At 39.3% G+C, this 72,089-nt stretch overlaps 1 protein-coding gene across 7 annotated transcripts; it reads left to right on the forward strand.

The window, feature by feature from the left end:
- The first annotated feature begins 3,448 nt into the window (after positions 1-3,448).
- MAPK9 (mitogen-activated protein kinase 9) lies at positions 3,449-54,168 on the forward strand. 7 transcript variants are annotated; one of them, XM_074960360.1, is made up of 12 exons: positions 3,449-3,563; positions 19,197-19,368; positions 30,978-31,107; positions 35,573-35,631; positions 36,674-36,812; positions 38,211-38,376; positions 39,431-39,502; positions 44,720-44,902; positions 46,206-46,330; positions 46,954-47,017; positions 48,174-48,245; positions 52,161-54,168. In XM_074960360.1, exons 2-12 carry the CDS (start codon positions 19,247-19,249, stop codon positions 52,175-52,177), a joined length of 1,149 nt encoding a protein of 382 aa, XP_074816461.1. In that variant the 5' UTR covers positions 3,449-3,563; positions 19,197-19,246; the 3' UTR covers positions 52,178-54,168. The 7 variants fall into 7 exon arrangements, with proteins under 7 accessions (XP_074816461.1, XP_074816458.1, XP_074816459.1 ...); XM_074960357.1 differs by having other exon boundaries at positions 52,166-54,168; XM_074960358.1 differs by lacking the exon at positions 39,431-39,502 and adding an exon at positions 39,843-39,914 and having other exon boundaries at positions 52,166-54,168.
- Positions 54,169-72,089: the final 17,921 nt, after the last annotated feature.

Genomic DNA, 72,089 nt, shown 5'->3' on the forward strand with positions numbered 1-72,089 from the left:
TCCCCATCGTCCTGTACAGTTGGATAACTGCAATACTGTATCATGGGAACTCAAGCCCAGCTGCTGATCAGCTTCTACGCTGAAGCATGTTAATATCAACGGCAAATCCTAGCCACAGTAGTCTCACTGATAGAATTCAGAAGTCCAGCTTTGAAGGATGACTTGATCTTCAGATATTGTGGCTCTCTTTAAAATAGGCAATATACAGTAGAATCCATTCATAGTGCACTACATCTGTAGTTAAATTTTTATAGCAAACATGAAAATGAGATTTTTTTTGGTAATATAGAAAGTTATACCTAATCTCTTAATTTCTGATCTTAAACCAGGGTGGATAACAATAACTTTAAAAAAATAAAATAAAAAAATTGATTGTTTTTATTTAAATTGGATTTTTAATAAAGCTTTTTTTCCCCTCAAAAACCATTTAAAGATAGATACATTATAGCTCAAACATCTCATCATGGAATAGGGATTATAAAGTCTAATTCTATAGTATGAGACAATATATTCATGTAATGTTGAAGAAAAGTTTTGTAAATGAGTTCCAATGGTTCATGGATTAGGGACCCAATTTTATGGGGTTCCACAGGCTTCTGTATAGATCTAGGTTAATCTTTCTATCTACCCAATGGGACTCAGTGCTCAGTCTAGAACAGGCATGGGAAAACTTTTTGGACAGAGGGCCACACTGGGGTTGCGAAATGGTATGGAAGGCCAGGTAAGGAAGGCTGTGCCTCCACAAACAGCCTGGCCTCCGCCCCCTCCCAATTCCCACCCCCAGACCCCACCCTCATCTAACGCCCCCTGAACCTCCAACCATCCCGACTGCCCCCCAGGACCTCCTACCCTTATCCACCCTCCCCCCTTACTATGCCGCTCAGAGCGACAGGCTTATTGGAAAGCCTGGGAGGTGGGCTGGCACAAGCCACGCTGCCCGTGCATCGTCGTGGCTCCAGGGGAGAGGGGACAGCGGGGGAGGGGCTGGGGTCTCAGGGGCCGGGCAGGACAGTCCTGCAGGCCAGCTGTGGCCTGCAGGCTGTACTTTGCCCACCTCTGGTCTAGAAGATACCATTAGAGATGCTTAGTTTTGCAGTTCTCAAACTGTGGATTTGTGTCTCCAGAGGTAACATGCTTGTTAACAGCAAAAAATGTTTTAAAATATATAGAGGGGAGAAAAAACAGACCTCAACTCTATTGTCCCTCTGCAAATTTGTGTACATAGAGTTAATCCCTTACCTCTCTCTAAAAGTGCAAAGTTTCAAGAAGTTGAATGAATAGAAGATTGTTGGGGGTGGAATAGACCTGGACAAGGAGAAGAAGTCTGGAGATAAATGTGAGAAGCGAGGGACGTATGCCTGTTTTGTTAAAATATGTTTGCTGTTGAAGAAGAAAAATCTAGAATACTTAATGTTTTAGTTGAATAAAACAATGTAAATGCCTGTCTGGTGGTGGTCTCCTCCTAATACGGCATGGAAGAAAATCCTCCAAATATTTACGATTAACCTGTTGCACTGGAGATAGTTCACCTCCCAATGACTTCATAAATATCTGCTTCAATTACATTTGGTAAATGAAATAATCAACCAAACAATCCTTAATTTTCTGATATAGCTGTAAAACAAATCTGAAGTTTTTTTAAAACAAATCACTGTTTAAAAATGTATAGTGTGTACCTTACCTTACATCTATCTCTGAGTTGTGAAGAATATGCATTAAGGTTATAACAATCAACAAGAATGTACTTTTATGTAGAAAAACCATGATTAAATCAAGTCTTCCTGATTAGTGATTTAAATCAAATCCACCCTGTCTTAAACTATACATATTTGCAAAAATGTTGCATTCCCCCTTTATGTAAACATAGTTTTGGACTAGCACTATTGAGGAACTATTATAAACCTCAAGGGAATGTAGTAATTGTAAGAGTGAAATACTCTAATGGGTTGTCACATCAGAACATTCAAGAATTACCTTAATTCAAGTTTTTGATTGTGATTTTAATGGCTCATGCACATTCTTGTTAAGAAAATATTTTTTGTATATACATACAAGATATCGCTCTGCAGGGTTGCTTTTAAAGAGAGATATTTTAATACTTACACAGTTTAATGGCTTGATAGCGGTACAATAGCTTGTTGAGTAGTTTCTGATAAATAGTTCTTAAGCAGGGTTTGTTTTACTTTTCAAAACCCTTTGACTGTACTTTTTTTTTTAGGCATGGATGTCAGTGGCATCTGTTGAGAACAGAATTTTTTGGCAGGTGGTGGAAAGGGCCTCTTCTGTTTATTGAGCAACTAGTTTTCTTTGCAAAAAAGTGCAGTATTAAGGCAAGCTGACAACTCATCTGTAAAGCACATTAATTCAGGTGTTCAAAATGGTTTTTAAAATTACAGTGAGGGGAGACTAGGCAGAGGTGGAAATGATCACTAAGAAGGCACCATGCATTGAGGGTAGATTGTGTCAAGATTTTTTTCCCCTCTTGGTCAGTAGCTGTTCTAAACAGCAAGCCGCCCTAAGGGTGAGATGTGGAAGGAAGAATAGTGGGGTTGTAATGTAGATTTTTGTTGGGGGGCAGGGGCAGAGGCCCAAATATTCCCTTCACTTACTTTGCTTTCAACGCTCAAATCATCCCTTACAATAAATACATAAATCATGTGGCATTCTACACCAATGCTGGAAACTACAACAACTATTCATAATCTTTTTAATGGGGTGGGGGGGAGGGCTGACCCCAGGATGACCTCCTTCCCCTTTTCTGTAGTAACTAAATATGGCTACCCTGTGTTACGGAAATAACTGGACTGGCTCTATGGGGCAGAGTGGTCATGTCCCACCACTATCTCCCAAAAACATCAATGGAAAGTGACCACAGCATGTTGTGATGCAATGAGCACCAAGTGACGTCCTGACACGAGGTTTCAGAGTGACAGCCGTGTTAGTCTGTATTTGCAAAAAGAAAAGGAGGACTTGTGGCACCTTAGAGACTAACCAATTTATTTGAGCATAAGCTTTCGTGAGCTACAGCTCACTTCATTGGATGCATACTGCGGAAAGGGGATGGCATCACCTTGTGGCAATATGAGAGTCCCCCATGACTTCACCTCATGGCAATTTGTGGTGAAGGGTTGACATCACTGCCCTGACAACGGTGCTTTACCCTGAAGTGAGGGTGTCAAGCATCTCATAATGGCATTGGGGGGGTGAGGTGATATCACACTGATTACATCACAATGAGGGGGAGACTATGACATCGAATGATGCCGTCAGAGAGGTCGCTAAGACTAACCAACCCCAGTAACCTCCCCACCTCTACTGCAGCAGCCCCCCCCCCCTTCCTTATGTAGTGGCTAGAGGGTCCCGCCTCCACAGGCTGATTGGCTCCGGCCGGCAGGCGCTGAGGGGTGATTGGGCAGTGTGGCTGCTCGTCAGCGGGTCCGGACCTGGCGCGGCCCGTCAGGGGGCCGCGACGAGAGGCCATTGTGGCTAGGGCGGCCTGGGGAGGTGGAGGAGTGAAGCAGCCACCGCGGCGGGAGCCAAGCGCCGAGCTTCAGGAGCAGACGGTGAGGGAGGAGGAGGAGACAGCGGGAGGGGGAAAAGGGGAAACTGCGGCCGGGCGGTTTCTGTAGCCGGGCGGAAGGGGGGCGGAGGGCGAGTCTCCAGGCCTTGGGGCCAGTTGTAGGGGGACTTGAGCCCGAGCCCGCCACCCCGTGCGGATCCGGCTTGCCGAGCCCGCTCCCCTCAGCGCGGAGCTGTCACCGGAAACTTTCCCTGTTGCCCCTCCTCCGCCGCGTTGCCCGGCGGGCTGCCGCTGGGGCTCGGCCCGAGGCGGTGGCCCTGGAGCTGCCCCGCAGCGGGCCGGGGCTGTGTTTTCGCCAAACGGCCGCCTCTCGCGCCGCATTCTGTCAGAGCCCGGGCCCGCCGGCCCGCGAGCTCCTGCCCTCGGCTCGCATCCTCCGTCCCGCTGCGGGCTGCCGCAGAGACGGTCTCAGGTGAATGCCCGCCCGCCTCAGCTTCGTGCTGCCGGGGGGGTGCGGGGTGCGCGTTAGTAGCTGGACTATGGGGTGTGGGGAAGGAATCTCCCCCCCCCCCGACCCCCACGGGTGTAATAAACTCTATGGGAAATGCATTGTTTATAGGCTTCCCCAGAGAACCCGAGTAGCGTTTATAGCTCAGTGACAGGTCGGGTACTTAAGGACTGTTCCCTGCACTGAGATGTTGGTCGAGTTGTCTTGCTGTTGTGCATGGGCCCCCTGGTTTAAAAGGAGCACGTCTTCTCAGGGCAACTGGTGTATTATTGTCAGGATGCCAGTCTGCGTTTCTGGAACATTAAATCGGTATAAAAGCCCCCTGCATCTTGAGCAGCAAACCTTCAGTATGACTCAAAAAGAAAAGGAGGATTTGTGGCACCTTAGAGACTAACAAATTTATTTGAGCATAAGCTTTCGTGGGCTACAGCTCACTTCATCGGATGCTTATGCTCAAATAAATTTGTTAGTCGCTAAGGTGCCACAAATCCTCCTTTTCTTTTTGCGAATACAGACTAACACGGCTGCTACTCTGAAACCTGTCATTGAGTATGACTGATCTGGAAAAAGGTGTCATCCCAAATAACCAATTGGCAGTGTTGCTCCAAAGTGTAAAAATGTGATTAAAAATTTACCTATCAATATGACTTAAACTTTCTCTTTGCTAAACCAGAATAATTTCACAATCAAGATTTTTTTTTTTAAAGATCCACTCTTTAAATCTGTTAAATCACTTCGTGGCAGTGTAATCTGGTATAGAAAATACACATTTGAGAGCCCTCTCAAGTCTTGCCAGCCCTGGGTTGCTGAGGTCCATCCTGGTGTCACTGGCTATGCTGCTAAAATGTGCTTTAGAGGTAGCTGCTGACGAGCCCTTTGCTTGGAGAATGAGTACAATCACTGCAGCAGTCTAGACGCTTTAGTTGCCAAACGTCTAATCTGAAGATATTTTGAATCTCTAGGAGTGTATACCATTTCATTCTAATTGCTTGAGGTTAATTATTGGTTTCTTGTATTTTATGTATGTTACTTCTGTTTTGTTAGTAGCTGTCATAACTACTAGATTTCAATAGTAGTTCAACTGAATAGATTTCAGGACCATTAAAATCACGTAGTCTGATCTGGCCTATTGCTATACAGTATACACCAGCAGTGACAGAACTTTATCTTCAGAACTAAGATGCTGTCTCAACTTACTGCTTTTCAAGAACTAATTCACTATCAAGGTTATTAGGTTAAAAACTGCTTATTCTAAAAAGTCTAACATTCCAGGGTGTTCAGAGTCACGATCGGGGCCGGAGTGGGTCTGCAGCCGGGGCTGGGAGCGGGCCTGCGGCGGGGTGTCAGGAGTGGAACTGTGGCTGGGAGTGGGGCTGGAACTGTGGTCGGGAGCAGGGGGCCACGGGTGAGAAGTGGGGCTGAAGCTGGGGCAGCGGCTGGGAGCGGGGCCACGGGCAGGACTGGAACTGGGGGGCCGCGGTTGGGAATGGAGCTGGAGCCATGGCCGGGAGCTAGTGGCTGGACCTGGGCCTGGACTAGAGTAGAGCTGGGGGCAGAGCAGACTGGGGACCAATAAAGTTACATGCTAGGGTTAAGTGCATTTATGGTACAAAAAATGATAGTTAAAAACAAAAAAGTGACACTGAGACTTTCCATTTCTTGTCTCGGTGACTTCGTCTTTTCATTTATAATCTTACAAATTTTATCCTAACTACCAGTATTGGAATCTCAGCCTGGGATTTAAAGTCAAGTTATGATCCATGAGAATCTTTGCCCTTCATTGCCAGCAATAAAGATTCTTCAACAAAAAACATAAACATCAATTTTGTAGAAGCGCCTTTCTCCAGACCTGTATTTAGAGTGAAGTACTAACAGTAGTAATTTGGTATGGCAATGAAGTAAGCAGATGTGACTTGAAGATATACAGAAAATGGATCTGTTTAGTAAGAACATGCCACTTTTGCATCGTCACTCTCCTGACTGTAATTACACTTTAAATACTGCATGTAAGCTAAAATGTATTCACAAGTTTACTGCATCTGACATACTATATTAGCCTTGTGGTTCTGGAACTTTTCTTGTGGTTGCAACTAGTTGGAAAACAAAATAACTTTCAGATTGGACCACCCAGTGTATATATGCCGCTTTTTTATGCACCGTGTGCATATTTATCACTTTTGTATAATCCTTTTTAATTGGTAGTATATAATAGTGATTCATGAGACGCCAGTTTATGAAGATGTTAGTGAGATTGTCATCACTGTCCACCTTTCATAGTATGAATACCTTAGTTTTCTGTTTCTATATTGATAATTGTTTCACTAAATAAAATGAGGACACCAGTAACCGAAAACTTCTGTTTTTTTAAATTGAATGTGATGCTAAATTCCAGTGGAGTCCTTTACTTTTCATATCAGTGTTGGGCCTACTGATACTGGTCTACAGTCAGGATGTACGGAATGTGCTTTGCATACCCAGGACATATATGATAGGTCAAATAAGCTATTGTCAGTTAAGAGCCTGGTACTTGAGAGTCAAGAAATCTAGTTGACTGACAAAGCTGGTGGTCTCAAACCCTAATCAAACCAGTTTCCAACAGTCAGTAGTTCAGAGAGCCTTTATCCTGGCTTCTAAATCAGCTTAATTTTAGGATGGTTTTATACAGTCAAATTCTGTCAAAATGCCATTTGAGCTTGTAGCTTCCTCCTTCCTTTAATGCTTCATCTTTAATGCTATCAGAAAAAAAGTGTTCTTAACTCAAGTTAGCTAGCTCACGGTAAAATCCTGGTAAAGACAAGGCAGTTTGTATTCTTCACTTGAGTTAGCAGGTTGAGTTGAAGCCTGTGGGCGAGCCTAGTCACTAACTTCACCTACTGATTTGTATGAAAACTACAAACTGCCTTTCTCTACTAGAAATTTGCCTCTAGTTATCAATACACCTTTTACTCCTGGGGGAATTCTGTGCCACTGCGCAGTGCAGAATTTTGCAGAAATTAGCATGCACGCAGAATTTCCTTTCCCCCAAAGAAATGGGCTGCAGTGCTGCTAGCTGCCACTAGGGGCCACTGGACCCAGCAGAGCTCAGCTGGCACATAGAAGTCACTGCTGGGGAGAGGAAGAGGGAGCTAGAGTGTTCCTGGCAGCTGCAGTTCCCAGCATGCCCTGAGAGAAGGAGAGAGTGGAGCATCGGTCTGTTTCTCCCTCTGGATCCCTGGGCTCTGGGGGGAGGGGAAGGCAGGTGTCTGGGCTGGGGGAGACATGGCTGGGTTCTGGGAAGGAGGGGTGTGGGTATCTGGGCAAGGGGCGGCCTTGTGGCTGGGCTCTGAGCGGGAGGGGGTGCGGGTATCTGGGCAAGGGGGACCCATAGCTGGGCTCTGGAGCGGAGGGAGTGTGAGTATCTGGGTTAGGGGGCCCCTGCAGCTGGGCTCTGTGGGGGAGTGGGTTTGAGTGTATTGGCTGGGGGGGGCCACGGCTGGGCTCTGAGGGGTAGAGGTTGTGGGTGTCTGGCCCCCCGGCTGGGCTTGCGGGGGGCGGGGGGGGGAGTGGGGGTAGAGAAACGGGAACCGGGTTGTCATAGGGGTTTCTTTAACTCTCTACTCCTGGGGGAATCTTTGTGTGTGTCTGTATAGTTACCTGTAAAAAAGTTTGTCTGTATTTTGAAATAAATTTGCAGAACTTGGCAGAATTTTAAAATATTGTGTGTAGAATTTTTAACTTTTTGGTGCAGAATGCCCCCAGGAGTAAGGACCTTTTCTTCCTAGTGAAGATAAGGCCTAAGGAGGGTCTGGCTCCTAATAGCAGCAAACTCTGGCCCCTTTCCCCCTGACATAGGCTTCTTGTAGCGTGCTGGGAAATTGTCCCATCCCTGTTACCCAGCCAGTTGCTGCAATTAGGACAAGTAGCTGTGATCTTTTCTTTACTTTGGGGTTTAACTTTGTCCTTGTCCAGTGCTAACTTTGCTCACGTCAGTTCTACTCAGTTGCTGACCACAGTTCTGCCACCCGCTCAAATGCTGAAGATTGGTGATTGGGTGGGTGATGCTTAAAACCTTGCCTTTCCTCTGGTCTGCAGGGCTTGTCCATGCAGAGATTTAGTGCATGGCAAAATGGAGTGTAAATCTACAGCATACCTGCTTGCCGCACACTAACTACCCATGTGGCGACCCTTACTCAGAGAGAATAAGAAAGAGAGGGGACTCCTCAAGGGGATGGGCGGCTGAGAACCTAAAATTTGCAGAATTTTTTTTTTTTTCTCCTGCTGGTAATAGCTCACCTTAACTGATCACTCTCGTTACAGTGTTTATGGTAACACCCATTGTTTCATATTCTCTGTGTATATAAAATCGTCCTACTGTATTTTCGACTGCATGCATCCAATGGAAGTGGGCTGTAGCCCACGAAAGCTTATGCTCAAATAAATTTGTTAGTCTCTAAGGTGCCACAAGTACTTCTGTTCTTTTTGCAAAATAGGGGAGGGAATGATGGAGAGAACAGCAATAAACTGCTTAATTTTAGGGAAGGAATTATGTTATAGGTGCTTGGATACTATGGTGGTGATATTTGAAAGTTTTGACTACTAATCTAATGCCCCCCATTATGTAGTTTAAAAAAATTCCCACTTTATAGTTTGAATTCTTTCAGCTATCCCTCCTCAATTTGAAAGTGTGATGAAGATTGTCTTAATCCTCTCCCATAAAAAAAAATATAAAACTAATGGTCTGAAAATTAAAATATAGTAAAAATTGGAACTCTGCTTTACAGAGTTCTCAGAACTCACTGGTGTGACTCGGATGTCTGAAAGAGCTTTGGAAGAGGGAGGATTGTTCAAAAAATTCTGAATTTATCAACAGTTCTCTTTATGGCTCATTATGAATCTCTCTTTATAACTTTTTTGGAGAGTTAGGCTATTTCTCCTCTTTATTTAAATAAAGTTTAGTATTCTTACAGTACCTGGATGTAATAAGGTACTCTCTTGAACAGTTCTTTAAATCCTATTAGGCCTGTTCTACAGGGTTGCACACTTTGTTGATTCGGTGGACTGAGCTCACTGACACACCAGGGGTTCTTTGCATCAATCCATTCCCTACACAAACTCCCGGTGTGCACTGTCCTGTCCCCCTATATTTCAGGGACTCCCTGCAACCCTTCTATCCTCTCCCTCATATCAGGGACTTTGTACCCCCCTCCCACTGCTCCCCCCAACACCAGGAGCTATTGTGCTCCATATTCCTCCTACTCCCATACTTGAGTCTGCCTACCAAGACCTCGGTGTGCCTCCCTTCTCCCCACCCCCACTTCCTTGCCAGGACTCTGTATGATCCCTGTGCCTCTGCCCATTGTCTCCCATTTCCCTCTCCACCATATGGTGCCCCCTATTTCCCCCTTCCCCTCTGTTACATTGCACTCCGTATGATTTTATGAAAATATGCTAATGAGTGTGAATATAATGTAACTGGGGGAGGGATAGCTCAGTGGTTTGAGCTCTGGCCTGCTAAACCCAGGGTTGTGAGTTCAATCCTTGAGGGAGCCTTTTAGGGATCTGGGGCAAAAATTGGGGATTGGTCCCGCTTTGAGCAGGGGGTTGGACTAGATGACCTCCTGAGGTCCCTTCCAACCCTGATATTCTATGGAATATGTTTCATGCAAAAGGTCTCTTGTAAGGTATCATTACAAATCTTATCTGAGTGTGGTCATCCTATTTCTATAAATGTATCATTCTTGTATCTAAAACTAGAAATATGAAATATAACTTGAGGTCCTATCGTAATTATGCCAAGTGTGGGCCATTAATGGTGGTTTGGAATCTTGATGGCTCTCATCAACTAGTACAATTGGTTGTAAATGGGTCTGTTTACTTGCAAGCCTTTCTGTGAGTCAGGCCAGGAAGGATGAAGGCTTGGGGTCTCACAGGACATGTGACCATGTCAGCTGGTACTGGAATCCATCTTAAACCTGGGGCTTTTCCATTTAGAAGGAGGGGTGGAGACCCAGAGAGACAAAAGATTCCCACCTTGTGCCAAAGCTATATAAGAGGGTGGAACACAACAAAGGAGGTTCCAGTCATGACAAATCCCCTAGTTGCCACCTGAGCTGGAGCTAACAAGAACTGTACCGGGGAGAGGATTGGGCCTAGACTAAGATGGAATCTAGTCTGTGAAAGAAGTTTATTGGAACATCTCTGAGGGTGAGATTTTATCTGTAATCAGTTTCATAATGTATTAGGCTTAGACTGGCTTGTTTTGTTTTATTTTGCTTGGTAACTTACTTTGTTCTGTCCTTACTTGAAGCCACTTAAATCCTACTTTTTATACTTAATATGATCACTTTTGTTTATTAATTAACCCAGAGTATGTAATTAATGCCTGGGGGAGCAATCAGCTGGGCATATCTCTCTATCAGTGTTATAGAGGGTGGACAATTTATGAGTTTACCCTGTATGAGCTCTATACAGAGTAAAACAGATTCATTTGGGGTTTGGATTCCATTGGGAGCTGGGTGTCTGGGTGCTAGAGACAGGAGCACATCTTAAGCTGTTTTCAGTTAAGTCTGCAGCTTTGGGGCACATGGTTCAGACTCTGGGTCTGTGTTGGAGCAGACTCGTGTGTCTGGTTCAACCAGGCAAGGTACTGAAGTCCCAAGATGGCAGGGAAAACTGGCTCGGAGGTAGTCTCAGCACATCAGGTGGCAGTCCCAAGGGGGTTTCTGTGACCCATCCGTCACACCCTCCATGCCAAGTCCCTCATTCGCCTCTCCCATGTAAGGAGTTCCGTGTGCTCGCCCTATTTGCATCTTCTCCTTCACCAGTATTGTTTCTTTCTGTCTGGGGGATAAGTCATTCAGGTGGTCAACATTTAAAAATCTTTTGGAACAGAGCTAAAATGAATAATGTTATGCTGGAAGATTTTCATGGCTGTCATCAGCTGGGTTCTTTAATCTGCAGACAGTAGCTGAAGCTAATTGGTCTGCTAATCAGATGCTAGGGGGCTCAATGTATCTTCTAATGGAATTGATCAGATGCTGCGTTCAAAAATTATCACATCACAGACAGACAAATGAAAATATCAAAACCAGCAAAAATTATATACTCTGGGTTTTAATATATTTATCACATTTCTGTAGCAATATGGATGGCTCTGAGCTTAACCTTACTTCATGGAGACTGCCATCTTTCCTGTGACAGAGAAAAGTTTTCACAATTATTTCAACTGGAAAAGCACTCTACTTTTGGTGGTTTTATATAAATGTATTGTTTTATATACTTGTTTGTTTATAGAGAAAATTATAAACAGTGGATTTAAACAATTGAAAGCAAAAACTCCATATATACACACACATTTAAAATACGTGATGAAACATTCCCAAAACAGTGCTTAAAAGTGAGTGCTTTTCTATTAAAACCAAGAGAAAAGTGATTATCTTCATTATCTATTCTGTCAGCCTCAGTGAATTAAGTATTTTAACATTTTTTAAATGTTAACTGGAATGTTAATTTTTTTTTAAAAGGCCAGTTCCAGTGGCTTTAAATCTTGAAAAAAGATCGTTGATTTTTTGCTTTAATGTATTTCTTTTTCAGCAAATGAAACTATTTAGGTTGCAGAGTCAAACACTTGAAAGTTAGAAAATGGCCAAATTTATGGTGACTTATGCAATCTTAATTTGACCCCCAGGTGCATCCAGCCTGTTCACTGAATGGGAGGAAGGTTCTGTGGAAAAAAATTGTGTGATAATGTATAATTAAAGATCATAATGCATATGCACAAGGGAGCTGAATTAAGGTTTTTATGGGCAACTGTAATTGTGGCATTTTTAAACTTTTTCACAGTGCTTGAAACTTTGCAGCCTAACTAACGTTCTTTTAACATTTTTTTGTATGTAATTTCCTAGGTGTGCTTTCTTAAAGAGAGATGTAAAACCAATTTTTTAATGGTTTTCAGAGTAGCAGCCATGTTAGTCTGTATCTGCAAAAAGAACAGGAGTACTTGTGGCACCTTAGAGACTAAGAGATTTGTTGGAGCATAAGCTTTCGTGAGCTACAGCCCACTTCATCAGATGTATAGAATGGAACATATAGTAAGAAGATATATACATACAGAGAACATGAAAAGGTAGAAGTTGCCATACCAACTCTAAGAGGCTAATTGATTAAGATGAGCTATTATCAGCAGGAGGAAAAAAAACTTTTGTAGTGATAATCAAGATGGCCCATTTCAGACAGTTGACAAGAAGGTGTGAGGATACTTAACATGGGGAAATAGATTCAATTTGTGTAATGACCCAGCCACTCCCAGTCTCTATTCAAGCCCAAGTTAATGGTATCTAGTTTGCAAATTAATACTAGTTCAGCAGTTTCTTGTTGGAGTCTGTTCTTAAAGCTTTTCTGTAGCAAAATTGTCACCTTCAACTTCTCTGGTCACTCAATAACAGACTTAAAGTGTTCTCCTGCTGGTTTTTGAATGTTATGATTCCTGTGTCCATTCACTCCCTTGCTTAGAGACTGCCCGGTTTGGCCAGTGCACATGGCGGAGGGGCATTGCTGGCACATGATGGCATATATCACATTGGTAGATGTGCAGGTGAACGAGCCCCGGATGGTGTGGCTGATGTTAGGTCCTGTGATGGTGTCCCTTGAATAGATATGTGGACAGTGCTGGCATCGGGCCCCGTTGCAAGGATAGGTTCCTGGGTTAGTGTTTTTGTTGTGTGGTTGCAGGTGAGTATTTGCTTCAAGTTGGGAGACTGAGGGATCATCTTTCAAAAGTGGGGTGCTAATAAGCAATGGTTACATAAACATCACCCTATACTGGAAACCTACTGACTGCTATACTTACCTACATGCCTCCTTGATGATGCGCTGGAGAAGTTTTAGTTGGGGGCTGTAGGTGACGGCTAGTGGTGTTCTGTTACTTTCTTTGTTGGGCTGTCTTGTAGTAAGTGACTTCTCGGTACCCTTCTGGCTCTGTCAGTCTGTTTCTTCCCTTGATGAGGTGGGTATTGCAGTTTTAAGAACGCTTGATAGAGATTCTGTCAGTGTTTGTCTCTGTCTGAGGGATCGGAGCAAATGCGGTGGTATCTTAGAGCTTGGCTGTAGACAATGGATTGTATGATGTGGTCTGGATGAAAGCTGGAGGGATGTAGGTAAGTATAGCGGTCAGTAGGTTTCCAGTATTAGGGTGGTGTTTATGTGACCATTGCTTATTAGCACTGTAGTGTCTAGGAAGTGGACCTCTTCTGTGGACTGGTCCAGGCTGAGGTTGATGGTAGGGTGGAAATCGTTGAAATCTCGGTGGAATTCCTCAAGGGCCTCCTTCCCATGGGTCCAGATGATGAAGATGTCATCAGTGTAGCGGAAGTAGAGTAGGGTCATAAAGGGACGAGAGCTGAGGAAGCGTTGTTCTAAGTCAGCCATAAAAATGTTAGCATATTGAGGGGCCAAGGGGGTACCCATAGCAGTCCCACTGACTTGAAGGTATAAATTGTCCCCAAATCTGAAATAGTTGTGGGTGTGTACAAAGTCACAAAGTTCAGCCACCAGGTTTGCCGTGATGGTAACGGGGATGCTATTCCTGACGGCTTGTAGTCCATCTTTGTGTGGAATGTGGGTGTAGAGGGCTTCTACATCCATAGTGGCTAGGATGGTGTTTTCTGGAAGATCATCAAAGGATTATGGTTTCCTCAGGAAGTCAGTGGTGTCTCGAAGATAGCTGACTGGTAGCGTAGGGCCTGAGGAGAGTCTACATAGCCAGATAATCCTGCTGTCAGGGTGCCAATGCCTGAGATGATCGGGCATCCAGGCTTCCCAGTTTTATGGATTTTGGGTAGCAGGTAGAATACCCCTGGCTGGGGCTCTAGGGGTGTGTCAGTGTAGATTTGTTCCTGTGCTTCTTTAGGGAGTTTCTTGAGCAGATGGTGTAGTTTCTTTTGGTAATCCTCAGTGGGGTCAGATGGTAATGGCTTGTAGAATGTGGTGTCAGAGAGTTGTCTAGCAGACCTCTTGTTCATATTCCGACCTATTCATGATGACGACAGCACCTCCTTTGTCAGCCTTTTTGATTATGATGTCAGAGTTGTTTCTGAGGCTGTGAATGGCATTGTGTTCTGCACGGCTGAGGTTATGGGGCAAGCGATGCTGCTTTTCCACAATTTCAGCTTGTGCACATCGACGGAAGCACTTTAGGTAGAAGTCCAGTCTGTTTTGACCTTCAGGAGGAGTCCACTCAGAATCCTTTTTGTAGTGTTGGTAGGAAGCTTCCTGCTTGTTAGTGTGCTGTTCAGTGGTGTGTTGGAAATATTCCTTGAGTCAGAGATGTCGAAAGTAGGATTCTAGGTCACCGCAGAACTGCATCATGTTTGTGGGGGTGGTGGGGCAGAAGGAGAGACCTGAGATAGGACAGACTCTTCTGTCGGGCTAAGAGGATAGCTGGATAGATTAACAATATTGTTAGGTGAGTTAAGGGAAGCACTGTTGTGGTCCCTTGTGGCATGTAGGAGTTTAGATAGTTTAGTGTCCTTTTTCCTCTGTAGAGATGCAAAATCTGTGTTGTAAATGGCTTGTCTAGTTCTTGTAAAGTGCAGCCACAAGAGAGTTTATGTGGAAGGTTGGTTTTTTAAGAGAGTTTCTAGTTTTGAGAGTTCATTCTTAATCTTCTCTTGTTTTCTGTATAGGATGTTGATCAGGTGGTTCTGCAGTTTCTTTGAGAGTGTGGCATAATCTCTCACTGTAATCTGTGTGATATGTTGATTGTAATGGCTTTTTACCTTCAGTCCTTTTGGTATTATCTCCATTTGTTTGCATTTGGAAAGGAAGATGATCAAGCGTTCTTAAAACTGCAGTACCCACCTGGTGAAATGAAGAAACAGATAGACAGAGCCAGAAGGGTACCGAGAAGTCACCTTCTACAAGACCGGCCCAACAAAGAAAGTAACAGAACGCCACTAGCTGTCACCTACAGCCCCCAACTAAAACCTCTCCAGCGCATCATCAAGGATCTACAACGGGGTGGGCAAACTACGGCCTGCAGGCCAGATACGACCCGCGAGCCATTTTAAGCTGGCCTGCGAGCCACACCACATGGCTCAACCCTGCTCCGGCGCTCCAGCTGGGATGCTGGGTTGGGTCTGCACCACCCGGCTTGGCCCCGCTCTGGCACTCCGGCCGAAGTGCTGGGTCAGGGGCCGCAAAACGCAGCTTTCAGAAGCCATGGTGTGGCTCCACTCTGGCTCCTACGTGCTCCAATGGGAGCTGCAGGGGTGGTGCCTGCGGATGGGGCAGCATGCAGAAACGCCTGGCCATGTCTCCGTGTAGGAACCGGAGAAGGGACATGCCACTGCCTCCGGGAGCCACTTGAGGTAAGCACCGCTCGGAGCCTGCATCCCTCAGCCTCTTCCCATGCCCCATGCCCCAGCCCCCTGCCCCAGTCCTGATCCTCCTCCTGCTCTCCACTATCCTCAATCCCAGCCCACATCACCCTCCTGCACCCCAAAGCCCTGATCCCCATCCCCACCCCAGAGCCCGCACCCCCTCCCCCACCCCAACCCCAATTTTGTGAGTATTCATGGCCCATCATACAATTTGTATTGCCCTATGTGGCCCTCGAGCCAAAAAGTTTGCCCACCCCTGATCTACAACCTATCCTGAAGGACAACCCCTCACTCTCACAGACTTTGGGAGACAGGCCAGTCCTTGCTTACAGACAGACTCCAACCTGAAGCAAATACTCACCAGTAACTACACACCACACAACAAAAACACAAACCCAGGGACCAAACCCTGGTGCCAGCTCTGTCCACATATCTATTCAAGGGACACCATCACAGGACCTAACAACATCAGCTACGCCATCCGGGGCTCGTTCACCTGCACATCTACCAATGTTATATATGCCATCATGTGCCAGCAGTGCCCCTCTGCCATATACATTGGCCAAACCGGACAGTCTCTACGCAAAGGAATAAATGGACACAAATCTGACATCAGGAATCATAACATTCAAAAACCAATAGGAAAACACTTCAATCTCTCTGGTCACTCAATAACAGACCTCAAAGTGGCAATTCTTCAACAAAAAGACTTCAAAAACAGACTCCAAGGTGAAGCTGCAGAACTGGAATTAATTTGCAAACTAGATACCATCAGATTAGGCCTGAATAAAGACTGGGAGTGTGTGGGTCATTACAAAACCTAAACTTAATTTCCCCAATACTAATTTCCCCCAACTGTTACTCATACCTTCTTGTCACCTATCTGTAATGGGCCACTCTCTTACCACTTCAAAAGTTATTTCTCCTCCCTTGGTATCCTGCTGTTAATTGATTTATCTCGTTAAGACTGACCTAACACTTGGTAAAGCAACCCACATCCTTTCATGTATTTATACCTGCTCCTGTATCTTTTACTTCATAAGTCTGATGAAGTGGGTTCTAGCCCACGAAAGCTTATGCCTAAATACATTTGTTAGTCTCTAAGGTGCCACAAGGAGTCCTCACTTTTTTTTTTTTTTTTTTGCTGATACAGACTAACACGGCTACCACTGAAACCTGGAAACATGTATGAGAACTATCACCTGTCTGTTTTTTGCAGGGTACTAGCAAAGAATTATGTGAATCACAGTTAAGGATATTTTGTGTTGATTAGAAATTTATATTGCAAATTCTTTGCCTCTCTTCCTTCTTTGTATGAGGCAAAGAGATGACTGGCTGATTTAACTCTTGCAATCCTGCCAGTTGAGAATGAACTGTTCATATGGTGGAGAGAAGGGAGACTGGAGTTTTACTGAACGTACCTGCCCTTGGGCAGCTGTCTGCTGGTTATGTTTATATCTGTAGTAATAGGCAAATAAATATATCATCGATAGACTAGTAATAATCGGTCTTCAAAAACAGAACTGGATGTGTTAAAACATGGGGATGTGGCTTTTCAAAAGACTTTTTTGTTGCAGATTTATGTGAAAATTTGTGGTTTTAGAAAAAACAAATGTTCAAACCCAACTGGTAATTCTTTTAGCTATACACCTGTGCCATTGAACAGAATTTCTTGGAATGTCCAACAATGTCCAAAAGGAAATAGCCTTCTGAATGTATCACATCAGTCTTAATCTCATCAGTGTAGTAAATGAAACAGCTGAGACAATAGGTAACATGCTAGTTTAGAGAACGCTTTTTTTTGACAAACTACAGTTACTTTAGAGTGTTGTTAGTTAAGTAAGCACAGAAAGCAGTCCTTGAGACTGCTACTTTGAAGTCGTGAATATTGCACAGGCCTATCCTATTCTTAAAAGTTGGGTCAACATAACTATGTTGCTCAGGGGTGTGTATTTTCACATGCCTGACTGACATACCTATGCCAACCCTAACTTCCATGGTAGATGCAGCTAGGGTTGATGGAAGAATGCTTCTGTCAACATAGCTACCATTGCTTGGGGAGATGGTGTTCCTACACTGTTGGAAAAACTTCTGTTAGTGTGGGCTGCATCTCCGTACACCATTATGCTGACATTGCTTTGTTAATGTAGCTATGCCAGCATAGTCTACATAGTGTAGAAATAGTCTTGTATAGTGCATTTACATCTTATTATAGACTCTCCTGGATGCTGTATGAACCAAATTTGAAATGGCTGGTAAGGAACTGTCTGGTAAATGTTTTTTTTTTTTTATTGGTTAGAGACTGTTTTTGTGAAAATCTTCTCTTATTTTTAAACTGGTATGTTTTGGCTGTCTTCCCTTGTAACTTAATTAATTTAGTGTTGGTATTTGAAATTTGTGGTACTTCACATGTAAGACTTCTTTTCATGATTTATATGGTTATAGATTTATTTCTAGTTTAGCTCTTGGAATTTCTCAATATTTTATTCTCAACTGAACATGCATGGAATTTTTCTTTCATAGAAAGATGGGTGAAAGGAGTAGGAGATCGTAGTCTTTTTTAAAGGAAACTACAGGATTTGTAGTTCTACATAATGTGACTTTTCAATAGCTCATTCACCACAGTAAAGTTTTTATTAGAACATTTAAGTATCTGCAGTCATGAATCTTGCAAAAAGTAGGGCGTTTTGGTATTGATCACAGTCAAAGAACCAAACCTGAAAAGCCAAAAGTTGTTGCTTTTTTTTCCTCCTTCAAATTTTATGTTAAAGGTAATTCTACCCTCCAAAGCACTTTCAACCCCTCCCAGCTTGGTATTGTCTGCAAACTCTCTATGCCATTATCTAAATCATAAATGACGATATTGAACAGAACCAGACCCAGAACTGATCCTTGCGGGACCCCATTCATTATGCCCTTCCAGCATGACTGTGAACCACAGATAACTACTCTCTGGAAACAGTTTTCCAACCAGTTACGCACCCACCTTGTAGTAGCTCCATCTAGGTTGTATTTTCGTGGTTTGTTTATGAGAAGGTCATGTGAGACAGTATCAAAAGCCTTACTAAAGTTAAGATATACATCTACTGTTATTGCTCTGATCACCTCATCCCTTCTCTTGAGTCCCTTTATTGGCTCTGTGCTTCTTTCTGCATAAATTTCAAAGTCCTTGAACACACTTTTATGTCTTTTTGCAATTCTGTTTCTTCCTGTTATCATGGCTTTTCCCATTGCTTGCCAGGCCAGTCAGTGTGCTCTACCCATTTGTGTTACTGACTTCCATGCCTGTTATCTGCTCTTGAAATGCACAAACAAATGTTGCATTTTGCCATGAGATTGCCGTCATATACAATAGTAATAGCATAACAACTCCAGATATAGGTTTTACATTCTCCCCCTTAAAGATTGCTGGTTAAATCACAGTCCCATGGAATGTTTTAATTCTGCCGTTTGAATCAGTAAAAGAAAGTTGCTTCTTGGGGTGATGAGGGAAACAGTTGCTCTATTTAGCAATGATTTCATCCATAAAGATTTCTGTGTATCTTATTTTACAAGAACTGGTAGCTAGATAAAGAATGCTTAATTTGTTTAAATCTGTGAAGAGTCCATTTATTTTTGCCATCTTGCATATGGCTACCTTATGTAATAATAATAATAAACCAAAGCACGAATAACAATTCCTGATGAAAAAAATCATTTACTAAATAGTGTATGTATTGAAAAATTGTTATACAGAAAATATTGAAAATATTTTAATGAATTTTCCTGTTTAGAATAAACAATTGTTCAATATCTCTTTTTGTGTTTAAAGATCTTGAAAACTGTGCCAGGTCCTTGGGGAAAATTACATGACTCTGCAACATGAGTGACAGTAAATGTGATAGTCATTTTTACAGTGTTCAAGTCGCAGATTCCACATTCACTGTACTAAAACGGTATCAACAATTGAAGCCCATAGGATCTGGGGCGCAGGGCATTGTTTGGTGAGTAATACAAACTTTATTTATACACAAACAATTTTAAATACAAAGCAAAATGTGAACATACTTTTGGTATAATGAAAAGGTAAACTATATAGGTGCCAGAATATAAAATACAGGTTGTAATTAATACTTTTATCTCTTGCTACAGGATTATGAACTAGGCAGGTTCTACAATACCTGCTTGCTCTAGTTTCTAGTATTGAATTTTTGTTTTAGGAAACAAAATTTAAATTTCTAGATATCTGCATAAGTTGTTAAAATGGGTAGCAAATTTCCTTCTCATTAACCATTTTATTTTTATTTCTAGTTCTTACATTCCCCATGTAGTTATGATATTACAGTGTAAGGTATGACAATGAGATGGTGAGAGATTCTGGGTTTTACTCGTTTCTTCATCCTGGCCCCCTTTTTCTCCCCCCTTTTATTCCCAATCACTCCTATCCATTTCTAGGAGCCATCAATGCAGTGCCTTGCCATTAACTGGCAGGATGAGGCAAATCAATGTCATTGTCACTCCATGGATTAACCAGAAAGGGATGCTGTGTGAGGGGTTGGGCTGGCCGTCTCTTCCTTGGTGTGTCACCTCAACTATGTGTCCAGCCTCCACTGCCCCAGGATGTGCGAATCGTTAGTCTGATCCTGAACCTTAGTCTCTTGTATGGCACCACAGCACTGGGCCAGCTTAAAGGTAAAACTTTTCAAATGTTTTCTAGACTGCAGCTATCAGCTCTACCCAGATTACCTGTCAGGCCCATATTTTATTGGGCAAAACTTATTTGGTACTAGCAGGAATGTGTAGGTAACTGTAAAAGGATACCAGTGGTCTAGGGGGCAGAAAGGCATTACCAAGAATACCCTGGTATTGAGTTAGAGTAACAGCCCCTGGGGCTGTTACACTTTAAATGTACAATTTTAAAAAAAAAATATTTTTCTACCTTTATATATGTATGTGAAACAAATTTATTTAATCTCTCCCATTTTCAATGGTTGTGGATGGGTCTGAAATGCCATTGTCTTGCTATTAGGCAAGAAGTTAAAAAAAAAAAAAAAATTAAATGGAAACTTCCATTCTTCTTTGAAATTTGTGGGTTTGAGCGGGGTATATGTAGTCACTACATGTTAGATATTAGTGATTAGGTTTATTTATTTATTTGGTGTATGCAATCCTGTCGAGCCGAGCAAAGCCAAGTTCTTATCAGTGATGTTCAAGGCATGAAGACCTCAAGGAAATAGAGTCATTTATCAGTCCTCAACAATATGTGTCATAGTTTGTGGCTGCCCACATTGACATAATGGACTGTCTCTAAAACAGTGATTAGGTAAACTTCAGTATACCGTTTAAATTTTTTCAGATTAATACATTTTTTGTTAACTTTCATTTCTTTATATTAGTACCAGATGGCATGAGGAATTTAAGAAAAAAATGACCACCCTTTCTTTTCTAAATATGGTGCATTTCTGATCTGTCCCACTTCCCTGCTGCTACAAACCAGATTGCTCCCTCAAGGTGAGGTCCAGTGCTGAGGTCAGGCTGTAGGGTAGGAGGAGGGATGATCGGATTTTAATGGTTTGGTCTGAGAATTCTGGATTGAAGAGGCAGGGGAGGAATACAAATCAGAGGTACACCATTTCTCATCTTCTGAAAACTGTCTGCCAATTAAAGAAGCAGCAGCTAAAACTACATCTTGTAAAATATGTATGGAAACTTGCCAAAAATCAGCATTAATAATCCAATGCTTTCAGTACAAAAGAATGATCTGGTCCCCTAACTGTTGTACTTCCAGTTTGCTAGCTGGAAAGTTGTAGCTTCCAGGAAATAGGGTTTTTTGGCTTTTTAGAAAAGGGTTTTTTGGTTAATCATAAGGTTAATTTTAAAAAAAACGTTTATTAATCTGTCAAAATCCAGTTGAGCTCTGAATAATTGGTGGGAGGATTCCCATTACTCAGTTCATCATTTTAACTACAGGAGATTTGGAGTTAGTTATTTCCTTAACAATATGAGAATAGGAGCAATGAGAGTTGCCCAGGTTTTACTAAGAACCAATGTTAATACTGTTCCACTTTTCCTTTTGGTTGATATTGTATGTGCAAAGAAGTAACAAATTTGTTCTAGTATCTATTGTTGGGGTCAGCTGGTAGAGGGAGTCTTTTTTTAAACCTCAAATACAAAATAAAGATTTTTGGAAGGAGCTCAAAGAACTTGGTTCCTTCAGAGAGTGTTTTAACTCTCCTCCCTACCTATTTAAGGGGACTAATCACATATTGTCCTTTTATATTGTAGACAAAGTATAAAACTCAGGTTTTCCCACCAAGATTCTGTTTTTTTCTTAGTTTGTGACTATTAATGTGTTTGAGCATTTATGGTAAGACTAAATCTACCAACGTTTTACACACCTCTTTCAACATACTTTTTTTTTTTTTTCCTTTTCCCCCCTTCATATTCTTCCCTTTCCTCTCCAAATGGCTCTTTCCTATCAGGGGGGATTTGATTTAAATCAAATTGATTTAAATCATGGTTTAAATCACTAATCAGGAAGACTTGATTTAATCATGGATTTCTACAAAAAAGAGCATTCTTGTTGGTTCTTATAACCTTAATACATATTCTTCACAACTCAGAGATGTAGGTTTCGTTTTTAGAAGGTACACGCTATACATTTTTTAAAGTGATTTATTTTGAAAAGTTTTCAGATTAGTTTTACAGCTATATCAGAAAATGAATGATTGTTTGGTTTTTTCATTTACCAAAGGTAATTGAAGCAGATATTTATGAAGTCATTGGGAGGTGAACTATTTCCAATTCAACAGGTTAATCATAAATATTTGGAGGATTTTCTTGCCATGCTGTATTAAGAGCAGAACATCACCAGACAGACATTTAAATTTTTATTTAACTAAAACAACAACGTCATGTATTCTGGATTTTTTTCTTCAACAGCAAACATAAAATATTTTAACAAAACAAGCATATGAATTTTTGAATTTAGTTAAACATTCAAGTTTTTTAAAATCAGGATTGTTTTTGTTAACTATTTTAGTTAAAGACCATTTTAAATGAAATATTTTTTTAAAAACCCCAAAAGTTAAATAGACTATGTCAGCCAGGTCAACATGAGAAACTTGAAATATTGGCTTCTGCAGCTAACTCAGTATTTAGCCTTACATGGAGTTTACCACCAGCTTTGGGCTGCATTCCCAAGCAACCCGACTCCAAGAAGACCCGGTCCCGGAGTGCTGGGGGCCACTACCAGCCTCTCACCGTCCACGGGCGTGCAGACCCCACCCGTTTACCTCTTCATGCTTTTCAGTCGTCTTCACCTTCATTTTCCTGTTTGTTCATAATCTGGAGAAGAAAAACAAGCTTTCCTGCTTTTTCAGTTCCCAACGATTTCTCAATTTGGTATGAATTAGTCCAAAGGAAGAAAATATTCTTTTTACACCAGCAGAAGAAGCTACTGCTGTTAAAAGTGGGATTATCACTTCAACAGTCTCCGAATCCAAGTGCTTAAGTGACTTCCACCAGTTCACTGGTGTGACTTTCTTTAAAACATCATTAGCAAAGATATATTTCTTGAATGGTTCACCCTTAGCTCTGAAGTTTATTATCGTTGGCATTATGGAGGGAGGATTGCTGGATGTCATGTCATAGCCAATTCCTCTTCTTCAGCAGTTAAAGTTTAACCCTGGTACCAGGTATTGAGAATATTTGCAAGAAAATCAGCTGGAGATAGTGCTTGTCCCATGTTTAATGCTTGTAATTTAACTCTTGTCATTGCATATTTCTTTTTATGATCTCACTCAGTTCCTTCCAAATTTCAACAGCATCAGCAATAAAACAGCTATGCCCCTGCATTTTGTTCAAGGCTACAGAAATAGGCTTCAGGGTACTCAGCATGTGTTCAACATTTCTGTTAAGCCCAATGTTGAGAACTTTTGCTGTGAAAGTGCCATCTATTTTTTTCACGATTTTGTTCACAAACTATCATCAGATTAGGCCAGTTCTTAATATAGTGCTCAAAACAGTCCAGTGCTGAGTTCCATTGCATGTCTTGTGGGAGAGTTAGCTTGGTTCCTCCCACTTTTTTCAGAGCAGCTTCTGCAAAGTGGTTGTTACGGAATTATTTTGCAATTTCAACAACATTAGCCTTTACTACTGGAACACTGAAGTTCAGGGTGCATCAAATGAGCACTGCAGCCGTATGTTATTAGCTTGGGATTCTCTTCTAAATGTCTTCTCATCTTGGATACATTGTCTGTGACCAAGCTGCGTACTCAACATTTGATTTTTTTTTTTTTTCACAGTTATAGCTTTTACTGCTACTTCTTGTAGGTATTCTGCTGTGTGCGAATTTCCTGATGTATCAATTGCTTCTGTAAGGAAGACATTCCCTTCTTCTGTTGTCACACAAGCACATACAACAGGATCATTGTGGGCATTGCTCCACCCATCAAGACTCAGGTTAACAATTTCACCCTCTAGATCTTTTGCACACTGCTCAATTTCTTTCATATATTTTATGGAGCAATTCGCCTGCGACATCTGCTCTGTTGGGTGAACTGTATCCTGGTCTTAATGACTGAACAATGTTAATGAAGTGTGGGTTCTCAATCATATGGAAAGGAGGGTTTGTTGCATAAAGAAACCGGGCAATTTTTTCATCAATTATCTCTTTTTGTAATCTGCTGGTCTTATCACAAACTTATCTATGGTTATTTATGGATGATGGAGATTTTTTTTTTCTTTTTGCTACAAGTGATATACTGTGGATATGTGACATACATGATGTACCTGAAATGCTATCATTGGCACATAACTCTGAAACTATAGAAAATTATGGTGATCTTGAAGGTGGATAGTCTTCAGAATCCTGTATGTTGTGGATGGATTCTCCTAAACAAAATAAGTCAATGCAGTTATGTAATTATTATTACCATACTGCTCATTTAGTATTACTCATTGCATTCACTGACACTCAGTACTACTTTAAAGGTGAAATTGTAAAAGGAAGATCTGCCTGTTTATTTTTTTATCACAACTGCATCTAAAATGGTAGTACCATAGAGTAACAACTATATTTTTTGCTCAAACAGAGTTCAAGAATAGTCCAGAAGGTAGACAGGCAGTCATTAAGAAAGAAGTATGAAATAAAAAAGTTTACCAACCTGAAGATCCTGCATGTTCAGACATGTTCCTTTCATCTTCTTCATCACAGCTTCCTCCTGAGAAGGAACACTTCTCATGATGTTGTTTCATTTGGGCAACCAGGCCTTGCATTTCTTTGTTGCACTGTTTGCATTTTGCACTCATGCCCCTCTTACCCACAGGTAGAGGAACTTCATTAAAATATTCCCAAACTGGGTCTCTTTTATGGCCTGCTGCCATTATCGGTTTTCCCTTCTAGTGAGAGAATGGTATGGTAGATCTCAAATCAATTAAGGCTATACTCAGAAAGACCTCCAAGACTTCTGGAATATACTGCTCCAGTAGTTCCACTTTTGTTTCTACTGTGTGTCCCTCCCTTCTCATATTTCTCTCCAGACTATTTCTCCTTGTCCAGGTCTATTCCACCCCCAACAATCTTCTATTCATTGAACTTTTTGAAACTTTGCACTTTTAGAGAGAGGTAAGGGATTGACTCTGTGTACACAAATTTGCAGAGAGACAATAGGGTGGAGGTCTGTTATTTCTCACCTCTATATATTATTTATTTATTTTAAAACATTTTTGCTGTTAACAAGCATGTTATCTCTGGAGACACACATTCTCAGTCTGAGAACTGCAAAACTAAGCATCTCTGATGATATCTTCTATACTGAGCACTGAGTCCCATTGGGTAGATAGAAAGATTAACCTAACTAATCTATACAGAAACCCCTGGAGCCCTATAAGATTGGGTCCCTAATCTACGAACTATTGAAACTCATTTACAAAACTTTTCTTAAACATTGCATGAATATATTGTCTCATACTATAGAATTAGAATGTATAATCCCTGTTCCATGATGAGATATCTTTGAGCTATAATGTATCTTAATTAAAACTATCTTTAGATAGGTTTTTTCCTGAAAAAGCATTTAACAAAAAAATCTGATTTAAATGAAAAATTTGATTTTTCATTTTATTTATTTATTTAAAATTGATTTTTATCCACCCTGTTTCCTATAGACTTTGATTTCCTGGCTCTCCAAGTTCCCACCTCCCCCATGGACTCCCTAATTTTCCCTGCTTAGCTTCTTCCCTATTCCAAAAATATTCCTATATCAGGCCCCTTCAGGCAGCCAAGCCATGATCTTGAGGATCCTGCTTTTTTCATTTCTGAGATGTTGCCTGTGCCAATATCTGTACTAGAGGAAACATTTCAAAATGACATATTGCATGGTTTTTAAACAGTATTATAAAAAGAGATGGCATAGATATCTTAAGACTTAAACATATAGGTTCCTAAGATTAAACTGACTATGGGAGCCAAGTAATTTATTCTTAAAGAGATGCTTTACTGAGAGCGATCATAAGGCATGTAATGCAATAACTTACTGTATATAGTTTCTTTCATTCCAGTACCCTTCACAGACTAGTTGAGAGCGAAGGCACAGTGCCTAATTAATGGTGAAGATGAAAAGCCTATATTTATAAAGGACAGATAGTTGACAAGAACCATTCTTGCCCAATAATAATCAGAGCAACACAATCGCAAATAGCAATTTCATAGAATATCAGGGTTGGAAGGGACCTCAGGAGGTCATCTAGTCCAACCCCCTGGAGGACCAATCCCCAATTTTTCCCCAGATCCCTAAATGGCCCCCTCAAGGATTGAACTCACAACCCTGGGCACTTGACCTAAGGGTTTGTGTTGCGGCTTGTAAACTTTTTTGGAAAGGAGAGGGAAGAGTCAAAGTGGTGAAATTGGCAGTGTACAAATTAATTCTTGTCTACTGTAGTTCAAATAGATTTTTCTTTTTTAGTAGACAGAGTATTACTTGATTACCACAGCAATGAGCATTGTATAAATGCCTTGACAGAGAGATAGGTAAGAGTAGGGGCAGGGAGGATATTAAATTCTTGGATCTTCCGGATGTGTATGTATTTTATATAAGGGCAGAAACTGGTGTATTGAATTTCTTGTGTACGGGGATGTAAATTAATAAAAGTCATGGTACATTTTTGCTCAATCTGAGAAATGTCATTTCTTAAAATTATTGTATTTCCTGATGCAGCTCTGATCATAAAATTATTAGTGATGTATTATCTTTCACATGGGACTGTAAGTGCATTCTTTGTCTGCATTATGGTTTGCTGTTCAAGCAGAATGCTACAGAAAACCACTATTGCCAGTGGTGAATGTCCTAAACAGTCTTTCTTCTGAATTAGAATTGTGAAGAATTCACACAGGTGGATGTTTTTAGTCTCAAACATCTGTAAGAGAATCACTGTGTGATATGGGATGTTGGAAGAGTATCTCATTCATGTGGAAGGAAACTTATTTAATAGACTTCCCATTATTAGCCCAGGTGTTAAGGAAAATTAAGCAAATTTTGGTAAAATCAGACTTTCATAACATTTTTTTAACAGTAGCAGTTTTCATGTAGATGTCTGTCTTTTCCTTACAGTGAATCCTTCTAAAACTAGGTGTTCGAATTTAGAATGATAAGGAAGAAAAAATACTTCTTGCTCAGTGGTCTGAAAAGTTATATGATGTTTCTCACCGTAAACAAATAGTGAATTATAGAGCATTTGAAAATGAGTACTTGATTATGGTATAGGCCTTTTGGCTTTTTTTTTAAGTGTCAGTTTGTAATACTACTAAGTATTGGAGTCCTTGGTTTTCCTTAATATATTACAGTTTCAAACCTGCTTTGATACTGGTTAAACAATCATAAAACCTTTAACTCATTTCTTTCTGTTTGTAGCAGCCGACCGCGTTTCTTTCCTTAGGCTGTATGTACAGCATACACAATTTAATTTGAAATATGTTGTCAAGGCCCCTCCTGTAGATCAGCAAACATGGAATGGATGAAAGTTGTGGCTACTGACTTGCTTGTATCCCTACCGAGAGAGTTTGTCAGATTTGTCACCTGATTTCTGACATCTGGAATAAAATGAGGGACTTTATTTCCCTTAAAATCATGCATGAATGCATTGCAGTCGGGGTAGTATATCTACTTGTGACTGAACTTGATGCTCCTGGGGGAATTCTGTGCCAAAAAATTAAAAATCTGCAAAATTATGTATATTTTGTCAAAATAACACTGTATAATCATGCCAGTTTCAATTATTTTGGTAGTTTTATTTAAAAATACCTGTCAGCTATATCTGTAACAATACAGACAACAACAAAAATTTCTCCCCTGAGTAGAGAGTTAAAGAAACCCTGACAATAACTCAGTTCCTGTTTGTCTGCCCCACCCATACTGCTTGCCCCCCGGAGCCCAGCTTTGGGCAGCCCCAAGACCAGTATCCCCTCCCCCTCAGAGCCCAAGGATCCAGAGGGAGAAACAGTCTGTTTTTGGGTCCTGGGCTTGTACGGAGTTTCCTGCACTTCGCCTCCTTTCTTCAGGGTGTGCCTGGAACCACAGCAGTCTGGAACCCTCCAGTTCCCCCTCCCCCCTTGGCAGTTTCTTCTGTTTGCAAGCTTGGCTCTGCTGGGTCCAGTGGCCCCTAGGAGAGGCCAGCAGCTCTGCAGTGCCAATTCTGCAGGGAAAAAGGAAATTCTGTGCAGCTCATTAATTCTGACCTGCACACTGGTGCAGAATTCCCCCCAAGAGTAATCTGAGAATCATCAACCACTGTTTCATCCAAGTACACTTGTTTACTAAGTATCAGAGGGGTAGCCATGTTAGTCTGTATCCACAGAAAGAACGAGGAGTCTGGTGGCACCTGAAAGACTAACAGATTTATTTGGGCATAAGCTTTTGTGGGTAAAAAACCCATTTCTTCAGATGCATGGAGTGAAAATTACAGAAACAGACGTAAATGTACTGGCACATGAAGAGAAGGGAGTTACCTTATAAGTGGAGAACCAGTGCTGGGAAGGCCAATTCAGTCAGGGTGGATGTGGTCCACTCCCAATAACCCAAAATGTACTGACCACTATACTTACCTACATGCCTCCCAGCTTCCATCCAGGACACATCACACGATCCACTGTCTACAGCCAAGCCCTAAGATACAAATGCATTTTCTCCAGTCCCTCAGACAGAGACAAACACCTACAAGATCTTTATCAAGCATTCTTAAAACTACAATACCCACCTGGGGAAGTGAGGAAACGGATTGACAGAGCGAGACAGGTACCCAGAAGTCACCTACTACAGGACTGTCCCAACAAGGAAAATAACATAACATCACCGGCCATCACGTACAGCCCCCACCTAAATCCTCTCCAGCACATCAATGATCTACAACTTATCCTGGAAAACGATCCCTCACTCTCACAGACCTTGGGAAGCAGGCCAGTCCTCGCTTACAGACAGCCCCCCTACCTGAAGCAAATACTCACCAGCAACTACACACCACACCACACCACAGAAAAACTAACCCAGGAACCAATCCTTGTAACAAAGCCCGCTGTCTACTCTAGTGACACCATCATAGGACCCAACCACATCAGCCACACCATCATTCACCTGCACATCTACTAATGTGATATATGCCAGCAGTGCCCCTCTGCCATGTATAGTGGTCAAACTGGACAGTCTCTACGTAAAAGAATAAATGGACACACATCAGACATCAGGAATGGTAACATACAAAAGCCAGTAGGAGAACACTTCAGTCTCCCTGGACATTCAATTTTAAAGTAGCCACCCTTCAACAAAAAAAATTTCAAAAACAGAATTCAAAGAGAAAGTGCAGAGCTACAATTCATTTTCAAACTTAGCACCATTAATTTGGGCTTGAATAGGGACTGGGAGTGGCTGGCTCACTACAAAAGTAATTTTCCCTCTCTTGGTATTGACACCTCCTCATCAATTACTGGGAGTGGACGACATCCACCCTGACTGAATTGACCTTGTCAACACTGGTTCTCCACTTGCAAGGTAACTCCCTTCTCTTTTTGTGCTGGTATATTTATGTCTGTATCTGTAATTTTCACTCCATGCATCTGAAGAAGTGGATTTTTTTTACCCACAAAAGCTTATGCCCAGATAAATCTGTTTAGTCTTCAAGGTGCCACTGGACTCCTACTTGTTTACAAAGATAATTTGATATTTTGTACTGATTCACAGAGTTAATATGTATAGCACTTCCTATTTCCTAATACAGTGTTCTCTTGATTGGGTAAATATTGAAAAATGTCCACTTATTCATGCTGGCTGGGCAAAAAGTACTATTTTAAAAACATTTGTTCAGTTGCCTTCGTCCCCTTATGTATTCTATTTTACATATTCAAACTTTGGCTCTGTGAAATATTGAAAATTACCTGATAGTGGTGACTTCTTTCAACAAAGCAGTTATATAAAATAGACTCTAATTTTAGGTTAGAAATGTGTGTTAATTAGAATCTGGACACATAATCATGTCCACCTTCTCTTGAACAGTACTGCTTTCCCTGTAGGAGAAGCAGTGATTTAATGTTGACAGAGTAGGTGCTATTTTATTTCAATGTTGATGCTACCAGAGGGAAGACTATTGTGCAGGAGTACAGTGATATTATGGTGTTCTTCAGTCTACTGCTATTTGTGCCCTAAAGAGGAAGAAGTAAAGAGAAGCTGCTCACAAATAGCTTTAAAAATATTTGAAAAATATGTGGCAGAGCAGAACATCCATTGGCACTAACTGAGCAGCCAAAATAGAGAGTGGATCATATATGCTCAGAATTAGTTACTTGTGGCTATTGAGAACAAAATTTGAAACTCCCCTGCAAAACTTGCTCATGTAAATGGAGGCAGAAGGTCACTAAGAAAAAGTAAAGCTCTTGAGATAAAAGCAAATCTAGTTGGCTATCTTTTAACTGGAAACCTTTCTTCCTAAAATCTGTGAATCCTGTTATTCAGTCTGTGGGTTGGAGTGCCCTTCTCCCAATGAATCATAAAGCTAGAGAATACTGAAGGACGCAATTAGTAACATTAATTACTTGTCATATTTTGCAAGCTTCAAAAATGCCTTAAACTGCATACCTATAAGGGTCTCAGTGTCCAGAGCCCTGTGTGTTAGCCGAGGAAGCGATGCACGAAGGCATTTGGATTTAAAGTGAAGACTTTAGTAGTGCATAGTTAATATTTGCAACAGAAGTGCATCTACTCTAAAAGTAGTGCCAGCAGCACTGTGTGGAAAAACTCATGTAACCCAAATTAAGCATCAGAGAAACTTTTTATTTCAAGTAAAGTTAATACAACTTAAAGTTGGATTTTGACCAAAATGCTGGGACTTCTGCTCCCTATCTTGGAGAAGGTGCTATTGAAATTTTCAATAAAAATGCAAAGGGCTTCTGTTTTATACTTCAGTCATCACTGGTAAAAGATATGCAGGTTCCATTTTGTTTGTGTGTGAACAGAGACGAGAAGAAATGAATATGACCAGGTTTGTGGATATGTATGGTTTCAAGCCTTGATTTCTTCTTGTTCCCCTAAAATATTTGCACTTACGATGTTTCTTTCAAAACTTTCAGTGCTGCATTTGATACAGTCCTTGGGATAAATGTTGCAGTAAAGAAGCTGAGTCGTCCTTTTCAGAACCAAACTCATGCAAAAAGAGCTTACAGGGAGCTTGTTCTTTTAAAATGTGTCAATCACAAAAATGTAAGTTTATTTTTCTCAAGAATTTAATTTATTTTCAAATAATACTCTTACTAATAGTGAACAAGAGTGCATTAAAGTAAGCCTAAATTATGGAAAGGTCAAAACTGGTTAAGTGTGGGTCAGAATTGGTAAATTTATTGTATATCGCAAAGACTATTCTAAAAGTTTTGACTTTTCTCAAGTATTCAAAATATAAAGCAATGAAAGAGTGCTGGAGCTTTGATAACATATATTAATGTGTCTAATATTAAACAAGAACATTTTTTTAGTTAGACCCAATGTATATTTGGGTTTATGGGTGGGAGTGGGTGCTTTGTTTCCTTTGAGTTTCGGAGGGGAATGAGGTTTTTGAATCAATGCAGCTGCATTAGTAGAACCCCCCAGTGTAGGTCCTGCACCAGTGTAAAACTGGGTTGCTGCAATGCAGTTTACCCCAGTAAGTCATAGTAGCACCAAGGCTCTCTTACCGTGTTTCAGTGTGGATTTGCACATCAGTGTGGTACACAATTGTAAGTTTCCCTGGTCTAAGCAAGAAGGCTTTTCCTGGCCTCCATCTTTCAATCTGTTTGTTTTTTTAAAAAAAAAACAAAAAACAGAAAAACAAACCTAAACAAAAAACAACCTGTGCTCAAGGGTAAACTTTGAGACAGACTCATAGTTTGACAGTACTTGCCTGTTAGCAACAGTGAGATGGTACTATGCTGCTGCTAGCTTATCTGAATAATATGGAAGATATGTTATGTTTTATTCGTGTAAATCTTGATTGAACTGGACTGCGTAGACTGTCGGTCCTTCATCAGTTGAGACTGAGCCGATCACGTCTTGCAGTCTTCTCTCGCTCTGGCCATCCTTCGCCATGCTTGTCCGTATCTCCTTGTTAGGAAATCAACCCACTTCTTTGGAGGCCGACCGCGTGGCCGTTTCTGTTCTCGTGGATACCACCCGGATATAGCTGCGGTCCATCTGTTGTCGCTGAGTTGGGCCACGTGTCCCGCCCACCTCATTTTGCTGAGCCTGCTTTCAACAACAACGTCTCCCACTCCAGACTGCTGCCCAGAAATGTTCGTTTCATCGCCCTCTGTGTGACAGACAGTTGATGATGTTCAATCTTTGTCAGCGACCATGTTTCGCTGCCATATAACATCGCTGGAAGCACAGTCGAGTTAAAAAGATTTGCTCGAGTTGTTTTGCTGATCTTTCCTTGGAGGATATCCTTGCTGTCTTTGAATGCGCACCTTCCAGCTTTTTTTCTGCGCAACAGGTCGCCTTTCTGATCCTGGAGCATGTTGACCTCCTGGCCAAAATAAGCGTATTTATCAACCTCTTGGATCTGCTCTCCTCAAGAGTTATTTGGGTTCTTGGCAGAACATCTGATCTCATGTATTTTGTTTTCGACTGGTACATGTTTAATCTGACTTGACTACTTTTCGCGTTCAGTTCTTTAAGCATTCTCTCAAGCTGGGCTGTATTTTCGGCTATCAGCTATATCATCTGCGAACCTGAGATGGTTTAACTGCTTGCCGTTGATATTAATCCCACCTTTCAAGTTTGCTCGTCGAAAAACCAATTCAAGACAGGCTGTGAATAATTTTGGTGAAACTGTATCTCCTTGTTTCACACCTTTCTTGATGGGGATTTGGAGGGGAGTATCAAACAGCGATATGTCTATGCTGCAGCCAGAGTTCATATAATACATGAAATATAAGATGTATTATATTATATTAATATATTAGATTATGTCCATGCTGCAGCCAGAGTTCACTTCCTTTAGTAATATGATATATTTCGCGCTAATGCCCTGTTCTGAAAGAGCTTCAAGAACGGCTTTAGTCTCTACACTGTCGAACGCCTTCTCGTAGTCCACGAAGGCAATGCACAAAGGGAACTTGTATTCCCTTGAACGCTCTAGGAGTTGATTTAGAGTGAAGATGTAGTCTATTGTGCAGGATGCAAACCGCTGGGTATAGAAATCCTTGCAGATTGCCTCCATCTCTGTTCGATCGGTTACTGATTCTCTGTCCCTGTTCTTCAAAGCAAATAATGATGACCTGTACAACACCAGTTCCCATTTGCATTTTTTGAGACTTTTACGATCTTCAGCAGCCTTTAGGAGCTCTTTGGTTCGAATTCTCTCTAAGTCTTCCTTCAACTTCATTCGTATGAGCCTGCAGAGAAGGGAGTACTCAAGCCTGTCACTGCCATTTCTTTTCATTTTCCTCCTCTTCTCCAATAAAGTCTTCGTATTCTCCGAGATTCTTCCGCTAGCTCTTCTTGGTCTTTTACGCTCAGCTGATTTGACACACATTTTTAGTCTCTTACTGAAGTTCTCATAATCGTCGTCACAGTCATCCAGGAGGCTCCAATCTTCCCTAGAAATGTTTTCCTTCAGGATTGCCTCGTTGAAAGCTACCGGTTGGTGCCTTCTGTTCGCCATTCACAGTGCCTTTTTCTCCACCTTCACAGTGAACGTGAGTCTGGCTCTCAGTCGGTGATGATCGCTACTGATATTGAGAGATGGCACTACTGAAATATCCTGCACGATGTGTCGTCTATTGATCAGAAAGTAATCTATTTCATTTTTTGTCTTCGCGTTGGTGCGATCCAGGTCCATCTTCTGTTGGCCTTCTTTTGGAACCAGGTGTTACCAATAAACATTCTCCTCGTCTCTGCCAATATAGCTAGTCGTTCTCCTCGTGTGTTTCGTTCTCTGATACTGTACCTTCCTATGAACTTTTCGCCCTCTCTCCCTCTTCCAACCTTGGCATTAAAATCTCCCATCACGATCGTATATGTGGAATTCTGAGCGAGGGTTTCCTCCAGTTCCTGATAGAATCCTTCCACATCATCATCTTCGCATGCACTTTTGGGAGCATAGATCTGGATGATTTTGAGGGTACTATTTCAGTTCAATTGGAGGTAAAGCACCCTGATACACAATGACTTTAAATGGCATGAGACAATTTCGAAGACCATTCCTTGTTTATGATGAATCCGACTCCTCCAATTGTCCTCGTGCCTTCTCCTTTTCCTTGAATGACTGTGCTTCCATCCCTCCAGTTGACCTCCATCTCCTTCTTTCATCGTGTTTCGCAAACACCCAGCACGTCGCAGGCTGTTTTTGCCTTTTCCTCCATGAGAAGGGTTATCGATTCTCCCTTGTCAGTGTTCTGCAGTTATAAGTGCACACTGAGAGAGTTGTCCGGTTTCCTTTTGGTGACCTGGCACCTGAGAGTCATTGCAGCCTCTCGTCATTCGAATGCCTCACTGCCTCCGGAATGGGGATCAAGGAATGTGCAGAGAACTGAGACTTGGCTTTCCGTGTTGTCTTAGCCATTGTTTTCAGCCACCTGCTGGCTGGGCTGTCAGTGGCACGTTTACCTCCTCAACTTAGCTAGCTTACAGCCTCAGAAAGAGGGATTATACGCCCCTCCGCAGAAGAAGCAACCTCCTTGCTGGGCTGATAGTCCGACCCCTTGATAGCATGGTTAGACCTGCCGGAGAATGCACTCCTCTACCATCGCTGTCGAACAGCCACGGTCACCGGTGCGCCACGTTGAGGTGTCGAGGTAGGATTTGCAGCAGATTGAACTTGACAGTGCTTTGAAAACCTAAAGCATCATACTGGTGCAAGTACTACGTATCCTAATTACAAGAATACAGGATATGAATGCCAGGACCATATTGTTACGAAACGTTTAAAGGATTTTGAGAACTTTTTCCAGAAACATAAGGCAAGTCTACACAGCAACTAGACACATGCGGCTGGTCCATGCCAGCTGACTTAGGCTCATGGAGCTCCTGCTGCAGGGCTGTTTAATTGCTGTGTAGACTTCCGAGTTCGGGCTGCAGCCCAAGTTCTGGGACCCTTGCAGGGACTACACAGCAATGAAACAGCTCCACACCCCAAGCCCCGCAAGTCCAAGTCAGCTGGCATGGGCCAGCTGTGGGTTTTTCTTTGCTGTGTAGATATATCCATAGAGCAAACAGGTTGATGGGGCATCTCTGTTTGTTTATGTACTATTTGGAAGCCATTTTTCTAAGGGTAGAAAATACTTGCACACCACTTTTTCTCTCAAATATCAGAATTTTTGAGTGATAAAATACATGACCAAGCTATTATTCTAGGCACAAAATTTTAGGTTTTATTTGATGTGTGGGTGGGAGGAGAAGTAGTTTCATGTAACTCAAATGTGACCTTTTAAAAAATGTACAGGATCTCTTGTGATACTTCAACACAGATGCTGCAGTATTGTACTTGTATGTGTGAAATAAGACCAATGAAATACGTTCGTAACAAAGCAGTCTAGTTTCACTGTCGAAGTTGAGTGGCAAAGTAAATCAGCAGTGTAAAAAGAGAGAGACTGCGTTTTTGAAATTGTTTTAATAACCACATTGTCTTGCTCTACATTTAGTGTGTAAAAATTCATATATTTAAGGTTTCTTCATGTTTTATTTTTCTTTATAGATAATTAGTTTGTTAAATGTATTCACACCACAGAAGTCACTGGAAGAATTTCAAGATGTGTAAGTACTGTAGTTCTTAAATTTTTCTTGATAAACATTGTCCTGAATATAGAGGCATATTCTGTGCTTTCTTACAACTTTTCTGGCTGTGAAAAAATATGGTACTGAGGATAGAATCTCTGGCCTGTAACTAATCTTTAAATGTTACAGTGAGCTCCTTGAGAAAATCTATAACTAAAGTTGTTGTGATATGTGTGTAGTAATAGAAAATAATGGGAAAAGTAAAAAGAATGCTTACCTTTTCATCAGCCCTCTGCCACCTCTACTGACAACACCATGGATCTGTAATTATCACAGCTGTTTTCCTTGACAAAGGAGGACAGTCAAATAAGTCACTTCAAGCCAATAACTCAATGTGGATAACCTGACATGCTTTTCTGAGATCAAGCCCATCAGACTCCCAGTACCTCCAGCCTCAATTACAAGCTGAATACATTTCTTAACCTAGCTCTTGCATATGGTGGTAAAAGATCTATCAAAGTATTCATGAGGCTCCAGTCACTGTGGTATCTAGGTGCTAATGTGGGTGGTGTTGCAGTTTTGGAATGGATTTATATGATGAATGGCATAAAGAAGGATCACGCATTAACTTGGAAATTAATCATTGTTCTTTATTTCACAAAATGTTTTCCCTAATTTTGTTGATGTTAAGTCAGTACACAGTGAAAGGAAATCTCAATGTGACGTGTTTATTTCTTTATCCTATGTGTAACGTCTGTTTAAATTTCATCTGTACCTAGGTTACATTAAGAGAGACAACATCAACTAACAGTCCTGCTCTTAAATTTTGTTTGGTAGAATTGATGGTTTTAATGGATTTCCACTCTCTTGTGAGAGTATATGTTCATTTTTATTCAAACTTTTACTGTTTTTAGAATGTTGTTTTAAACAACTTAAATTATGACATTCAGTATTTTTGCTAACATTCCAACACATTTTTCAGTGACTTGCATGGGGTCCTATTTTAAAAATATGTTCTGACGTTAGTTATAAAATACCTGAGATGGAAAAAAAAATTTTTTTTTTATTCTTTATACTGTAGGTATTTGGTTATGGAACTGATGGATGCTAACTTGTGCCAGGTTATTCATATGGAGTTGGATCATGAAAGAATGTCCTACCTTCTCTACCAGATGTTGTGTGGTATCAAACATCTCCATTCAGCTGGTATCATCCACAGAGTAGGTAGTGTTTTGATAGTGACATTGACAACATCCGTCTTTAAAGATGGCATTTATATCTTCTTTTGGTTATCTTGTAAATCAGTATTCCGTTTCTTATTCATATTATTAATAGTAATGTGAAAACCATATCTGGTTCAAGAACAGACAGACAGAAGTATGTGATAAATGAAACTCCAAAATCCAAACCAGTTCTGCAGATGATAAAAGGGCATTTTCTGTGATTTTTTTTCATGTTAAATGAGACTAAATATAAATACAAATTAGGGAAAAATATAAAGTACAAGATATTAATATTGATACGGAACAGAACATGAGTAAAGATGCTCCAAGAACCTTATGGCTAAAACAAGAGAATAATTTGTATTAAAATGATGCCTTTTAAAAAATTATGTTCGACAATCATATTAATACTCAAGGTAAAATCGGTAAATGGTTGCTCAAAATTTCAAAGCACTGCACAGCCGATGTCCTGCCTTTCTGTAGCTCTATTGGGCCTATTTGCTGTCTCAATCTGCACAACTAATCCTGCTCCTTTGTGGGTTCCAGTTCCTTCCATTCCTGCCTTTTAATTTCTTCTATGCAACCATGTGCCTGGAACTTCTTGCCTTCACCCTCTCCTCCTTCAAGTTCATTGTTAAAACACGATAAAGAAAGTTTATAAACTCTAGAATGGAATGCAAGATTCCCTAATCTCAGTGTTCCTCTGCTGTCAACAAATATCTGTGAAACCCACTAGCAAAGTGTTCCATCCCTCTCTCGTGCTGGTCCACATAGAGAATGACAACTTACTTGTGGTATTGGTTACTCCATTACCTGTAGAGGTCTCTGCAGTAGAGATCTAAAGGCTCCAACCCTGGTGATGACCCATGTGGGTGACAGTATGATGTCACATGCTGGAATTTTTGTCTTTTCAGTTTGATTTCAAAACCTAAGAAATTATACACACACTATAATGTTTTTTAGCATAGTTTAGGTTTGCAAAGTCAAACGCTCAAATGTTAGGAAATGGTTGAACTAAGATTGCCCGTGCAACCTTAATTTGGCTACACAACCCTGATTCATCCTCAGAGCAGGTCCATTCTTTGCACTGAATGAGGCAGGTCCTGTGAAAATGTAGTGAGTGATTCATAGCGCATATGCACAAGAGGTCTGAATTAAGGTTGTGTGGGCAACCTTAATTATGTCATTTCCTGACCTTTAAGTGCTTGACTTTGCAAAGTATTTTTCTGTGCGTATAATTTGTATATAAATTAACTAAAAGAATGCACACAAGAAATGTATATTAAGATGTTAATGTTCAGTACAGTGTGGTGGCTTACACTGATTTTATGGAAGATCGTATGGTATCTTTTAGAATGTTGAGCCTTTCTGTTAACTGAAATAATTTTTCTTTAGGATTTGAAACCCAGCAATATAGTAGTAAAATCAGATTGTACACTCAAAATCCTTGATTTTGGACTGGCAAGAACAGCATGTACTAATTTTATGATGACACCGTACGTAGTAACACGGTATTACAGAGCACCGGAGGTTATCCTAGGCATGGGATACAAAGAGAATGGTAAGTTGCAGCAATGAAGTATTAAACCTTTTCTCTAAAGTGCAGCTCTCTTGGATGAATCTCTCTGGCAGTACACTTTTAAGTCTTCTAGCTCTAATGCTAACGTAATGTATAACATGGTGTTGGGAATACTGAGCTTTACAGAGTTAAATGTTTGAGGAATAGCTTTTGTCCTGTTCCTGGTGCCTTTCTCTCTATTACTTCTCTCTCTATCCCCATCCCCTTCCATTCTCACTTGCTTCACTCCGCATAGTTCTTTAGTCCTATTACTGTTGTTCCATCCTCAAAAAAGAATACATTGTTTATAAGACAATTATAGATTTTAAAAATCTAGCAGAACCACTATAGGAAATAATTAACTTGCTCTAAGGCGTCTTCTCTTTCCCCCTGTTTACCACCCCTACATTTGTTGCTTCATTTTCGTCATGTCTGTTTAAGCTCTCTGGGCCAGGGAGTGTCTTTATACAGTCCTAGGTCTATGTAGCACCTAAGACGGTTTGGACACTGTAGTATTAATAATACATCTTAACAGGTTTCAGAGTGGTATCTTAAACAAAGCTTTCAGCAAGGACAATGTCCTTGAATTTCATTCCCTCATAAAAAAAAAGTTTTCAGATGATTGCTTGTGAGGCAGGTGATACCCTGCATTCTACTCTAGACCTTCAGCCCAGTGCATCCCTTCTCTTCATATTCCTTAGCCTGGATTAGCATTATATGGCCTGGGAGCATACCTTTTTTGAGGTGTAAAGCTTCATTGTGGCTTTCTAACCTGAGAGGTCCACAAAATTTTCCCGAGTCAGCTGTTATGATGGGTTCTGTCTGATACACAGGGCCCTTGACAGTACAGTAATTGGTGTGGGTCAAAAATGTTTAGTATGCGTGTAGTAGAATGTGTCCTGAATTGGATGAGAACATTCTAACTAACATTAAGAATAATAAACTAATCTGTAAAACAGTAAATATGCAGTTTAAATTTTACAAATTAAAAAACTGTTTGTCATAATTTAAAAAAAATCTTTAATCTTTTGTCCTTGTTGCACCTAACATATGATAGTGGATATCTGGTCTGTTGGGTGCATAATGGCAGAAATGGTCCTCCATAAGGTCCTGTTCCCAGGAAGAGATTGTATCCTTCTTCACAGTGGTTTCAGGGATTGTAAAGTATGATAAATATTTAAAAGTAATTGAAGGATTTAAGAACTGATCAGAAAAGCATTTTATGGAGTTTTAAAAAAAACAAATGCAAGGCCTACAAAACAAAAACTGAATTATTGTCTAATTGCAAAACTTAGGAAAAAAGCGAAGTCAGTGTTCTGTACTGTTGAGAAACTCATCTGTTAGCAGTTTGGTTTTCTGCATTCTTGTGTTTTTATTGTAGATAGTAGGTTTATTTGTTTAGCTTTTTTTAAGTTTTCCACTTTTGTTCATGACACTTCATAATTTGATCATTTCATTTTTACTTTCAGTTGATATCTGGTCAGTTGGGTGCATCATGGGAGAATTGGTGAAAGGTTGTGTGATATTCCAAGGCACTGATCGTATCCTTCCCTAGTCATCCTTGAATCCTTTTTCACATCCACCAAAGATGCACAATTATTTTTATCTTATTTATGTATATAAAAGCATAAAAAAGAAAACAAAATATTTCACTACTATATTTTAATGGATCTATTGTAATGTTTGAAATTAGTGTCATTAACCAAATAGCTGAACTTCCTTTTTTTTCCTCCTACTTACTTGACAACATTTAACGTAATGCTGTTTGCTTCCAGCATTTCTGTGTTTGTACAATGAAAATAATCCTACTCTCAATAGTTTTTTGGTTTTTAGGGTTTTTTAGTTCTTTTGTTCTTGTTTTTTGTTTTTTGGTACTTGTATAATAGCACACAGCAGTGGTGCAGTGTCTCAGTTGCAAATGTTGCAGAAGGGGAATGTACATTTAAAATTAAAGACCTTTTTCTTTTGAAATTTTGTTTAATTTTATGGAAACATTTCTGTTCTTGGATTTTTTCTAAAACTTTGTTCTTACAAACTTGATATCTTGGTCTCTTAACTCATTAAATACATCTGGTTAAGATGACTTAAATGATCTTTGCCAATAGATATATTGTACAAAAAATTAATTTAGTATATTTCAAAGCCTTTTCCTACAGGCAAAGTATAAAACATAGCTTATTTACTTCTTTCCAGTTTATAATATCAAAATTGGAAAGGAGACTACATTTTTCTCCATTTTAATTATTCTGAAAATGAAACACTGAAAAGTGAAACATCTAGTTCTGCATCAATAAATAAAATTTTATTTTCCCAGTTTTTAAATCTATATAAAGTAGATTCTGTGAAAATATAACCTCTATAAAAAAACATAAATATGTAACAATACAGGAATTTAAATCTGAATGCTAAATTCATGACACTAATCTTCAGCAGCTATTTAACATGCATTAATTTAACAGCACAAAATAATTAATATACAATTTTTTTCACCTCTTCTTCCCTTGTATATTTGTTTTATCCTTCAAAGCCTTCAGACCAACCTAACACAATTCTTCATGTATGTTGTATATCTTCTCACTTGCATGTTAACGTTGGCTATCCTGATTGCTGTCTTGATTTATTCATAAATTTATTCATAAATAAATCAAGGGATTTTTTTTCATACTTGTCAAATATGTATATAATGAATCAGTTTTCCTTCTGGAAGGGTAAATAAAGCTCCACCAATCTAGATTTAATGTAGCATGTACTATCTATATTGTAGGTATTGCTGGTAGCTATGCTGATAGTTAATGTTGCCTCACGTTTTCCGTTCTAAGAATCTGTTTCTAGTTGCTTATAACTTTGTCAAACTTCAACCATTTGGGCTGAAATTTTCTATTTCAGGTGTCTGCCTCAGGTATATTTTTAAGTTCCAGCTAAAATGGTTCAGCAGTTTCATAGAACGAGGTTGGAGAAAAATATATTGTGTTTGCTCGTTAGATTCTTATAGCTGTTTCACTGAGAATCCCTAGCACTTCCATTCTTTGGCACAGGCACTTGAACTCTGGCAGAGGGTTACTCTAATGCCAGGGATATGCCTTTGATTGTCTGCGTAAAAATCACCCATGTTTGGCCTCAGAAAATCATGGTTAACATATGCACAGTAGGCGTTTGTTAGAGGCTGGTGGCATTATTCGCCAAAGATTCTGCCTGTGTTGAGCATGCGCTACCCCTACACAGCTAGGTGCTGGCCAGAGCGCATTCTGTATTCTAGAATTGCAGGGGTTGAGCAGGACTTTCCTTGCAATTGCTCTTCCTAGTTGTTATGATGCCAGGTACCAGAAAGGAGAGCAGGAATATTTTTTTTTTCTCCCTCCCTTCCTCCATCTTCTGTGCTGTCAATGCTCCCCCTTCCCAGGTAGTCAGCGGGAGGAGGAAGCAGCTTAATTCAAACGCAGAATGGTGAGGAGCTTCAAGAAGAGTCGGAGAGCTTATAGATCCACTATAGCTAGGTAAACTCACCATGAGTTACAATCTACTCAGGGACTTCTAGGAGTGAAGTCTCATATCAGTAAGATAAGGACAGCCTCTGCCCCAGAGGCTGCCATCTGCTTCTGCGGATGAAATCTGCCAGGCTGTTACATACCATCCTGTGCACACCTTGCATTACATAGCAAGTTTCTGCCTAGTCTGTGTTTCAAATGCTACGAGGCATAGCTTATTAAACCCAGGTCTGTAGTGGTCCCAGTCCTAGAGCATAACAAATGTTTGTTTCTACTTTCAACATTGCTGTGGTCCTTTGGAGAAATCCAGTTAAACACTCATTGGTCCGGTTCAGTTCTTCAGTAGGTTACTGTTGGTCATTAAATTTTTCTAAGACTGTTACTGACTAAGGAAAGAGAAGTAGGGATTATGAAAGATGGGGCTGGGTGTGAAGTTTTATTCAGTTAACTGATTAATCCGAAGGGTATGTCTTCACTAGCAAAGTTAAAGCGTTGCCATGACAGCACTTTAACGTGGCTGTGTAGTCACGGCAGCAGCGCTGGGAAAGAGCTCTCCCAGCTCTATTAAAAAAAACCCATCTCCACGAGGGGAATAGCTACCAGCGCTGGGAGCATGGCTCCCAACGCTGGTGCACTGTCTACACTGGCACTTTACAGCGCTGAAACTTGCAAGAAAGTTGCAGCACTGTAAAGTGCCAGTGTAGACAAGCCCTAACTTTGGTGATACTTTTGAGGAGAAACAACCCTTTGAATGTAGTTTGGTGGAGCCCCTACCAGAAATCAGTTTCCAGGTGGGAACAATATTTTTTGTGTGTGTTCAACAACTTTTTTTGTGTGCACATTGTTTTAGCATGAGAGTTAACTTTTGTAATTTTTTATTTAACATGCTTTTGATGTCAGTTTTCCATTTGAATGCATGAAACAAATACATTATATTAGAATAATCTTTGCATTAGATGTCTATATTTTTAATATGCATCAGTGAATATCATAGGTATGAAAAGTTCTCAGTAGTGGCTGTATTTTTGGCAGACTAACTGAAATTTAAGCACTTCCAACAACAATTTCTAAATAGAATTTTTTTTATGCAAAGGCATGCCATTTTGTTATACTCTCCAGCTACATAAATAGGTATTCTAGAAAACTTTAGATGTGACATAACTAAAAGTCTAACTTGTGAATGTTGACAGAGTTGGTGTTCAGCAATATGTAATACTGCATTAGAATCCCAAATTCCTCTGATTCAGAAAATGATTAGGGATTGTGTCACTAAGAATGTCTCCTCCAATGTCAGATCTTTGAGATAAACTACCTTGCATAAATTAATTTACTTGCTGTCCAAGCATCTTCAGGCATATGTACCTTTTTCATATATTGGACTGAATTCTCAAAAACTGCTTCACAGTCAATGATGATAGAAATAATACAAGAATAACTTATCTGTACAGTCCTCTTCAGACATTGTTATGCTTTCTATTTCATAGCATGTAATAAAACACTTAATAGAGCCACATTGCCAAATATTATCTGAACCCCAGACTGTACAGAGAAGAGTAGATGCTTCAGTTCTTCCCCTCCTCTACTTTTTTTCAATATAAATAAGTAGAAAAATCATGGAATTTCTAGTGTAATCCCAATAAAACATAGAAATTGTGTGTTGTTTTCCTAACTCCTCCTTAAGCATCCTCTTTATACAGCAACAAATTGAGATTCACATTCTTAATCAAAATTCTGTTTTAAAAGCCAGATAAATGGGGCTGCTTGGCAGATGAGCTGCACAGTTGTCATTTAGATAGTAAGGAGGGCAGGGGGAGAGTTGGGAAAATGCATCTTAAAAGTGCGTTACCTCCTGTGAAGTTACATTTGAACTCTTAATAAGCTATGGTTATACTACAGCTTAAGTCGACACAAGTTATGTCACCCAGGGGTGTGATTTAGTCACCCCCTGAGTGATGTAACTTATGCTGGCTTAAGTACTGGTGTGAACAGCACTGTGTCTGCGGGAGAGCTTCTCCTGCCGACATAGCTGCCGCCACTTGTTGCGGGTGGATTAATTAAATTGATGGGAGAGCTCACTCCTGTTGGCTTAGAGTGGCTACAAGCTGCGCCGCTGTAAGCTGTGTGGTGTAGCCATAGCCTATGATTGAAGAACAGTCACTTCTTGTTAGGTACTACCATAATTGATAGTTAAAAACAAAACACTTTTATATAGAAAATTCAGATTTGACATTTTAGAAGCCATCATGATTCAGTAGAGTTGGATTTTCATTCCATCTTCTCAGAAAACAGTTTTCTGATGAAAAATCACTGTGATGCAGACTTTCTTAAGTAGAAGAAAAGTTGTACAGAATTCTTCACTCTGAATGTGATGCAGTTATTATTTGGTCAGGTTTGTCCTGATCTTTTTCCTGCCCTTTATGAACTTTATTTGTGAGGTGTCTTGTACCTCTTAGGTCCAGAAGATTCGGCACCAGTCTTTCCTTTCTCTCATCCCTGTCTCCATGAACAAAGTGCTTCATTATGGACACCAGTCTCCAGTCCTTTTGGATCCTGTCAGTGCCACGTTTAAAAATGGCCAGTAGATTCTGTTCAACAGAGATTTACACTTTGTGCAGTACTTTTAGTCCTTCCTACTATTGGGATTGGAAGTCTGATTTTTGGAAATCAAATTTGTTCTTTGCATGACCGCTCAGAATGCTGTTGCTGCTAGAACAATGTTACAATCCAGATTTGGCTCTTACTGTCTAGGTTTTCATTACTTTCAGTGCGCACAAATGCTTTGTGGCACATTTCTATAAGCAATATCTTACACAATGCAGATTTGAAATTTTTCAGCTACTTTTCCTAAAGATAGCATCCAGATATTGATCAATGGAATAAAGTTATTGAACAATTAGGAACACCATCAGCAGATTTTATGAAGAAACTACAGCCTACTGTGAGGAATTATGTAGAAAACAGACCGAAATATCCGGGTATCAAATTTGAAGAGCTCTTCCCAGATTGGATATTTCCATCGGAATCTGACCGTGACAAATTAAAAAGTAAGATATTTGGAGGGGAGAGGGGTCTTTCTAAATTGGTTCACTTGAAGTATATACAGTAAGGGCAGACAATGCAAACATGACACTATGCTGGTGTGATACAGTCTGATATCATCACACTACATTGCATTAGGAGGCAGGAGACGGAAAGCAGTAGCCTTGCTTTCTCCTGCATTGGTAGCACACCATGAAATGTCTTACTGCTGCCATTAAAATAGTTTGATTAAATATATACATTCTATTCTCAAAATTCCAGTCTATTAAGATACAGTAAATGGCTTGAATGGTTACTAAAAAAACCATTTTTATGAAAGCCATTTTATAATGAAAATGGATCTCTCTTTCTCTAGTTGATATTGATATGCATATGTAGTTGTCATGCTCATTTTAACTGCGTATTGATTAAATAGATTATTTGTTCTTAATTACTAGTATATTAGACATGCCTGTTGAATTTACCTCTTGGCCCTGTGCAACTGTAATTATATTTAAAAAGCCTCAGCAGCAGGCAGCTTAAATTTGTTATAACAATGTGATACCACATTGATATTGATATGGGGCTCAAATCCCGCAAATACGTATTATTAATGTCACTTGTGTGCGTAGTCTCGCTAAACCACCATAAGGATATAGGTATCTAATGCACCATAAGCAATAACTCTGTCAAAAGGAATTAATGACTTCATAAGTCACAAGAGCTAAAGCTTTCTTTTAACTTTATTAACACCTATTTTTAAAATTCAGGTTATGCTGTTATACTTGAAATATTATTTTAGTGCCATACAAACCAGGGTCTAGTACCGCAATGAGACTGGGCGCACAAGCAAAGTTACTTGGGTGTATTTGCAAGAGTGGGACCATGACTTGGATGGTATTAAATAATGTTTAATTTCAAACATTGTAACCTTAATTTTAAATATATGTAACAATATAATAAAAAGAAACTTTTTTTCATTTGGCTTTTGAAGATACTAGTTTCTCTCAGTAGACTTAATACTTTCATATGTACAGCCAGATGTGTAGTTGTACTGGACACCTATTTCATCTTGGTGCATAATGTTCAATGAAACTCTCACACAAGTTTTATAAGAGACCTGTTTAATCTTGGTTCATTGTGAGACAAGGTTGAAGGCCAAGAATTCTACAGGTAACTAACTAATAGAACTACTTGAGTTATTAACTTTCTTAGGAATTTTTGTTTGTGTTTCTTTTTTGTTAGGATATATTCTACCATATATTTTTTGTTACACTTTAGCATTTTAGCTTCTGAAATTCTGTTTTTGTCTCCCGTACCCCCTTCTAGCAAGTCAAGCTAGAGATTTATTATCAAAAATGCTGGTAGTAGACCCAGACAAACGAATTTCTGTAGATGAAGCCTTACGTCATCCATATATCACGGTCTGGTATGATCCAGCTGAAGCAGAAGCAGTAAGTGTACATTAAAAATTCTACTCAAAGTATCACTTTAATCTTCACATTTGAGTCGGTAGTTGGTGTCTTGTGTCAGGTCAAGAGTAGACGTTGAATTCTCACTTTTCAGGCTAGCAAAGATTACATATGTAATCTTGAGAGGATAACAGCTTGAAGTAATTGAAGTACCACCTCCAAAACAGCCCAAGAAGGGGCATTACTGTTGGTTTGAAAACAGCCCCTATAGCTGATTTCCTCTCCATAGATATATAGTTGCCAGTGCGACAGTAATTTAGGCAGGTTTTTAATCCTATCCGCTTTAGGATAAAACCATTTAATTTTGTTGAGACTCCTTCAGGCCTCATGATTTCTTTAAACCTAGTATTGAGTTTTCAGCTGACACATCTAATTTTGGTACATCATTCCAGTAGCTTACTTAGTTTTGAAACTGAGAGCATATAATTCTGAGGCGCCTCTACAAAACAGATAGGATGGAGATATTGGCAAGGCACCCAGCCAGAGATTAGAAACTAAAAATAACATTTTTACCTAGCTGAGCTTTTTTTTTTTTTTTTGGACACCATGGTTAATTATACTAATGAAATGCTTCAGTTATATTTCAGATTTTATTTTCTTTGTAGCCTCCTCCTAAAATCTATGATGCACAACTGGAAGAAAGAGAACATGCCATTGAAGAATGGAAAGGTAACAGCCAAAAATGACTGATTCCAGTGATGGTGGTAATTTATCAACCATCACTACTAAAGTAGTGTAACTGCTACACTGCATGGCTGATCAGAACCCACCAGATTAATTATACAATACTGCATGCAACAATGTGACGATTAAAGACCCAACAAATCATAAATGTCATATTATGAAGTTAATTATAGCTTGGTATACAATACATTTGGAAAGGGAAGAAAGTAGTAGTTTGCTAAATGCAAGTTTTATTTGTATTTTGTTAGCTCTCTTTGTGGGTGGGTGGTGTGGTTTTTTTTGTTTTATGAAACCAGCCTTCCAAAGTAAGTAGTTGTTTGTTTATAATGGATCTCTACTATATTTTTCTTAATCATGAGTTCTTCAAAACAGATACGCCATCCACCCTCCAAACCGCAATACCTAGTCTCAAATCTGTTCTAGTACAGGAATCCTGCCTAGCAGAGTTGTGTATTTATACTAAGCCACCCGTTTTCTTTGTTGAGTAGCTTCTATGTTGGTAATTTCCACAAAAAGATGAAAGGCATTGTGTGTTCTGGTAACAATTATGCCTTATTTATGGCATTGTGTACTTCACCTTGTGGTGGAACCAAGAAGAGAGGTAGTCCTTACTCATCAAGTAGTCTCAATCACATTAGCAGAATTAGTTTTACAAGTTAGGGCTACAGGATCAGGCCCATAATATTACCTTTAGAGAGAAGAACTTATAAATAAGTAATTTCCATCATAGTTATGAATGAAAATATTTGTATTGGTATGAAAAGAGTGCAAAGGTTTTTCCAGTACAGGTTGTCTGACTTACTTTATTATGTTTTTTAGCTGACATACTTTTTTCTGACCTTTGTAAAAGTTTAATTTCAATGTAGTTCAGCCATACAGTAAGTTATTATAATGGGTTAATTATTATATTTTCTTTAATGTGTTTAGAGTATGTCTGTTAACTTTTTAGTAAATATTGAAACTGTTTTTAACTCTTAAAGTAAATTTGCAAAGTCCATTAATCATAACAAGTATTTGTTCCATGGGAAAGTGTGCCTCTAAACAACTTACAAATACACCTTTAAAAGAGTAAAAGGAAATGGCTGAAAGTAGTTTTTTGTAATATTATCTTTCTCTACCAACCCTTTTTCTTTTACTTAAGAATTAATATACAAAGAAGTAATGGACTGGGAAGAAAGAAGCAAGAACGGTGTGGTAAAAGATCAGCCCTCAGGTTAGTCATTGGTTTTAATAGTTCAGTTTTTTCTGCAACTCTGATACGTGTTTGCTGACACACTCATATTACATGAATCAGAATCAACAATCCAGTTATGCCAGAAAGTTTTGGTGTCTAATGCTCTTGATCCTGATCAGTCTCCCAGATTCATAGTCAATTTGCCTTGCTGTGAAGTGAGCTGCGGAAGCATGTGCTGCTCTTCTTCCTCCCTGACTGGAAGAGGTAAAAAGAATTGTTTGGGGTTTAATTGTTTATAAACCACTGCTTTCTAAGACATTCTCCTGACCTGTGGGTATAACCTGTGTCCTTGGTTATATGTCTGGGCATTACCTTATATTACCTTGCATTGGCGATATTAAAAACATTTAAAAATGAAAATGCAGTGTGCTCGCGGCCTCTCCTAAACTGATAGCAGTATGATAAACACAGTTTAATGGATCTGTACTTCTCAAAGGTTTTAGTACAGTGGCTAGTATCTGCAATGGTTTTGTATTGGAAAAATGTCTAATGCACTGAGGAAACTTGCAGCAGTGTTTCAGTCCTTCTATTCAGATGTTGGGGGGGGGGGGTTCCTTGTCTTGGCCTTCTAAGTTAGGTGGGTAGTAGTGATTTTGTTAGCAGAGTATAAAAATTGCAGAAGAACCTTTGCCCTGTTTCCTTTCTATATCAGTTGTACTCACTGTTATCCTTTTATTGGTCTGAGGAACTAATTTGTTTAATTAGGGTAGTGATTCGTCAGATCCTAAATCCCAAGCCAAAGAAAGTGCAGGTAAATCCTTTTTACTTTCCTATATTTATAAATAATAAAATAGTAATTTATTGTCCTTACCCTTTGCCTTTATAAATGATACTAGAAAAAGCATATGTGAAAAGCAGGTAGACTTCAAATTTGGCTGTATTCTTCATAAACCCATTGTGTCGTCTCTGTGTTTTTGCTGGGAAACAGCTTAATTTGCTCTTCCATTCTGGTTTAGAAAGAGTTTGCTTTATCTTACTCCTGTTTCTCAGCTGGATACATTATTTTGATTTAAATTTACATGTAAATTCAGAAGCTAGTATTATGGTCTGTTCAAAAGGCTAAAATGGTCATATTCTGCACAGGGAACTCCAGTGAGGAACCTTACATTTTGCAATAAATATGTTCAGGGAAATGCTCCATGTTATCTTTGTGTAAAGACCCACATTATTGGAGGTTTTATATTTAAGGAGTTCCAAAGGTATGAAGCAGTTTTTATCTCATTCTAGTAGCTGAAAGAAACTGCCAGACCAAGTGAAAAATGTGCTGTGAGCTGAAAAGTGGAATAAATTAAAGTATGTTATGGAAAACAACTCTGCAGAGTCTACAAAATGTTGTTCTTTAGAAACTTGCAAACTGTTCTGCAGGGATCCAGTACTCTTCAGCTGACGGCACTGTAACTCAAGATGTCCTGCTGCAATGTTTAGATTTAATTTTGTCTTTAGTTTTATAGTTTGTCACAACTTTTTATTTGTAGTACTAGTTGTCTTGTAATTCAGTGACATTGGGATTATTCCTCCTTGTGTGTAACAATTTAATAACTGTATAATACAAGTACAGCCGTTATGTAATTGTATATAGAACTCTGATAGAATGAACATTGTGGAAAGGAATATTGTAGGTTCAAAATACTGACGAAATTACAGAAACTGTTACCTCAGAGTATAAAAGTTTCATTCAGTATAAATAAGAATACAGGTATTTATCAATCTTGTCTTCAGGTATTTACTCATACAATTTTCTGGGGGATGCCAACACACAAGAGAAACTACTCCACATCTATGTATCTTTTACTATACAATGTAAATACAGTGATATTTTTAGAATTTCCATGGTCAGACAGAGTACATTAAGAAAATCTTGAAGCTAAAATCTCAGGTAATTTAACAATAATCTTCTGTCAAGAAGAAAGTTAGGTTACCCTTAATGTTAATTCTAACACATTCAGGAAACAGAACAGGCTGTCGGACTATTCCTCCTGGAGAGTTAGTGCCAGTATCCCCTACCAAGTCCCTAAACCTTACTCTGGGATGCATATTGGATACTGAATACCTTGAAATTTAAAAAAAGAAAAGAAAAACCAGAGTCACTTTTGAGGCAAAATTCTAGTAACACTTTATCTAAGTATTTCTCTACTATGAGTTGTTTTTTCATCCAACAAAAAATTTAATTCACACAGATTTTAGTTCACACGCTTGTGCGCTTGCTTACCTTGAATAGTACTTTACTCCACATGGAAATGGAAATCATGTATATCATGGAAATCAGTATATCTTCTGTAGCTTCTATTTTGGCTGAAATAAAACTTTAACTTCTTCCTGTGTCTCAAAAATTATCATAACCAACATAATCCTAGCAAGTTAAATATTTACTGTTTCCCAATACCGAGTTTTACATTAGAATTAGTGTAATCTGGAAAGAGTTCAGTCTGTTAAATTCAAGCTTGTATCTGACGTGCTGCCCCTAAAATTGAATTCATCATAGCTATTGTCACACTTGTCAACAGTACTGTTTTGGAATTTGAGGAGGATGCACCTTTCTTTGTGGGTTTTTGGTTAGCAGTTGATATGCCTTTATGAAGTACCATGCTCTGAGAATGTGTCAACCATACTGAAAGTAACCTCCCCCCCCTCCCAACTTTCAGTGTTCGCTGGTATTCCAGGGATTCTTACTTTTCTTTTTTCCACCCCAATTTTTAGATGAGTCTAACCTGATTCAGTATAACATTTCTTTACTCTAAAACTCTGACATAGTCACAAGGAGCTGCATAAGTAACAAGCCCTGAAATAGACTTTAACGTCTTGACTATTTTTGTCTAGTTTCTTATCTATCATCAGTTTGAGTGTATTATATTTTAGGTAGCTTATGCACATTTTTACTGCAGTTTAGAAATCTGAGAGAGTGGCTTCTAATGTAGGCCCTTCCAACAAGAGATATCAGCTTTCCTTCCTCTGGGGTGTGGGTAGTGTGTAGAGGATCTCATTTGCTTTCTCTGTGGACCTCACAGTCCTAAGTCTGACTCTATTGCTGGAGCCTCCCCAGTGCCTCCTGCTCCCTACAGGTTACTGTTGGCCAGTTCCTTCGATGCCTCCTAAGTAACTCTGGAGTCTCCCCTGATACTTTCTCCACACAAGGCTCTCTACTCTGAGCTCATGCTGCTTCTTATATAGTCCTGGCATAGCCACCTGACCCCCACACGCTTTCTGGTCACATGACTCATCGGTCTCTCTTGAGTACTAAATATCACAGAATGCATTCTCTTTAAAGTACCAAACCTTAGTAACCAGCGTAGCAGCGCTTCCCCTTAAAGGGGTTTCCATGTTTTCTGTTATGTGGCTGTAAAAAATTAGTAATCCAATCTATTCTGGGAGGTGTTTGGTTACCTTTTGTATGCTTTGACTGTTATGATGAGTATTAAATTTTCTGATATGAATAGGTAATGCAAAAAGCATTACTGTTAAGAGTGAAATGTAGATCTTCCCATCTTCTCAAGGAATAAACTTACAAATTATTCAAATACAAAAATGACAAAATGAGGTATCTGAAGGGCATGGAACAATGTTTCCTACTATTTATAACACTACTGTGGAAATGTAAAACTGAAATCTGCTTCTCAGACTTGTTTGCTCTTCTGATTTTGTTCAGAAGTGATGAGCTGCTGGTATTTTTTTTTAAAGGTACAGTATTCTTTTTGGAGGAAAAAGGCACACAGTGGTACATGTATTTTGCACAGATATGTGAGCTCAAATTTTGAGTTAACTTTGATGGTCCCTTAATAAATACAATAGTAATGCATTGTGTACTCTGGAAAAGGAGATATTAAGAATCCTAAAGTATTATTATCTATATGTGCAATAATGTCTTGCCTCAGATTTTATTATGCTTGGTTTACTTAGCACAGATGCAGCAGTGAATAGCAGCACCAGTCCTTCCCAGTCATCATCTATCAATGACATTTCATCCATGTCAACTGAGCAAACATTGGCTTCAGATACAGACAGCAGCCTTGATGCCTTGACAGGACCCCTTGAAGGATGCCGATGATCAACCAGGATTGCAGACTTAACACTGGGAAAAAAACTCGTTTCCATTGGCCTGAATTGCTTGTAAGTTAATGGAACCAAGTAGAGAAACTCCATGTTCTGCATGTTCTACTAAAGTAATGCCTGTGTTTTTACTCAGTTGTAATAAGACTCCCTGCTTAATGTTGTAGAATGAAAGCAAATCAATGTCTAAAGAAGAAAAAATTACAGTTTAGACACTACTATAGGCTTTTTTGTTTCAGCCTATTTCAGGTGAGCAGTTACAGTACATGTGTACCAGATAACTCCTCCTGAGTGAGTTCATGGACCTTCTGTCTCATTCAGTAGACTTCTGTAACGCACACATGGTCATTACATTTTTGCGTAAAATTACCCTGTAGTGGGTTTTTTGAATGTATAGCGTCCGTATAATTTGCTTAAATATGACTATAGACGTTTGCGCTATTTAACTCCAATATGTTGTACGTGAGTGTTACCTTACATATTGGAAATTATCAGTACTGTATTCAAGGGGCAATTGTTCTTCCACATAGCACTTTTTTGTTTTTCTATTGAGCCCTTTCTCTCCTCACCTCCCAATAATTTTGTGTATCTTCTTGTAGAAGAAACAAACTTGTGAACTTCATATAGCATAGCCATCATTTCATATTTTACCCATGAATGCGACTATGCTTCTCTGAATATCTTCTTTCAGTTGTTTTAGTGGGAGATAGAATGGGTTAGCTTGATGAAGCAACATGTCTCTTTAAATAAGGTGAAGTGCTAAATTATTTCCTTATTTTCTGGCTAATACATTGTTTTGGTCCTTTTTTATCAATAAAAATGTTTAGAAACTACCCTTTCCCTACTTTTTCTTTCAAGAACAAAAATTAGTCCTGTGAAGCTTCTCCCTTAGTCACTTCTTGTGTCTAAATGCAAAATCTGATAAAGTGAAGAGGCAATGAGGAGACTTGAAACCTAGGTGACCCGTGGAATAGTTGCAGATTTTTTTTTTTTTCTAGTTTTGTTTATGGAACCATTCTACAATGTGAACACTTCTAAATTTTGATAGGCCTTTTGACTGATTTGACAAATGATTTTCTTAAGTATTTCTTATATCCATGGAGCTCAGCTCTACTTCCAAATTAGACAAAATTCTTTCTTTATTAAAAAAGCAATCTGTCTACATTTTTTAACAAGGTACCACAGGAGAGGGAGGCTGTTTACAGTGAGGTGGTTCTTCAGTTTTAATAGAAGTTTATCAATGCAGTTTTCAGATATAAATAATACGGACATTGCCTCTTCCATTGCACAATATTTTGAATTATTAGAAAATGTGTGTGCAGTAGAATAGTGCTTAAGTTATCAAATATTATACTGTTGTGCATTTGCAAACAGAAAAGCATGTTTGCTTTGGAACGCACAAGTGTAAGAAATGCTTTTACTAAAAGATCTTAATGTGTGCACATGTGTATGGTTAAACTATAACTAAAACAGTAATGAAAAAATGTCAAAGATGAGGCAAAACATTTTGCTTTCATAGTGACACTATATTTAGCTGTTGATTTAGATACTGAAGTCTCGAACATTTAAAGAGAACTTGTACAACTTTCTTGCTGAACCAGCAATTATATTACTGACCTGAATTGTTCAGTATGCTGTTTGGAAAAGGAAAAAGAATTGCCCATGATTTTGCATGCTCTTGGTTATGATCTGAAAGGTAGAAGTTTTTCTGTTAATGCTGTGTGTACCCATAAATGTTTTAAAATAAATTCAAAGCTACAGCAAATTAAACTATCAGAACAGAAAAATTTGACAAGAAAATTGGACAGAAGTATCTCAGTGATATATGCCTTAGGAAAAAGATAAGGAGTACTTGTGGCACCTTAGAGACTAATAAATTTATTTGAGCATAAGCTTTCATGAGCTACAGCTCACTTCATCAGATGCATCCGATGAAGTGAGCTGTAGCTCACGAAAGCTTATTCTCAAATAAATTGGTTAGTCTCTAAGGTGCCACAAGTACTCCTTTTCTTTTTGCGGATACAGACTAACACGGCTGCTGCTCTGAAAGCTGTAGGAAGTAAGTCTTTAGAGTTCACATCTAGCATCTTCATTTTGATATTTTTTTCACAAGTACTGTTCTTTAGTTTTGTGTTTTTTTGTTTTAATTCAAAAACTACAGGTATATTATTTATCGTGTTTCTGGTGATATGTGCAAAATTTGTCTGGCTTATTTTGTCATTAGAGCAAACCTTTGATCAAAATGCTTATTGTGTTCTTACACAATAGAATTGCGCATACTCTTTATCTCTGGGTGTTTTGAGGTGTTAATGATCAAAGACACCTAGCATATAGAATAAGTTCTGGTGATCTTAAACTATCTTGTGCTTAGTTTCCACCCTATTCACTTCAGGGGGGGAAAAAATTGAAATCTTGCTTTTCTGGTGTGTTGATCCAAAAACTGCTGTTTTGTTCTAGCGACAGCTTAGCTTCACTTCACTGATTGCATGCAAGACTTTCAAAAGTGACTAATAATTTTTGGGTGCCTAATTTGAGGTACCTTTTCAGGAGCCTTATTTTCAAAGGATGGAGGCTCAGGACTTTGAGAATCAGACTGCTTTAAGGTATCTCAAGTTAAATACCCAGAATCACTAGTTATTTTTGAAAATCTTGGCTTTAATGTTTTCAAAGAACTTTGAAATAATAAGATGAAATGTGCAAAATGATGCAACCTACCATTAAGGTTCCCTAACAGTTTCCCACTGTACCTGAGGTATAAAGGGCTGAAATCTCTATAGGAATTTATTGCATGTCACAGTAGTGCTGCACAGCAAATACAGTTAAGCTACCTTAGTAATAAAATAAATGATTTATTAAGTTTTTGTCTGCCAGTCTGGGTCTGATCTTGTTTGTAAAAGTTCTTCTTGGATATTTTGAGATCCATGATTAACTTCTGGGCCTGACTTGCTGGACTTGTCATTTTTCAAGATTATGCAATATCTTTGTTTAGCTTTCCATCCTCTTTAAGTAAAACATACTAAGCTAAAGTCGTCTTTGTTGCAACTGTTGTCATTCAGGAGCAACTTACCTCACTAGGTTTAGTCTGTTTGGCATGCCTCACCTGCATGTGTACAGTGTTCATCCTGGATTCCACTCAGCCCCCATTGGCCTGGAACGGCGAACCGCAGCCAGTGGGAGCCGCAGTTGGCCAAACCTGTGGACGCTGCAGGTAAACAAACAGTCCCAGCCTGCCAGCGGATTTCCCTGACGGGCCGCGTGCCAAAGGTTGCCGATCCCTGATATATATGAAGTGATACAATTGACCAGTTTTCTGCACTTATAAGTATTTGGTTTTTAAAGTGTGTGTTTTGTATAAGTAAAAACAACCCAATTGATTCTATAAACCTTAATTTTGACTTTTTGTATGACAAACTCTATATAAGTTAACACTGCTTCACACACACAGACTTACGAAATGTTTAAAAATAAGTGATTAAACTTAGTTACAGTTCTTATACTTAACTGCTCACTTGAAAGGAGAAGTGGATAATGGTTAATATTCAGATTATTATATTTAAACATCACTTTAATTATGTAAACACTGAGTAACTGAATGGCATTGCAGAAATGGAGTGTGTTTTAAAAAGTTGATTTCATTTCATTTGTGCTCATATCACTTTTCCTCAAAAACATGACTAAACTAAGAAATCAACCATTTTGAAAGCTGAGTGAGCAGTCTATACATTGTGCTTTGAGGAAATACTTTGATATGAAAGATTTTCATTTTGTTAGGCTTAAAAAAAAAAAACCCACTATGTCAAAATAAGGTTTGTCTGCACAGATCACATAAAATATACCAGTCTAACCACTGGAAATGCAAGCCTTTGAAGTTTGTTGTATCTTATATCTGGTAAGGATTTAAACTTCTTTATCAAAGAATACAAGCTAGATAAGCTCAGACTCAACTAGAAATTGTTGACTAGTTGGTTGTGAAGGTATGAAAACCTGTTAGGGACCAGATTGTTTTTGGGGTGGTGGTGTTTTAAATCCTAAGAGCATGTGGGTATTTATTCAAAATTATGTAAAAAATATGATTCCTTCTTCAATTTATTAATATTTTCTGAGGGAAAGCTTTTAGATGGACCTCTGCCTAATGCTAAATCAGTTTCCTTTTTGGATCTGGTTTTACTTGACTCTTGTCATAAACTTATGATTTTAGAAATAGGATGGGGTTTAGAATTTCAAAATACAACTTATATGTCCATTGTCCAAGAGTGGAGTGAGTGACCCATTTCAATATGGCAGAAGTGCACTGTACTGATATGGCATGCATTGTAAATTCCTAGAAAATTCCTCAGGTGCTCAAGTGCAGACAAATCTTTACTGAACTTAATACCAAGTTGGCAGATAGGTTCAGTTTTGCAGTAATATAGTTTGTATGGGGTGTTTCATTTGAATTGTGAAACTTAGAGTGGAAGTACTTTTAAGTGAAGAAACACTGAGCAGCCTTTGTCTGTAAATGCTACTTTCTATATAAAATTGATTCTATCAGGGCTTGATGCTAAACTTAGTGATACTGGGTACTTGGATCCAGATTCTTTCCTGGGATGTGCACTGTGTGGCTCCCATTTTAAGTTAATGTGTTGTGTGCACTTGCATCCAAATGCAGAATTTGGACTTAAATTATGTTCTGATGTCTGATTCCCTGATCTTGCATCAGATGAAGTGAGCTGTAGCTCATGAAAGCTTATGCTCAAATAAATTTGTTAATCTCTAAGGTGCCACAAGTACTCCTTTTCTTTTTCCCTAATCTTGGTAGTTTCATTACTTCTCCATGAATGTCCTTGAGTTCATTTGATATTGGGGGTATGGCAGAAGTAAATGTATTCTGGTTCATTATCTTAGATTGTCCATCACATAAGTTATAGTGATGTTCTAAATACGCATTATTACACAAATCTATCAAATCAAACTTATTCGTATGCCCACTTATGCATGCTGAAAATCTCTTGAGCTACATGATGTTAATATGTTTTAAGTAAGCAATCTTTTCTCTTAATATTTGTATTAGAGGTAAGTGGAGAGGCAACCAACCTTTGTATTTGTTTTCTCTAAAATGACAATATTTATTTTTGTAATTATAATTCTGCTTGTGGATTTCAATCCCACAAACTTGCTGTGTTGATGTGTAATCACAACATACATATTTTTAAAAAATCAAATACAAAATCAAAACGGAAGATTCTCTTTTGGGCTCTGTTACTGAATATATGGTAAATTAGTTTGGTCCCAAAATTAAAAAGCAGATATTGAAGATGTATTTAATATTTAAGATTTTACTCTGTTGTGCTGCTGCTTAATTTTTGAAAAGGTGCTTGCAGTTTTGCACAACAAAAAACAGTTTTAATTGCAGTGTTGAACACTTTAGGATTCTTCTAAACACCATCTTCACCTTCTGTTTTTATATTGTTTTGCCTGTTAAAACTGTTTGTGTTGCAAATCTTGATGTTCCTCTTTGTGATCCTGTAATTAAAGTTGAATCAGCATTGTATTTTAAACATAAACCTATTTTCAGAGATTTAAAAATTTGGGTTTACTTTTTTTTAATAGGCTAAAACTTAATGCACTGTAAAATGTCAGATAGGAAGCATCATTTCCCAATTCTAAATGGTTTGATTAGCATCATGTTTGCCTAGCCACTGTTTATATAGCTATTATAGTTTTTTGATTATAATAGCAGGATCAGCTAAGAACATTAAGTCCTTTATTGAAACCAGAGTCTATTAATGCATGCTGTGCTTCAGAGGAGGGTTGTTGTTTTATGGTAATGTCCATACACCCTTATCAGGATCAAGGCTTTATTGTGCTAGGTGCTGCACAAACACACACGCACGCATAGTCTCTGCTCCAAAGAAATTGTTCTGAGGCAGTGATCCTTCCAGTGGGGAACGGGGCTTAGAGTATCATCAGCCAGGAACAATAATCAGCTACTACCTTATTTTTTGTTCTCACATGGCCTGCTAAAGACATAATAGCTGAAACATTGATGGTAATATTTGTTGCTCTCCATATTTATGAAAATGAAGCTAAAATTATAGCGCTTTATAATAGCACACTGCACGTGCTCACGGCTGTCTTCGAAGGAAAAAAATGGTAACTTCAAGGTCATATGTGTGCAATATTTTTGTGAATTTCAGATGCTTGATTGGTGCTAATTTTTTAAATGAAATTGGCGGATTAGCAATGTGGTTGTCACTTTTGAGAGAGATAGATATCTATCTATCTATCTATCTATATATATTTTCAAATGGCTGGCATCTTAAACTATAAACTGGCTAATGTGCATTTTCAACTTTTTCAAATAAAGTTCAGAAAAATTCTTACAGTAGTTTACATTTCCATGATAGGTTAATGCCTTTTTGGAGCCATTAGTTTACTGGATGAATAAAAAACTTAAAAACAAAACTCTATCAATACATAACTCTTTTTCAAAATGCCAAAATTATATTATGTACTGATAGATCCGGAAGTGCTGTTCAGTCTTTCATGTAAGAGATGTGCTTAAACAGAGACAAATAAACACAAGGTTACTATAATTTGATTTGTCCAGTACAATGATGCCTTTCCGGTCTATAGATTTAAATTACAAGGATTTTACTAGTTTCCATTTGAGTTTTTGAGCAAAAAAGAAATGGATATCAAATGCAAGTACATTACAGTGATTTAACAGCTTTTAATACAAACTGTCAAGTCCAGGAAATTCAGCCTACAGCGTGACTGAATAAGTTGAAGATGAAATATCAGCCTTAACAGAATTTCCTGGATTTTCCTGATTTCAGTCACGAGCATAATGTGTTTATATTTATGAAATGGTTTGTGTTTGCTTAGTTTTAGCAGGTGTAATTTTTATGAAAATGTTCTGTATAAGGTGTTTATGATGTGGATGTTTAACATTTGCCTAATCATATTTTGAAACTTCTGTTCTCTAAGAATTTTTTCAAAAGTCTTCATTTGTGTTCACTCCCACCAAAATGTGTGTTATAGGCCCTTCCTATGGGTTTACCAATTATCACAAAAAATAGCATCAAGCCCTAACATATATCTTGTTCAGAGTTTATGGCCTTTATTTTAGTTACAGAAAGGTATGTGATTTCAGAAGAGATGTGCTTTCAAGTCTAACTGTATCGATACATAAAGTGGCCTATTCTGCCTAATAAACTTGGCTTTGATTGCCATATCTCATTCTTGATGCTTGTGCAATAGGGAAATGTTCTGTGTAATGGCAGTGGCTATTTTGTCTCATGCTGGATTTTGATTTCAAGAAAATTAAAAGGTATTTTTTATGGACAGCAGTCATTCCTTGTTTTCAGACTGATTTCAAGGAAGCTAGAATTTTCATAAGAAATGTTGTCAATAGCTAACGTGCTAGCTATAGCCTCATCTAAAATTTAGATTCCTAAGTTTTTTTTCAAAAGTCTTATTTTAGAACATTAATACTAAAACCACTGTAAAATTTCAAATAAATATGTGAACTTAAAGAATGTGAGAAGCCTGTTTCATTTACTACAGCAATGTTATCTTTTTGTCTCCAGTTTTCTTGCTTTGAAGTTACACATTTACTCTAGGCTGTTGCACTAGATAAATATACACTTCCAGTCATTTTGTAAGATAACTGAAATTTACAACTGAATTTTTAACTAGTGGTTCTTAAAATGCTAAAATTAATAGTGTGAACTCCAGTGAATGAGATTTTTAAAAGAAACTGCTTGTAACTGTTTTCTCATGATTAGTTGGAACAGCCTGACATAGTAAGAGCAATTGGATATTATTACCAGGTAGAAAATATACAGTGAGAGACAGATTGTGGTTACTCCTGGGGGTAATGCAAAATTCTGCATATTTTATTTGTCAAAATAATTCAATATAACCAGTTTCACTTATTTTGGTAATTTATTTCATCTACCATATAGGGGGAAAAAAATCACAAGAACTGTTCAGCATTTCTTTAACACATGAAAGTTAAGTTACATATACTTGGTAACCAATACCCTGCATTCCAGTTATAATCCTGGATTTTCATTTAAATTACATTACTTTTATTTTGGAGTTTGGTGTTCTGTAAAGTACAATGTCACTTGAAATTGCTCGACTCTCACGCATGAAAGTCATACAGTTTTGCTAATCGTTGTCCTGCCTTTTTTTTTTTTTTTTTTTTTTTTAATGGATAAGTAAAATAGATCCTGAGCTGTAACCTAACCCTATTGTGCCTCTCTGGCACAGGGGAAAAAAGGGAGAAATCCCGTATAGACCTTACTAGCTGAGGGTTCTGTTATAGTCATTTACAATAAGGCTCCTTTGCACCACTCTGGCAAGGTAAAGGAGCGTTAATTGACTAAGAGTGGGAACAATTAACTAACAATGGCAACATCATCAGCCTGCCAGCTTAGTTGTTATACTTTTGCTCTGCCTCAGGGACAGAGCCTGTTTTACATGGGCCTACGCCTCCAAGCCCTGGATGCAGCAACAGGGAGCGAGAAGGACAGAGTGAGTGGTGTCTCTCACTTTTCGCACGAAGGCATGCGCCCAGCCCCACCCTCTTAACATCTCTCCACGGGCGCACGGGCGCGCACCCAGTTTCCACCCCACCCCCGCCGAGGTGATCTGCTGCAGGCTGCTCCCAGCAGACGTGTCCGGGCTGCTGGGGAAGGGGTGTGTGTTCCCCAGAGATTTCTTTGCTTCCACATTTTTTGTGTGGGGGAGCCAAGAAATCTGCAGAAGGTATGGATTCTGTGCCCCCTGCAGAATTCCCCCAGGAGTATTGTAATGCTGAGTAATCAGATACTACTGACAGTACTGTCTGCACAGTCCTGTTCTTAGAAAAATCCAAACCTTGGTACTATTCTGTTTAACTCCCCTCACAGTTTATAGATTTAGAAAACTGTAGCTTACCTACAAAAAATATCAGATGATTCTCTTTTGACCATCTGACTAAAAAGTGAGCTGCTGTTTTGGTCTGTTTAATTGGATGAGAGAACCATACAGCTGCTTTCAAAAACTTTACTCAGCCACAGTTATCTGGGCATGTAATTGTTCATTTTTCATTGTCAACCTTGTAAAAGGTAGGGGGAAAGATTTTGTGGCTGACCTGGTAAGTTTTTGTGATCATTTTGCTAAGTTGTTATACACTGCAATATAAAAAAGGAAGGTTAAAATCCAGAATTGGTACTACTTTCATGCTCCTAAGGTCTTGCTACTTTTTCTTGAGTTCCCTGATATTAAATGAAGGATTAAGGTAGCCACGTCTCTGGATGGATGGTTGTAGTTGGTTGTCATGTCCAAACTTGTGATCTAGAGTTTGAGTTTTATATAAAGAACTGGGAATGCCATACCAGATTGTAAAAAGAAAAGGAGTACTTGTGGCACATTAGAGACTAACAAATTTATTTGAGCATAAGCTTTCGTGAGCTACAGCTCATTTCATCGGATGCATACAGTGGAAAATATAGTGGGGAGATTTTATATACACAGAGAACATAAAACAATGGGTGTTACCATACAGACTGCAACCAGAGTGATCAGGAAAGGTGAGTTATTACCTGCGGGGGGGGGGGGGGGGGAAACACCTTTCGTAGTGATAATCAAGGTGGGCCATTTCCAGCTACTGTTCTTGTCAACTGCTGGAAATGGCCCACCTTGATTATCACTACAAAAGGTTTTACACATGCACGCCAGCCCCCCCCCCCCCCCAGCTCTCCTTCTGGTAATAGCTCACCTTTCCTGATCACTCTTGTTACAGTCTGTATGGTAACACCATTGTTTTCGTGTTCTCTGTGTATATAAAATCTCCCTACTATATTTTCCACTGTATGCATCCGATGAAGTGAGCTGTAGCTCACGAAAGGTTATGTGCTAATAAATTTGTTAGCCTCTAAGGTGCCACAAGTACTCCTTTTCTTTTTGCGGATACAGACTAACACGGCTGCTACTCTGACATTTACCAGATTGTTTGTCAATCTCTCTTGATGGGGGGGGGGGGGAGAACGTTTTTTCTCCCTCTATAAGGTACTGCTTTCGACTATCTGGCTGAAGAGTTGGGAGAGCCAGATCCTTAGACTACCTGATATTTGATGGCAGGATATTTTTCAGGTTACTGGTTCAGCTGCAGAAAGACATCTTGTTGCACGAACCAGAACAGAATAGAAGAAGATAGAGCAGCCTGACTGTGTTTACATGGGGGCATTTTACAAAGTATACTGAAATACGTTCCTTGTCTTACCTCTTGCCTTGTCTGTTCCTCTCAAGTTCTTTGGAGACAGCAGTTCAGGTATAGAAGAGTGTGGAGAGAGGTGAAAACAAGATAGGAAGGATTCTTGAGGAAAGTGGGACTTCAGGAGGTAAAGAGGCATTTGTTACACAAATGATCCGACCAAAGGAGCTGCATGTTAAAAGCTGCAAAATTGAGGGTGGGAGGAGAGGAAGAGTGAACTGGTTGGAATAGAAAAAGTGAAGAGCCCAGTTCAAAAATTCAGCTAGGTGTGGTATTATGTAAAGCCTTGAAATGAGTGTGAAATTATTGAATTTGTGATGGTAAAAGACTAGAAACAATGGATAGTATTTAAGAAGGATATTGGGTGATGTGGTCAGAGAGACTAGAGAGTGTGTGGAATGGACTGGATAGCATATGCCTTACTCACAAGTAAGGGTCTGTAAAGCCTTGCTTCTGTGATTTTTACAGTTTGAGCACTGAGTGAAACTGCCTGCTTCACTCAGAATACATATCAATGGATCATATAGAATGAGGAAGTGTTACAATCAGATGTTCTGCATTGGCACCTCATTCCTGATCTCCGACTTGTTCTTTCCTTTTCACAGAACTAAGATTTATTTACAGGACTGAGGCTTCTTAAACTGGCCTAGGTTCAAAGACTGCCCAGATGATAGCTCATGCTCTGGCTCCAATGAAAAATGTTCCACAATCTTTCTTTTATTAAGAATATTTTTACTGGCACAGTCTCTCCCTTATGCCTTATGAAGCATGATGACAACACAGACTTCCTTATTCAGTGCACATATTAAGTCATATAACATGAGGCAGGACTTCTGTGGAGTGCTGACTCATTCCATCAGCACCTTCACAAATCATCCTGCATGCGCACCTGTACATTAGAATTGAACGTGATCCAATGTACACATACACAGAGTAAGGCTCCGTGATTTGTTTTTCGTCCTTATGACATGGTCAAGTCAAACCTGATTTTTTCCCACTGCACCACCAAATATACCCACACGGGGCTAATGTCCCTGTCAAATCTCAAGCTTCTGCCTCCAGCTTAAGTGCAAGAGAAGCTTTTAACGAAGGCCTGGTCTACACTACGGGGCTAAGTCAACCTAAGTTGCGCAACTCCAGCTACATGACTAGTTTAGATGGACCTACTGCGGTGTTTACACCGCACTGGGTCGACAGGAGAAACTCTCCCATTGACTTACCTTACGCATCTCATTCCGGTGGAATACTGGAGTCGACGGGAGAGTGATCTGTGGTCAATTTAGCGGATCTTCACTAAACCTGCTAAATCAACCCTGGTGGATCAATCGCTGCAGCACTGATCCCCAGTAAGTGTAGCATTACCCCTAAGTCACACTTCTGTTTTTCTTCCTCTTCACGTGGGAGAAGTGTACCTTCTCCAAAACTGATGCACTGTGTATGCTCAAGCTTTCAGAAATATGTGCCCTTGGACTGAACACACAGAAAATTTCAGCTTGAGAAGTTAGTTTTTGAGAAAGTTAGAAACTAAGACACTGTATAATGGAAATTCTTGTGGCCCTTTACAGACATCACCATATAGTGGGCATGTAACTGGGAATGTAGGTCCCAATTCAGCAAAGCAGTTAAGCACATGCTGTAAATTAAACACATGAATAATCCCAATTCTATTCAGCAAAACACTGAAGTGTGATTAAAATTAAATGCTTTGTTAAATACAGATCATAATGAGCTACTGGTGATTTTGTTGTCTTAAAATACTTGTCCCTCAAAAATCTCTTTCCCATTGATTTGATCTCAACATGGCATATATCACTTGAGAGCTCATTATCTGAAAAATATCAAAGTAGCCTTAGTTTCTTTCCGAATAGGCTAGCTGGGGACCAAAAAGATTTTTTTTTTTTTTAAATCAGGGAGGTTTATTTTACATAGTTCATATTGGTAAGTTTCCTTTAAAAATATTGTCAATGGTAAGTGATGTTCAAAAAGGGGAATTTTCTTTCTGTATACTCCATTATCTTTTTGGCAGAAACCAGCTGGAATTTTACTTTCTTTCATTCTGAACAGAGAAAACAATTGTCATACTGGTACTGAGGAGGAGGGTGAAAAATGCAACTAGCTGTAGCCACTGAAATGTGACTTAGAAATATGTCCCCCCAGTTTTTATAAAAAAGATATCACTCAACTTTGTATTCTTCTTGCCTTTTAGTATGAACTGGCAAACAGTGACCATAATTACATAATTTATTGATTGTATCCAATCATAACACAGTCCATCAGTTATCTCAGTGTTCAGGATATAAAATATGTTGTTTATTGTTCTGGTTTTGCTTCAGGAAAATACAGACTTTTAAACTCTCCTGTGACATGCGTTTGAATTGACTTTGGTTGCGCATTAATTGGTGTTGATTGTAGTGACTGGAGAATCTACATTGGTAATTTAGAAGTACAACTGTAATATTTGGTTAGTTACTTTGTGGATGGGGAAATGGACAGACTGAAATATAGTCATTTCTGCTTTGCACAGGTTCAAATAAAGATTTTTTTTCCCCCTTCCACTGAGTGCTGAGGTGACTTTTATTAGTGTGTCAAACTCATTGCAGTTTTTGGATTGTCTTGAACAAATACAAGATTTTTATGTGAGCAGGCAAAAAATGATATTGTTTAACACACAACTTTCAAAATGTGATTTACATTGTTGAATAGTAGGCATTGCTGACTTGGTTTATTAAATACTGCAATTTTATTCCCTATTAAAAGTTTAACAAAGTTTAGTTTGTAGTACTAAGCTTATTTTGTGGTTAGGAATCTAATTTTTGCATTGAAATGACAGTAACTATTTAATCAAATATCAACTCTTTTGCAAACTGATCTAGTTAATTGATTTAAAAACTTCGAACAATTTTCGCTCTGTCTTCTTCACATCATTTGTTAATTCCCCAAAAGTATCAAAAAACTCTTCCATTTCCTTCTGGAGCATTTCATTTCTTCTTTCTGCATCTTCCCGTGCCCTCTCTGCATTTCGCATTTTAATCTCCACCAGACTGTACCACTTTCGTTGCTGACACAGTTTTGAATGCAGATCCTTAATCTCTGACTGCAGCTCTTTGTTCCGCTGCTCCAGGCTGTTTGAAAGATAGACATTGCAATTTATAGGGCTCTTTTTCCTGTCTCTGTTTCATGAGAAACCTAAATTTTTAAAAACCATTTGATTTTAAGCATGTGATAGTATAAATAGAAGTGTGTGGAGAGGCACTTGGTATCCCCAAAGCAAACTATGTTAGGTCCCCCTTCAACATGTTGCTGATGCATTTCTCTCCCATCATCTTCATGATTTGTTCAGTTTCTGCAGCTCAGTGAGTTAATGTACCAAACCTGCTCACAAAGTTGTCCTTTCTTTTCAAAGGTAAATACAATTCTCCATTTTATACTCATGCTAGTATACCTTGTATTGTAGTGTAAAAAGCAGTTGTGTACATTTCTGCACAAGCACCCAGATGCTTTGACTTAGGTTGTGTGCAATTTCTCTAATATTAAGTTATGGAAGGGAAGGCTATAAGTCCTGTGTATAGTCTTCACTTAGAACCTATATGCTGACCCACTCCCACAAACAAATAGTTGGATTTTACATCAGATTTCAGTGGAATCTCACAAGTGTTCAGGATCCTTGCACACACTCTGTATCTAATGCTAAAAAAATTAACAGCTATCAAAACTTGCTTTTCCATACTCTTGATTATTTAACTGTATTATTGTTGCTTTAACTGGCATGGAATATAGATAGAATCATAGAGATTAGGGTTGGAAGAGACCTCAGGAGGTCATCTAATCTAACCCCCTCCTCAAAGCAGGACCAACCCCAACTAAATCGTCCCAGCCAGGGCTTTGTCAAGCCAGGCCTTAAAAACCTCTAAGGATGGAGATTCCACCACCTCCCTAGGTAACCCATTCCAGTGCTTCACCACCCTCCTAGTGAAATAGTGTTTCCTAATATCCAACCTAGACCTCCCCCACTGCAACTTGAGACCATTGCTCCCTGTTCTGTCATCTGCCACCACTAAGAACAGCCAAGCTCCATCCTCTTTGGAACCCCCCTTCAGGTAGCTGAAGGCTGCTATGAAATCCCCCCTCAGTCTTCTCTTCTGCAGAGTAAACAAGCCCAGTTCCGTCAGCCTCTCCTTGTAAGATTGATGAGAATACCAAATTGAAACTGCAAGGGAGAATTTAGGCAGAATGTAGTAAGGATGGAACTAAAAAAGGAACAGCTCCTTTATTTTCCCACCAATCCCTTATTTAATCTTTACTCAACAGAAAGGTTGATGTATCCAAGACCTGTGACATTTTTGTCTCATTTGCATCATTTACTTTCCTTTTTATTGTAAGGCTAGACCTGCATAATGTATGGCAAAGCAGTTTTTTGTTGTTAATTGCTTTTAGTTACATTCATCTGAAATGCTGAGGCTGCAGTGCTGGGCAAAAAATATTTTGTATTCCTTTACTCCCAGGGGAGGCTTAATCTTCTAGTGTTTGCAGGCAATACATTTATTAAGCAGGAATCATTAACCCCTTTGAAAGTGGGACTAGCCTATGAAACTAGGAAACTTCCAACAAATCTTCAATATCGGGCAGATTGCACTTCCTCTCCTTTATTTTGAGTGCAAATTAAATATCCCCATTTGAAAGTCACTAAAATAATTATTTCAAGGTATATCACACTTTAACTAAATATTCTATTTGGATAATTTATCTGAAATTTTATAGCTAACTGATTAGTGATTGCATCTGTTTAGAAGATATGGGCATTTTTTGTACAATAAACAGGTGGCATTGTTCAGCTGACTGAGCACAGACTTAGGAGCTACTGCATTCTTGTTCTAGATCTACCTTTGGCTCACTAAGCAGCGTAAGGTAGGTTACTTTCCCTATTCAATTTCCTGATACGAAAAATGAGGATAGTACTTGCCAACCTCCCCACTGAGCTGTTGCAAAGAATTTTCCTTTAAAGTTTGTAAAGCGCTGTGTCAGTGCTTAGTATTAGTATTGTTTATATCCTCGCTTATTTCCCCCCAACCCCAAACTGACTGCCCAAAGTACTGCTCTTCATGCTGACTGAAAGGGGGGAGGGGAATTCCACAGTTGACTTCAGATTTTTTTTTTTTAAATCTTCTAGTTCTCCAAGAAATTTTAAATGCTTTGACATTTTCCAACCAGCTCAAATGATACTAGCTTCTGTTAGTTTTAAATAAATGACATTAACCTAATACCCTGTAACATGAGTCAAAACTGGTCTCTTGTAAATACTGGACAGTGAGAAACATTCACTTTGAAATGTGAAAAAACATTATTTCTATTGCAATAGTGTCCAAGGACCTCAGTTGGGGATCTCTGCGTCTCAGCAGTAGGCACAGTACACACAACACAAAGTCCCTGCCCCAGAAAGCTCATAGTCTAAGATTCCTTACCTTGTAATTTTAGCTTCATACTCTGCCTTCTGCCTGGACATCTGCTTCTTTAGGCTGACAAGATGGTGCTGCACTGAAGTTGAATTTGCTGAGAAGTCATTGGCAGTAGGAGATCCTTCACCGCTCTTGTCTCCTGGGCCATGTCCCAAGTTTTCCTGTAGCCCCAAAACATTGGAAGTGGCTGTGTTAGTTTCTTGGGACTCTTCTGGGCAGGTAGACCTGGTTAAATATCTTGAAGTCGGGTTTTCTTCAAACATAATTTCACATAAGGAGCTAGTCCTGGATCCCTGACCAGTATTGCTCCTACTGACTTTGCAAAAGAATCCGTTCCGTTTTGTTACAGAAGAGGTTGTTTTCATGCATTTGCCTCACCCTGGACTGTGAAACTTTTCTTCCTTACCACAGCTGTTTGAAGCTTTTCAAATACTTGGAAATTGTCCATTTTGTTGGAGCCTGGATCTTGTTTCAGTCTCTGATTTTGTTTTTGATATGGAATGGGTGACGCCTCAAGTTGGTGTGCCAGTTCCCTGTGCGCATGGTCTCATTGTGCTGGCTTGTTCTTATCCCCAGGAGACACCACCTCTTTTGTGTACCCTCCATCTTTTCTGTGTAGTTTGAATGACATCTGTGGGTGGCACATTTCATAGCTGTCTGAATTACTAGTTGCATTCTTCTCTGATAAATTTTCTGCCGGGGTAATCTTGGCTGTCAGTAACCTGGGGCAGAAGGGGATAGCTGGTCTGTATTCTACAAATACAAGGCTCCCTATGTTCCATATTGCACAGATTATGGAAGAGGCATGTTAAATCTGTTTTGGGTGCACTGTGTCTAGCCAGCCTGGCGTGAGAAAAATTACATGAATGGAAAACAGCTTGCTGGGCTTTTTTATCACTGACATCAACTGTTGCACATTTTAAAGGAAGCAGAGGGTAATGGTTAAAGTAAAGCTATTCAGTCTCTCTTCAGCGCTGTTGTATCAAGGACAAGAACTCTGAGGTCAAGGAAGCTTAGGGCTCTTTTTATCTACTTACTAAAAATTAACGAACGAATACATTTTAAATAGACATTTATTTTTTTAACTGCTTTTTTTCAGAGGATACTCAAGTAAGTAAAGTACAGTTTCATTTTCCAGATGACCAGAAATCACTCAAGTACAGCAAACTAAATAGGTGGGGGGGGGAAGCTTGTAATTACAGTTAAAATACATTTAATTTTAAAACTAAAGCAATTTAATAATAATTTGGAGATCCTTTTCGCTCAGTCATTTGGTACAAGGAACAAGGTGAGGTTTGAATAGTGGGCAAGATTACCAATACAAATAAACTGTAGGAAACCTTAGCTGGCCCAGCTACCACATTACTTATTTTTTGTATGTTTTCTTCCAGGGTTTTCACATATCCATGCAGAGTCCCTCTTTCTGATGTTCTTTTCTGTTCACCTGACTCGGAGTTTGTATTTAAAAAAACAAACAAAAAACCCTCTGAAACTGATGCACACAAAATAAAGGCTACTCCACATATGCTTTAAAAGTATCTCTTGAGCCTGGTGCTTTCATGAGCCATTTTCTAAGAGTGGTAGGCTGCTATATTATCCGTTTATTTTAAAAGGCTGTGTTATGAATTTGCTATATCCTAGATATGCATGTGTTAGATTAAAAATGGTGGATTGGTCCCACAGGAAGATGCAAAATTGAAAGTTGGTCCCTTTGCTACACAAAAACTGGTCATCACCTTTCAGTTAGACTCCCTAGTCTATTGGGAAACTTTGATAGCTTGAGTGAAACTGCCAAATGTTTATAACCCTTTGTAGAGGGAGCTCAGCATCCTTTGTGGAATTTTTCTTTCCTCAGACCTGTAAAGCCTGCTGGACAAGGCTCATACAGCATTTAGTCAGATGGGAATACTGTTTTGATTGATTTGGGCTGGCTTAGTGGCCACCACCAAGGCAGACTTCATCATCCACTAGCTGTTCTTTTACATGAGTTTTAAGGTATCTCCCTCCTCTCAAATGAATAACACACTATTATTCATCCCACTGTGCCCAGAGCTCTGCTAGGTGCCTTGCAGACCATAGAAAGTAAATGGGACTTGTGAAATTTTTACTCTAAGCCTCCTCGGTAGAAAACAGTCCTTAAACTTGAAGAAGCAGATTGAATATTCAGTCACTCTGAAGAAGACTTGAGATTATTATCGAAAGAAGAATCAAGAGAGATAAGAACTACACACATACTAAGGGGAAGAAAACTGCTGACTGAAGGAGTGGGATCCACAGATTCTGTTTTGCAGAAATAAAGTACTGGGTAGATAAAAATCAAGAACGGCAGTTGCTACCGAGCAAAAGCCCTTAATACTCCAGAGATGTGTTTTTTCTTGGAATAATGTCATTGCTTTACACCAATTTTATGTTTCATAAATAACAGATGGCTGAAGTCTCTGAAGAATTAGATTCTCTATCTTTTACAATAAATTACTTTGACAAAAAAAGCGGGGGGGGGGGGGCGGTTGTGGTAGAAAGAGGCAGACAACTGTGAAGAGCACCAGCTGCTACTTACACAAATGTGAAAGACCTTCTTCCTCTTTTCATTCAAATGTAGAATTTCTTGTCAGACATTCTTTTAACAGGAGCCTTGGCAAAACTGAAACATTCTCCGTATCTGTGAGGAAATGGTTCCAGAATGGGCTGTCAGTTGAGACTGAAGTATGAGTGCCTCCTCAGATATCTTGTGTCTTGAGTAAATTGTGGCTGGAAGAGTTGCAGAGGTGATGCTTCTATGCTGAAGTGTGGGTGGATGTAATGGGAAGTGAACAACATAAGCTCCTTGGAAACTGAGCTCTGGATAGCATTATAGTGAAGTTGTTACTGATGTAATAAGGGGGTTGACGGCATGGAAACTAGAAGGCTATTTTACTAGTGCACCACCTGCTTTGTCAAATATGGTTCAAGTAGAGTGGTTCTCAAACTGTGGGTTGGGACCCCAAAGTGGGTCACAAGCGACCCTGTTTTAATGGGGTCGCCAGGGCTGGCATTACACATGCTGGGGTCTGGGGCTGAAGCCAAAGCCTGTGGCCCACTGCCAAGGGCCAAAACTGAATCCTGAGCCCCACCACCCAGGGCTGAAGCTAAAAGCCAAGGGCTTCAGCTCTGGGTGTCAGGGTTCAGGTCACAGGCTCCCCCGCCTGGGGCTGCAGCCCTTGGGCTTCGGCTTTTTCTCTTCCCCCCTGCCCTCCGCCTTGGAGCGACTGGACTCAGGCGGGCTCAGGCTTTGGTTCCCCCTCCTGGGGTCGTGTAGTAAGTTTTGTTGTCAGAAGGAGGTCACGGAGCAATTAAATTTGAGAACCTCTGAAGGAGGGCAAACTACATGTTCAAACTGGTCCTGACGGAGTTATATAGAGGACGCTTTTTCTGCCTATAGAAGTGACTTCGTATCACATCCTTTGACTGTCTTATGCGTCTATCACTGATTTTATTTTCTGCAAATGACATCATCTGTGGTGGTAGATGGAAAATAAACAAAAATAAATAGTTCCTAAACATTTTATAAAGCTGAATCTTTCTGAAAGTGTTTACTGTCTTGAGGACTTTTTCAATGGCAATTTCAGACTCAGCAGGTTTCAATCTGTGTGCAAAGATAATCTGCAAAGACTTTTCATAGAATCTCACGGTTGGAAGGGACCTCAGGAGGTCATCTAGTCCAACTTCAGAGAGTGGCTTCTTGAAGATTGCATTGGAGAATATGGATATTGGATGGATTTGGTCTTTCTGGATGGGTCTCTCATTGGTTTCACAAAGTTATGTTCCTGTGTTTTATGTAGCATTTTAGCACTATCTGAACTGTTGTTTATTTGTATTGTGGTAGCACCTAGAGGCTGCAGCCCCGGTGTGCTAGGCACTGTACATACATAAAACAGATATGGTCTGTGCCCTGAAGAGTTTGCAGTCTAAGTGCATTAGAGGCACATTTTGCCTGACAATGTACTAACTCAACCAAAGAAGTACAAGTGACTCAAGCATCATTTCAACATTTCATTAATTTTTTAAAATTTTATGTATGCTCAGTATCTCAGTGAAATCTCT

This window comes from Natator depressus, chromosome 8, assembly GCF_965152275.1.
Source record: "Natator depressus isolate rNatDep1 chromosome 8, rNatDep2.hap1, whole genome shotgun sequence".
NCBI classification, from domain to species: domain Eukaryota; kingdom Metazoa; phylum Chordata; order Testudines; family Cheloniidae; genus Natator; species Natator depressus.

Bases quoted from the DNA above. Each gene is read 5' to 3' on its own strand.
- MAPK9 (XM_074960357.1), top strand. From the start codon at position 19,247: ATGAGTGACAGTAAATGTGATAGTCATTTTTACAGTGTTCAAGTCGCA. The intron at 36,813-38,210 runs GTAGGTAGTGTT...ATTTTTCTTTAG, and splicing joins CAGCTGGTATCATCCACAGA to GATTTGAAACCCAGCAATAT. The intron at 46,331-46,953 runs GTAAGTGTACAT...TTTTCTTTGTAG, and splicing joins ATCCAGCTGAAGCAGAAGCA to CCTCCTCCTAAAATCTATGA.